The sequence below is a fragment of the Plasmodium gonderi genome (genome assembly GCF_002157705.1).
Source record: "Plasmodium gonderi DNA, contig: Chr14, whole genome shotgun sequence".
NCBI lineage: Eukaryota > Apicomplexa > Aconoidasida > Haemosporida > Plasmodiidae > Plasmodium > Plasmodium gonderi.
The window spans coordinates 1,149,389-1,221,477 of NW_021628939.1; the positions used below are offsets into that span (position 1 = coordinate 1,149,389).

Below are 72,089 nucleotides of genomic sequence, written 5' to 3' on the forward strand. Positions count from 1 at the left end.
CCATTGTGTAGTTGTTAAATGTATGATACACGTGTTCCAGTGTGTCGATAAATACATTAACACACACACACAAATACAAATACAAATACTATATTTTCATCTTTTTATTCAAAGTTTCATCATGTTTTTTTCTTAGTTAAAATTTAGTCAAATTACCTTCTTCCATTTCCTTTCCCTTGTTGCATATAAAAATTTAAACCTCTCTTTTTGTTCAGTTACAGGAAGACCAGAGGACCAGAACTTAATTTTCACATACATAAATATATTTTTGCCTTACCCCCTTAAAAATTTTCAACAAAAAAAAAAAAAATAAATAAAATATAAAATAAAAATTCACAAACAGGAAAGTCTAAAGGAATAAGAAGCATGAGTATCATAAACAGAGCTATGCTAATTCAGATAATATACAATTAGAGCCATATGCATCTAATCCTTTTTCATAAATTCCACATGTTTATATCATAGTCTAAATTAAAAATGCATATAATAAAATGTGGGAAATGGTGGATAAGATCAAAATGGGAATGCACTTTAACTTGAAAAAATTAAAAGGAATATACCATAGAAGCGCGTTCAGTACCATTTCTTAAAATGTTATTACAGAAAGAAGGGGAATATATATATATATATATATGTATATACAAATAAAATATGTGCAACATGTATACATGCGCATTTACACACACAATAGTGTTGCGCCCTGTAAGCTAGTGTAACACTGGTCGTGTCAAAAATCTTACAACATTCTCATTGATTGTATATAATGCTTTCGAAAAAAAAAAAAAAAAAGAACAGAAGAGAAGAGAAAAAAAAAAAGGAACTATGTACCACATATCCATATATCACGGATATTACATCCTTATTTATAAGCCACGCATGGAAGAATCATTAACCCAAATGCTCGTAAGAAAAACCAAGCGAGAAATGAATAAATTTGTAAAACAACACAACACAGCGTCGTTTTCATACATTGCCCAAGTTGAGAAAAAAAAAAAAAAAATGAAAAAATTAGGCACCGAAATGGAGGAAAAAAAAAAAAAAATAAGATGAATAGTCATAATATAAATAATTTTAAACAACTTTTCCAACTTTGTATGAACAACATAAAGATTTTCAAAAATGAAGTGGAGGAAATGATTTAACTTGCTAAGTAGTCTTACATATATTAGGGATATATATTTTTTTTTCTTTCGAATCTACAAAATTTCCCACCCGATTTTGTTATTATAGTGATACATTTTTACATGTACACGTACAAACATATATATATGCATACCCCTACATATGCATATCATATAGACGAAAGGAAACAGGGACAGTAAAAAGGAGTTGCTAGAGGACGAAGGCTCATATTTTTTTTTTTTTATTTTTTGTGGCTACACACAACACCTACACATATTCTTTACCTGCGTATATGGCGCGTCAGGAGCGGGAGGGCAAAAAATAAAATGATTTGGAAATATTGAATGATTTGGAAATATTGAATGATTTGGAAATATTGAATGATTTGGAAATACTCAATAATTTGGAAGTACTCAATAATTTGGAAATACTCAATAATTTGGAAGTATAGAATGATTTTGAAATATAAAATGACTTTGAAAAGGGCTTATATTTTAATTGTTTGCATGCTGTTTTACTTTTCCTTCCTATGTGTTGAAGCAGGATGATCCAAAAAGTTGCATATAAAACTACCTAATGAAGATGATGATTACTTGGGGAAATTAATTAAAATCTCGAAGGACATATGGGGATATACACTAAATAATAAATTGAAGATTACGAAAATTTTAACTACATCACTACTTTCAGCGTACTCATTTAATTGTCTATACCATTCGGGTCTTACCTTTCAGAAGAATCCACATTATTCATTTTTTGTTCCATCAAACAGTTATGTAAAGAATTGCATTATTAAAAAGATAAAGAAAAATTATAAATTTAAAAAGTATCTATTTCAAGAAGATAAAATATTTGAACACACTTTTGACACCACTTCTGAGAACACCAAAATGGTAGTAACTTCTGTTGTAAATAATTTAATAAATTTTTTAAATTTCATACCTACTAGAATAAGAAAAACATTTATATATGAATTTTCGAAGCACAAAGAGTTTAAAAATGTGGAAATTTTGTTTAATTACATCAAACTAGTAAAACATGAAGAACAAATTTTAATATTCCATGGAAAATTGAAAAAACACTACTGGATACATTTGCCTTTAAAATATCATATACAAAAATCGAAGGATGGTTCTATCCACACATTAATATTTGTTCCATTGTACAAATATTATTCTAATTATATTATAGAAATGAAATTAATAAAAGAGAATAATAACATAAAATTTGTCACCACTATTAAGTCTACAGGAGAAAAGGATGAAAAAAAAAAAAATACCTTTTACTTAAATGTTATCAATAATATTGCCATGTATTTATCATATGATGTTTTTAAAGGAATAAATAATAACATCCATGTAATGTATAGAAGAAATACAAAATGTGATAAAATGAGCTTTTTAAGATCGAATGATATTTTGAAAAGGAAAAAAAATGAAAATTTGAAATACATTGCCCCTCCCATTTTTATCCCACAGAATTTTAAAATAAAACGGAGGTAATTCGTATGTCCTCAAAACGTTATTTCAGTCTCATGTGTACTTGTTGGAAAAAAAGAAAAAAAATATTAGAGTGAAAATAAAAATATATAAATAAATAGATTAATAAGTAATAATAATGTTCCATGAAGGGGTCTTTTTTTCTTTTTTTTTGCAAATGTGGATATAACATAACACATAGTCGAACGCTTGGTTAGAAGACACTTTTCCTTTCCGTGTACTAGCTATATTTTTACTGAAAAAAGGAAATATACATATTGACACGAAAAAGTGAGTAACAGAAGCAGAAGCAGAAGTAGTACTAGTAGAAGTAGCAGTAGTAGTACAAGTAGGATGGCACATTTTCGCATCCTATTTATCAGTAGCTTTAAATGTGCACCCGGATTTAGAACACAAAATAATTCCCCAATAATACCATCATCTTCATTATTGCTTCAGCACTGTGGACGAATGAAGAACTATTCTAAAATCCTGAATAGAGGAAGGAATAGATCTGACATATCCACAAACGTATATAAATAAATTTACAACTGACTTTTTTTTTTTTTCTTTTTCCCCCATGCTTGAGGCGATTTGTGACATATTGTAATGTTCCTTTTTTTCACGTCCTTGGAAGGACATGCATTTATTAACCTTTTTTAAAGCACGTTAAAATTTGTTTTCAAAATCGTTCCTTTAATGTGAAAAGATTTATTAGTAAAAGTTACTTGATAAAAATGAAAAAAAAAAAAAAAAAATAATACATGGTAAGAAAAAAATAATATACACAAAAAAGCTAAATATACAAAACTGAACATAGTAATATTTACAGTAATAATATGTCTCTAAAAACTTTTATTTTTCCTTTTATAGGTAAAAATCATTTTTGTAATGCTTTCTTTAAATTTTCATTTGCAAAATTCCAATTCACCAAATTCCACCATGCCTTAACATATGATGCTCTATCATTACGATAATCAATATAATATGCATGTTCCCATATGTCACATGTCAATATAGGAATACCTGTTTTATCCTTTATAGGGTTACCTGCATCATGTGTTTGTAATATAACTAATTTGTTGTTATTATTTAAAGCTAACCAACCCCAACCTGAACCAAAATGACCACATAAAACATTTGAAAATTGATTTTTGAAATCGTTAAATGATCCAAAATCTTCAATTATTTTTTCCTTAATTTCTCCATGAGGTTCCCCTCCACAATTAGGTCCCATGGAGTCCCAATAAAAACTGTGATTCCATATTTGAGCAGCATTGTTAAAAATTGCCCCTGATGATTCCTTTACAATTTCTATTAACGATTTCGTGCCATAAGGTGTGTCTTTAATTAAGCCATTTAATTTATTTACATATCCTGCATGGTGCTTATTATAATGAAAATTTAGTGTTTCTTCACTTATGTGTGGTGACAATGCATTAAGTGCATATTTTAATTTTGGTAGGATAATTGCCATTGTGCTTTGGATATCTTGGTTTTTTTTTTTTTTTTTTTCCCTTCGTATATCTCTTTTTTGTTCTTTTATTCCTCTTATTTATTCGACTACAAGTGTGCAATAAAAATGCCACGTTTGGGGCGTTTAATGTGTGTACAATACAAGCATGTGTTGAGGTGTAACCATGTGCTTTATATGTAATTATGTACATACGTAATTATATATATATGTATATATCTATTTATGTATAAATGTATTTATGTGTATATGTATTTATGCATAAATGTATGTATATTTACATATTTACATTTATGTTCATATATATATAGGCATATTTGCATATTTGCATTTTTATGATGAGGACTTACCTTTCGATGTACGCAGATTTATTAACTCAAAAACTGCGACTTAAAATGTTCGACAATTAAATAACCAGGAATACGTATGGCATGGGGAATTTTAAAAATGAAAACCAATTGTGTCAATTTTATTTTAAATTAGTGAGAGAAAAGAAAAAAAAACCAAACCGAAAAAATTAAATATAAAGTAGTAGTTAACGTTAAGCTTGAAACTGTGATTAAAGTTTTCGAGGTAAAGTGGTAATTAAATTTAGCGTTCAAAAGTGTAAAATTAAAAGAACTCAAGTTGCTAAATTTTTATTTCTCTTTTATTTTGCAGTTGAAATTTATTGGATCAAATGCAATCAAAAGTTTCACGAATTTTTGAGGCTCATATGTATCCACAAAAGGGTGAAAAATTTGGGGCAGAAATTTGTTTTGAAAGGAAATTTTTAATTTTATACATTTATATATACAATAGATTAGCATGTCGAAGTGCCCATGCACACATGAGCGGATGCGAATGTATATATATGCATATATATATGTACATATGTATATGCACGCATATATTCATACATGTGTATATGTGGTATACCCAAGATATTTTTTTGTTATCATCATAGGCTTGAATAACACGTACCCGCGGTATGAATTTCTCCTAAGCTTGTGTTACAAGAAAAAATTCTTCACATAATAAACCACATGCACCCTAAAAGCTGCACGACTGTTTTTGTTTTTGTTTTTTTTTAACAAAATGGAACATGCATAAAGGGCATAATTCACAAAATGAAATGATTTCTTACACAACTGTGTTATTTTTGGTTTTCATAAAGTTCCTCCAATATGCGAATTAATGATATATGCTTTTTTTTTTAATTTTTTTATTCAATTTTTTTCTTTTTTATTATGAGCTGAATGTGAAGATATTTAAATGAATGATTTGTATAATTTATTTTTTTTAAAAATGCAACACATTTTGCTAGCTTAAAATTAAATCATTAAGGCATTATTTTTAAATAATTTGTTGCTGGTTCATTTTACGATGGGAAAATATATTTAAAAAAAAATAAAATGAGCAAAAAAGTTAAAATAATAATGATAGTAATTTAGTACTTACACAATTCCAGGTAGAACATGTATATATGTTCCATTAGGGCAAAAAAAAAAAAAAAAAATTGAATATTAACCTTAACAACATAAAATAAATAAAAAATAAACATGCGGTATCTGTTATATTCCTGCACGCGCACTACATGCATGGTGTGTCTTTAAATTAAGAGCTGCACAAATGTGAACACCTACACATATATGTATCCAAATATATTCATTTATGCATAAATAGACAGTCATAACTAAAGAGTAAAGAAAATATATCCTATTTGATTTGTAGAATAACATAGAAAAACTTTAAAAACCATAAATTATTCAAATTAAAAGAATATTTTTATAATGTATACTGGATGAACAGAAAAGCAGAAAATGTTTTAAACCGTTAAGCTGGTCGCATAAGGAAAATAATACCCCCCCCCATTTATGGAGCGTTATATACATATATGCATGGGCACTTACATGTGTGTACTATATGTGTATACACTTGTAAGGCTGATCTCCCTTTGCTTGAAAATAATTTCTTCATGCTTGTAAAATGTAAGCAAATTGTTTAAAGTATATATTGAAGAAAGTTGTTATATTGAGAGGGGGAAAAAAAAAAAAAAAATAAATAAATAAAAACGAAAAAAGGAAAGAAACGGAAAGGAACTAGGCTAAACGAAAGGAAACGAAAAATAAGGCGATGCTTAAATTCAATTCTCTTAACATTATTTTAGCGTTTTAACATTGAGGCTCTGATTCATTGCAACATGTATTATAGATGACTTTGTTTTTTTCTACGTTTTAACTTTTTGCTTGATGGGGCAACTGCATGAAAAGAGTTCCTATCGAAGTATACATGTGATAAATTATTTAGAAACATCTTTTCCTGTTTACTCATTTCATTTTCATTAGTTATTAAATTTAAATAATTTAATTTTTTGACTTTTCCCAAAGAAGCTATGGTAGGCATCTCATATTTATATTTAATCTTCTGTTTGTTTACTTTTTTTTTATTTCTTTTTATAAAAGACCTGTTATCGCATAGTTGTAAATCTTCATAATTATGGTACAGATCGAAATATAACGGATTGCTGTTAGTCGTGTTTAATATATTTTTTTTTTTCTTGTTTAAGTAATTTTTTTTAAAAACACATTTTTTTTTGTTAGAAGGATTTCTTGATTTTGCTAAATTTTTTTCCCTTCCTTTCTTATTGAAAGTGCTGGAATACTCACGGATATTATCACCATTTTTTTCACTTAATGAAACATTCGTGTTATTGAATTTAGGAGGATTATTAACATAAACATCTTCAGTGTGCGAATTATCCTCATTTCGAAATTTTGGGGGATAGCGTTTTTTAAATATTTCATCTGGTAAATGTCTTTTCGTGTATATCTCTCTAGCATCGCTTATGGTAGTAGTAGCATTGGAGAGGTTAGTGCTCTGTTCTATTGGTAGTTCTAGTGGTAGATCTGTCGGTTTTAAAAACCTATGTCGTAATTGTTCATGTGTTCCTTCTTGTTCCTCTTTATTTTCTTGCTCATGCTCAATTTCATCACCTTGATCTACCTGCAAGTCATAATTATTATTCCTATTCGCACTCAAACTCCCCACTATTTGATTAATATTTTTCCTCGTCTCTTGATTTTTATGTGCAGCATTTTTCTCCTTTAATTTGCGTACGTATCCCATACTCGTTGAGGTATTTCCATAACCAACATCATCACGAATTGTTGTACATTTCTTTTTGTAATACTTTAAAACCCCTTTAAAATAGACTTCTCCTCGTTTCAGAGATTTGCTCATATTTTTTTTTTTTTTTTTTTTTTTTTTTTTAAGAGAAAAGTATGCAAAAATTTACTTTTAAGTCTTTTAAAAAATTAACGAAAATATTAAAATTATATGCATCAAATATTGGCACGAAGACAAGGAAACAAAAAAAAAAAAAAAAAAAAAAAAAAATTATTTTCACATTTCAAAGTAAAGGTTAATTGTGTTCTAATTTTGTACGTATAATAATATATGTAAATATCACTTAACATTAGAAAAATAAAAAAAAAAATTTATCAAAACATGAAAACCAAATTGTCATAAAGCCCAAGCTTTTTATGTTATAATAGAATCGTATAGTGTTTCATTTTTTATATTTTTTTTCTTAATAAAATTTTAAAATATTAAGACAAAGTAAAATGTATGAATTAGCTAGCACATCAAAACCCAAACTGACCAGTGTTATATGTAGTATTTTAATATCATGATGTTTAGAACTTTGTGTAAATCACCTCGATCGATTTTACATTAATAAATCCAAAGAATAAAAAAAAAAAAAAAAAAAAAAACTTAACGCTTCTTTTGATATATTTTATTAAGAAAGACACTTTGTGTATATATAAGTTAATTCTACACAACTACGCCGTTGTAAAAATGGGAGGATCATATATATTCACAACGATGAAACAGTGACTTAAAAAAAAAAAAAAAAATTATAAGAAATGAACTTGTGAAATTTCAGTAAAATTATAAAAAGTTCATATTATGCTGAATTGTAGTATTAAATAACAGTACCTAATTCGAGTAATAACAAATTAGGTTATATGTGTTGTTCCCAGTACGGCTATCAGAAAATGAAATAATTTCCCGTTGATACAATAATGCGTATCGTGATATACTTGTGTAAAGAAGCTTTAAAATTTGACTTTTAGAAAAAATATTATAAAAAGTCTCATTTGAACAATTGCACACAAATGTTTTAAATTTTAAATAAGAATTATAAATTTAACTTTATTATCCTTCCAAGTCATATCTCGCATGAATAGGGAAAATGACATGCTTGAGATGCTTTTGCAAATTATGTACAACAGGGCAAAGAATTAAAAAATAAAAATAAATGTTCCGAAAAAACTCCGGATGCAAGAATTTCAGGAAGAACAAAATAAGTCGCCAAGGTACTAATGTGTTCATATTTTAAATGTGCATGTAGGGCCCAAAGGAAAATTTAAAGAAATTACTTAAAAACATATAACAATCGTGTAAATACGCGTTTTGACCATTTTTACAACATCCATTGCATTCATGTAAAAAGTATATGTATATCTTCAAAAAAATGATTTCTTTTTGTCTCAGATTAATTCTTACAACATGAGGCACAGAGAACAAAAAGGATGAACATAAAAGGGGAAAACATATTAAGGTATATAGAAATGTATAGACAACCAATCAACACGTACCTGTGCATGACAGAGCGTTTTAATGCACACAGATTTTGTTTCATATTTGATTATGTGTACGCATATACATTTGCACACATAAATACAAAATTGTGCACGCTGTGCTACATTCCACACTATAAAAAAAAAAGAAAAAAAAAAATAAGGCTACAGTTTTTAATGTTAGTCCTCAAAAGAGTATAAAACAAAACTTATATTCTCTTGATAATGTATTAAGGGCACACATGAAGAATTATATCATGTACTTTAAACCAATCCTCAAAATGAAGTTTTTGCAAAAAAAGACAAAGGTGTTAGGAATAAAATTTGTCATTTAAAAAGTATGGGAATAAATAAAATAAAAAAAGCTAGTGTACTATTTTTATGTATTATAAAAACGAGCATAGAAAATATGCACATGCCAGAAAAAAAAAAATATATATATAGGTGCTTGTTCTTACAAGCAATAATGGGAAAAAAAAAAAAAAAAAAATCTGATTTTACAAGCCATAATGTTCAGGTAAAAAAAAAAGTACATTTAATTTTACAAGCCATATGATTAAGATGAAAAAAAAAAAAAAAAAAAAAAAAATATTACAAACATTTCCAGCTCCAGTAACTTGCATTTTCACTCAAAAAAAGACAGATATAAAAGCATGCGTTGTAACATTTTTTTTTTTTTGGCAAGATGATTAATTTTTATTGATATATTTAAAATTTACTTCATAAAACGTTTATTTGTTTCAAAAAATTTAATGCCTATAAAAAAAATATATATTTTTGAAAAAATTTTGTGCTCTCGTTATATATATGAATGTGTAAATTTTTATTTTCCCCTACATGTTTACTTTTGTTTGTTTGTTGTTGTTTAGCTGTTACACCCTCTATTATACAATAGGTTGCTGCCATAATTCATCAAAAATATCATGAATTCAAAAAAAAAATAATCTTTTTGAAAAATTTTCACTTGTTCACATTTTTTAAATATATCATTACACACCTTGCAAAGCAAGCTTACATGCAAATATTGTTCACCACCACACATTCAATTTTTCTATACGTACGTGACAGATACTTTTCACACAAACATGACGAATGTTGTAGAATGTACCTTTAAAATTCCCCCAGTTACTGCAAAAGCCCCAGATAACGCCATCATTTGGAACACATTTCAATTTTGTGACGAAAAAGGGTGGTATTCACTAACGAATCATGATGATATAAGGCTTAGACCTACTTCCTTCAATGATGGCAGAATTAAATTTTTGGCACAACTAGAAAAAATCCCTGATGAATTTGAATCGATCTTATGTGGAAAATATGATGCTAAGGCTTGGGGTAAGGACGGATGTAACATAGTTATTGAAGGTGAAAAGGATGTACATATTAGTCTTCCTGGGCTAAAAGAAAAAATTAATTACAATCATCGAGAAAGATTTCCTACATTCTTAAAAAATTGGAAAATTATTGTAAGCATGTTAAATGAACATATAACACTGATACGAATAAACACAGAAACTGCACTAATCATAAATATAAATGAAAAAAGCAATGTAACCGTTAAATGCGTAAATTTCAATAGCGGATTCTTATGTGTTAATCCTCACTCAAATTTAGCAGTTGCATATGGTGGTTTCGCCTTGAATGAACTGAAAAATTGTGAACTAGTTCCAAATATTACACATGAAGGAGCAGAGTGGGGATTTTTTGTTCATTTATTTAAATGGGGACATATTATTATACCCAAGGATATAGAAATTAAATTACCATCACCAGGATTAAAGTTAATTGGGAAAAAAATTGATACAGTTGCAATAATTTCTCTTCCACCGAATATATATATACATGTAAAATTAGATGGACCTAAATGTATAAGAAAATTAGAATATGGGCAAGATTATAGCATTACAGCAATTAAGAGTAGTGAGTCAGATATTGATATTTATTTGCTTTTTGATGGGCAATTATTAAAATATGAATTTTCCTTTGATACAAGATTAAATAAGGTAGGAAAAGGAAGATCTATTAATTGTGCAAAATTAAAATGCACAAATAAGAGCAAGGAAGTAAGTTCCTTTGTTTTCCAAGATAAAGCAAATTGTAAAGTACTATTAGATTCCAATTGTCCAACTGATAATATGGGACACTTACTCTGCAATCAAACTATATCCGTATTCGATGCAGAAACTGGAGAGTATCTAAGCCACCCACAAGGTCTGCAATTAACAGACGTGTTTACGACCTTGTCATATCCAGTAGACAAGGAATAAAAAGGAGCCTATTAAATTTTTTTCGTTCATACTTTACGTGTGCTGTTTTTTTGTTTTTCTGCTTTTACGCATTGTCTCAATGGGTGTTTCTGTGTACGTGAATTTGCACATACGCGAATTTGAATACATATGTATCTGAGCAATATATAAACCAGCTTATACATACAACACCCACATATGTGCATATATATGCATTCAGATACTCTTTTATTTAGTGCCTACAACACTTGTGTAAAAGTAAGGATATACTGTTCTCCTTCATAATCCCCCCCCCCCTCTCCTCACACGAGCGCTTTCTGTTCCTTGTTTAACTATTTATTATGTTATTCTCCAAAAAAGAACTTTCCTTTTGACATTCTCTAGATTAATTTTGTTTAAAAATTTTAATTGGATAAGTATAATCCGTGTCTTAAAGCAAAGATTATAAATCTTGCAACCTTCAAGAATTTTTTCATTTTTGAGATAACAGTTTGGAAACAACAACAAAAAAAAAAAAAAAAAACGAAAAAAAAGTTGTAAAAATCATGAAAATTTAATGTATCATATATGTAGAAAAAAAATTAAATTTATAATAATCATTAATTAAAAATATATCACCAAATAATAAATATAAATTTGTGACTCATATGTTATGAAGCATTTAGGTCCTTCCGTTGCTATTATGTTTATATAATTTTTTTATTTTTTACTTTGCAATATGGAATGCTAGGTAAAGAATGTGTAAAAATATATGCTCAAGGGTTTTTTTTTTTCATTTAAATATTTGCTGAACTTTTGAAACGAGAATTTAAGAAACGTGTATATATATGTACCATTTTAGGGGGCGTACTATGTTGGTTGTTTTTTCTTAGACCAAAAGTTAATGACAGTGTACTTAAATGGGGAGGATTGTATTTTTGTTTTTATCTCGCTCTTTACCCGTATCTCTAGCGGGTGGTTATATATATGTATATATTTTTTTTTTATACACATTATTTTGTATAGGTCAAAATGCACTTTAGCTGCTATTGGCAATCATGGCTGAGCTGGAAAAAGATGATAAATCACCTTTTTCCAAGTATACATAATGTGCTCAGATTCAATCAAACAGATCATTTATGGTGTAAAATGTAGGTTTTTTGTCCCCATCACATTTCGATTTTTTTTTTTTATGATATTCCTTTCCATTTTCATCAGAATTACCTTCACATAAAGCATTTTCTGAACGCTTATTTTTTTTTGTCCTGACATTTATATTTTCATTATTAGACTTTTTATTCGGATCCAAAGCACCATCCACTTCATTCTTATGTTTATCATAACCATTTTTATTACCATTACTACTGCCGCTATCTTTATCCCTATCTTTGTTTTCAATATTTGAAACTGCTGAGGGGCTCTTATTACTGCCATTGTAACCCTGAGTTTTATTTTTATCATTCGTATCAGATTCATTAAACTTGTCTATTAAATCCTTTAAATTGTGTTTCTTGTAGTACTCAACATATTTAAAAAAATCTCCATTTTCTAAATGTTCTTTAGGAATATTCAACTCTTTAAAATTGCGATTTTCTAGTATCATTTTAATATCATCATTTTTCCCTTTGCGTAATGAATTAAAATATTCTATACATGCTTTAACATCACTATCCCTTTTTGTTTCTAGTTCCAATAAACTAAAATTTTTATTTACCTTTTTGCTGTTAGAATCATTAATATTACTAAACAGTAATGTTTTTCTTTTTACATTTCCATTTTCTACGACAGTTCCTAATTTTTCATTATATTTTTCCGATATTGGAATATTATTATTATAATTTCCATACACTTTACTGTCTCTGTTCCATAATCCAGCGTCTTCATTCGTATTAGTATAAATTGGTTTTCCATTATAATCATATTGTCCATTATAAAAACTATTATGTTCCCTCGAATAGTTGTTATTGCTACTATTAATTTGCCTGTAATTTTTATTTTCATTCATATACACATAGCTATTATCATTATTCCCCTTTTTCATGTAATTCATTTGATTATAATTATTCGATGAATTTTTCATATATTCATTTTGAAATTTTTCATTTGAATAGGTCTTATAATTTATTCCATGCTTATATGAATTGCTGTTTCCATTTCTGAAGCTTTTTCGATATTCATCATTCGAATATATTATATCTGGTGGGTATCCATGTATATTTTCTTCTTCAAAAAGTTTGTTACTCATTCTTTGGCAATTCATGTCTTCTTCTTTATCTCCTTCAAATTTGTCATTGTTCTCATCTGAACGTTTTCCTCTTCCATCTCCCACTGCTTCTATTCCCTGTATTGATTCCTCTATTAAACATTCATCACATTTATCATCCGTGTTATTCACCAAGCAGGAACACCAATCTGTTCTATATTTTATGAACTTTATACATTTAAACATATTCACAAAGCTGTTAAAGCGATTTTTTCTTTTTTTTTTAAGAGTTAATATTCATATAACACAAAGGGGTAAGGCGACGAAAATGGCAAAAAGACTAAGCGGTAAAAATGGAAAAAAGACTAAGCAGTGAAAATGGCAGAAAGAATAAACGATTAAAATGGTTCATACAAAAGTGAGGAGCCCCACTGATCACTAGTATTGTAAAAGAAGCTTAAAGTGGATATTCCTCGCATGTATTATTTACGTGTTGATGTGTATCTATTTATTTGTAGATACATTCATGAATTGCACATTAACGAATTTGCACATGTATATATATCCCAAAGAGAGGAACCCTCAAGCACACAAATCACACATGCTTAAATATTCTCATCAAGAACTACTTTCACAAGCAATAAACTTGAACACATTGTATATCTGTAAATGCAAATGAAATGCAATTAATAATGCGCCCATACATTCCATGTAACTGTAATTAAATAGAATTCATCTTTTAATAACATCGCGGAACTGTTTTGAAAAGTACAAAACTGAAAAGTTTAAATAAAAGAAAAAAAAAAAAAAAATTACATATTTATAAACCTACGAACATCAAATTTCAAATCTTATTAGAATCACTTAAAGAATTGCTCTGAACCTGGTTTATATGAATCGGCTAGAGCATTTGTTTTCGAAACGGTACACACGGTTAAACACTAAGTATATGTGTTAGAATTAAAGAGTGAAATGAAATAGTATACCTAGGGACAAAAGTTTTCATAAAAATATGAATTTTATGCAACTAACATATGTGCATATATATTATATACATTTTTATTTATTTAAGAACTTCAATCAACTTTTCTTTTCTGTTTTCTCTCATTTTTTTTTTTTTTTTTTTTTTCACAATAATTCTCAAAATAGTGATGCATAAAGTGCATTTTTTTAGTATGTTTTTCTCATTAATGTAAATGCTCATGAAATAAGTGTTATTAAAAATAATTTTATTATTTCATAAAATTATTTCATTAAAATTATGTTATGGTTTTTTTGAGATCTATATAAGAACAGATAAATATATACAACGCGTGAAATTCTCTTAAGGCTTATCACAGAACAGTTCTCTTTCTATAATTTTTTTTTTTTTTTTTTTTTTGCCCCTGCATTATGTAAAGAAAACAGAAAAAAGCAGAAAAAAAAAAAAAAAAAAAAAAAAAAAAAAAAAAAAAAAAAAAAAAAATATGTTTTTATTTTTTTTTTTTTTTTTTTTTTTTTTTTTTGGTGGAAAGGCTGACAATTTCTTTCGGTCATTCAGACGTTTCAAGCTTTTCATATTTATATATTTTTTTTTTTTTTTTTTTTTTTTTTTTTTTTTTTTTTTCCCCATAAAATAAAAAAAAAAAAAAAAAAAAAAAAAAAAAAAAAAAAAAAAAAAAAAAAAAAAAAAAAAAAAATAGAAAAGAATATGTTTTAACAGCCTATTTGTTCTACATTATAATGAAACGTTAAAATGAAAAAGAAAGAAACAAAAAAAAAAAGAAAAAAGATTTTTACCCTGCTCTTTTGAGTGAAAAAATGGTTTACAAGTTAATATGTTACAAATTGCCTGATTTTAGAAAATTTTTTTCTACCTCTTTTTTTCTTTTTCTTTTTTTTTTTTTTTTTTTTTTTGCCGTTTGTTTTTTGCGTTTTACTGGGATTTTTCGTTCACCATTTTTTTGTTCTTATATATATTGCTTTTATGTTTTTTCTATTTCCTACTTTTTTTCTTTTCTCTCTTTAATAAGTTCACTGGCTCTGTTTCACTCATCCTCCATTTTATCAAGTCCCTCTTTCTTTCTTTCTTTTTTCTGTGTTTTAATTTCTCCGATTTTTCCTAAATTAGTCATATCTTTTTTTTTTCTTCGTTTCGTCATTTTTGAATGTGCGAAATGGAATAACAGGAGACGTTATAAATAAAAAAGTACAGTTATTTTTTTTAAGGGATTTACAACATGTTGCTTTAAAAAGTGTGTACAAAAATTAAACCGCAGATGCAAATAGTTTCAAGGGAACTGAAATGAGGTTAATGCTTTTTCATACAACAAGCATTAATTATTGAAGCATTTGTAGTTTGGGTTAATATTCACATTTTGCTGTTTCTTCTATGTGAGAAGTAAATTTGTGTAATTGTCCTGAAATCTTCTTAAACAAAATGGAGGTTGAGCAGAAATTTGCTTACAAGTACATATTCTTGATTTTGTAAAGAGGATATATTGCAGCAAACAATGTAGTGTTAAGCGAAAAAACCATTGTATTAATGTTAAGGCAAAGCTGAACCATATGTAACTATAAAAAAGGTCCATATTTTTTACTTAAATTTTTTTTTGTTCAAAACTTTTATTTCCGTTTCAAGATCCACACATACACACAAACAAAAAAGCTCTATATATTTTTACACAAATGTAATTGTATGTTAAAAAGGAAATATCCAAATTGATGAATGAATTGTCAATGTTTGTTCAAAATTTACATATATATATGTACATATACATTGATAAAATGTGGAATTTGCTTTAACAAATGTTGACACCATTTTAACCGCTTTCTCAAAATGACAAAAAAAAAAAAAAAAAAAAAAAAAATTTGCTTTCACAAAAAAATAAATACGTCGCATAAAAATTTGAAGTAGAGTAACAATTTTAAAACAAAAACTTTGAAGGTAGTAGTTTTATACTTGTCCGTAATTTTCTAAAACATATTCCCCACACTTGGCATTTAATTAGCTTTCATACGTAAAAATGAGTTTAAGAGTGTATACACACAAAAAAAAAAAAAAAAAAAAAAAGAACAATTTACTTATAATAACATACACACATATAAACAATTGTACTCATAAATGATTATTCGTGTGAAAGAACATATTTACCGTTTGAAGAAGTAAATAAATTCACCTTCCACATATCATTCCTTACGTTTAAATCCTCATGATTGTGCAAATAAATTAAATTATTTCGCATTCAATGAGTATACATTTACCTGCGTACTATGTTTATATTGTAAAGGGACTTTAAAATTTCTTCAACGGTGTGAAATAGAAAGTCTTGAAAATATAAACTTTGAATGTGCTACTAATTTTTGAGTAAAAAAAAAAAAAAAAAAAAATTAATACTAATCTGGGCACAATTTTGTGAACGAATAAAATATCATTTAAAAAGATAAATTTTATAAAAGGTGTATATCACTCTGTCATAATGGCAGCTCCTATTTATAAAACAGAAGACGATGAAGAAGACGATGTAAAGAAAAAGAAAAAGAACAATTTTTTTTTTTTCTCCAAAAGTGAAAAGAGCACTAGTACTAAGAAACCTCCTAAAAGTAACAATGAGGATGATATTAATTTTTACGAAGAAGAACCATATTTAGATGACAAAATTAATGATGTGGATTATATTATTTTAATAATTCATGGGATAGGATCTAATGAAGAACTAATCATAAATCAAAGTGAAGATCTCAAAAATAGTTTTAAACTTGTAAAAAAAATGTGGTTTTTTGATTACCCCTTTAATATACATTTCCATATATTTAACTGGAAAAAGTACATAATAGATGCACAGATACAGTAATTATTTACACAAATAACATGCGATCCCTGCTAACGAATGCACGTTTCGTTAATATAATGTTTCACAACGATGATATTATTGTGTGTCCATTTTTTTTTTTTTTTTTTTTTTTTTTTTTTTTTTGCCTCAAAAATTTCGTACATTTAATACTGCACCTTTTTTTGTATATTCACATGAACTGTTTTGATGTCATGCACTCCCATGAAATTTAAGAAACAACGTTGCACGTACTCCTGTTGCATCTGTTCACTTTACCATACAGTCTGAAATTGTTTTCAGCCTCACAAAATTTCGAGGCTGTCACATTGTTTCTACGTTTCCTACTCTTTCCAATTTTCTCACTGCTCCCAATTTACCCCTTTTCGCACCCCTACTTCAGCGTTTTCAACAGAATAAACATTAACACCATGGCTGAGACCCGAAAGATAGTGAACCTCTCAGCAGGAGACATCATATGTTTCTTGCATCCAAGATATGGCGATTATATAATGTTAAATTTGTATAATGACATAAATAGGACATTAGAATCTTTAAAGAGTGTAATTAAAAAATGAAAAATAGAATAACATGAATAAACTGAAATGTTCCTGCAGACGTTGCAAGTGTGAAACAGAACAAGTGTTATCACCCTAGTGTGCATATTTACAATATGTATATATATATATATATATATATATATATGTGCATGTAGAAAATGATGGGCTCATAAATATGCATATGTGGATTTTTTTTATGCACACTTACAAACACATGGAAAAACCTCATGTTCATATCATACACCCTGAATGTGATTTTTCTTTTTTTTCCGCCCCAATTCATAGGACTGCAGTGGTAGATTCAAAAATTCGAAGATATGCCTTTTAGGGTATTCACTTGGAAGTGCTATGGCATACGAAATATTACACAATGTAAAGGTTCGAATAAGTGATAGTAATATAAAATATCATTTAAAAAGCAAAATTGATTATTTATTTATGCTTGGAAGTCCTTTAAGTGCATTATTATCTTTGTATAAGCCAGAATATATAAATGATGGTTTAAAATTAATGGAAGGTATAAAGGTTTACAACATTTTTCATGGCTTTGATCCTGTTGCATTTAGAATAGAACCATTAATATATCCCAAAGTAAGAAATCTTCCAGAACCTGTTTTGATAAATTATTGGAGAAATAATGGTGCTAGATATTGGTTTGAATGGGATAAAAATATGCAAAATGCAAAAATAGCTATTGTTCAAAATTTAAATGATTTTACATCTGCCATTACTAATGGGTTCTATAAGTTTATTGGTAAATCTGAAACAAATGATGAAAATCAAGGCACACTTAATAAAAACATCTGCTACAACAAGTGCGAGAGTAAAGACATAAATATGTTCTTATTAAAAGTAAAAGAAAATCAAAGAAAAATAGCTATACAAAAAAGAAAAATAGAAAGAAATAACACAAAATCGAAAAACTCTAATAATAATGGCGAATTATTTTATGACAATCCACATGAACAAAACCAGTACCATGAGCAACAAACAGACCAAACAGGGAATAGTTCCAATATTCAAGAAAGTGACGATTATTTATCTGCAGGTAATTCAAGCTATGTAGATAGTACTAAAAGCATTCGTGCATCTCAAGATTCCAATAGCGAAATTTCTTTTTTTGATCAAGATCTTAGTGATGATTCACATGAAAATCTAGAACGGCAAAATAGAGCAAACGAAAAAGAATTCATAAAAAAGGAAAACAATATGTATAGAGATTCTGCAATAGGGCAAACTAAATCAGAATTGGGAAATGCAGATATAAATAAAAACATGAACAACACATATGATAAAGGAGCTGAACTCCCGATTCGATATGATTATCAACTACAAGAATTCATTATGGAACATTATATTTACCCATTGGCCGTGGCAAAATCTCATTTTAATTATTTCATAATTAAGGACATTTCATTTTTCATATTAAAGGAGTTAATAGATAGAACGACAGCCCTAAGTTATGAAGATTACTTAACTCAAATCGAAAGAGAATATAACGATAAATCATTAAGTGAAATAGATAATAATAAAAAGGAAAAGTACTTGAAAATATCTTTAACCGCAAGCAAAACTCTTGAAGAATTTCGTAGATATGAAAAAAATATGCAAGTCATGTCTGATCCTTTTAATATGAAAAATTTTAAAAATCTCATTTGATATTTTATCAATGGATCCCTTAACCTGATTAGGTGTCGGTACAGGGAATCTTCATTTTTTCAAGTTTATTCTATACGTCAATTTTCGTTCTGTACATCCCTTCGTGGCATGTGTGGACGATTACACACTGATATATCCCTCCTCCCCATTTTTAATAACTTCTTTACCAAATAATTAGAAATTCTTTAAATTTTAAATTCTTTAAATTTGAAATTCCTCAAATTTGAAATACTTTATATTAGAAATTCCTCAAATTTGAAATACTTTATATTAGAAATTCCTCAAATTTGAAATACTTTATATTAGAAAATCCATCGAACTGGAAAATCCTTTAAGAACAAAAAAAAATTATGATACGTTGGGAAACCTGGATAATGGAGTTCAAAAAATAGAAGCATATATACATACACATATGCATATTATCCTGAGGATAATTATACAATGACTTAAAAATCTGTGTATTTTGCAAAGTATATGCAAAACCCTACGAATGCAGGTCATATTCTGACCTCATTATTTTTCGAGACATACAGAAAAAAAAAAAAAAAAAAAGTTGTCTATCTTTTGGCCTTTCTTAAAGGATACTAGGAGAGGTATTGCCTTCCTGGAAACCATTATATAACAAAATATATTTTTCGCATTATTTGTTCTGTGCGCATGTATTTCTTTGTATATATATATATATATATTTCCATGCATGAACTACTTCTGTTCATTTTAAAATAAAATTAAGCTTTAAAAAACTATAAGCAATTAATTATATGAAATTTGTATTCAAGTTTAACGCCAAGGGGAAAAGAAGTGATGTCACTTTTTTTTTTTTTTTTTTTTTTTGTTACATACGAGTTTTCGGGACATATTCTCAATATTCAATTGATCAAATGAAAGACTATTCATTACAAATGCTACGTAATTTTATTTACAATTAAAAATTTTTAAGAATTTTTTTTTTTCTTTTTCCCCCTCTCTTTCTCCCAATACTATAAATTGCTGTACCCTATATAGATTAATCTTCTTTCCGATAAAATTGACTCGCACATTTATCTTTTTGGTAGAATATTCCAGTATCATATAACTTACGAATTTGATTTTTTTATTTTTTTAAGCAATTTTAAAGGTATTATCTGTTGTACTATGTACTCGCCCTTTATGATTTTTAAAAGATTTTATTTTTTTTATTAAAATTTTCTCATTATAATACGATAAAAAAAATATAAAAGCAAAAATAGTGGTCACGTCAGGGGAAAAAATAAAATAAAAATATTGCATATACCCGAAAAATGATGAATAACCAATGGGAAAGAAGAAAACTGGGTATTATGGTATCACCATTGTGATCTGCCATTTTGAAAAAAGGAAATCATTTTCCATAAATTATGCTTTTTTAAATTTGTTTGATTTGATACCCAAGCGACTTGACACCATTTAATTGTGACTCATTTTTATGCCACGCTCTTTTTTTTTTTTTTTTTTCCTCCCCCCGCTTGATATTTTTCATGCTTATTTTCCTAAAGTTATATATCTGTTTGTTTCATAGCAAAATGATATCGACTACAATAAGAACGAGAATATACAAAATAATAGAAGGGAATAATTTAATCCTGGAAAATGAAGATAATAGAACGAATTTAAAAAACGTAGTTAATAACTGTACTATGATAGAAAATGCCTTACGGAAAAAATTTATGGAATATAGACGGATACCCAGAAATAAATTAAATGCCATCATTATCGATGTTTTAAAAAAAACATTTGAAAATGAAAAAACATCCAAGAAGGAGATTTCTGAAATCGGATACATGAGAAACCGTGAGCATCAGATAAATCACAAGGATAGAGAAACGGTGGATTATTTAAATGGAGAAAAGGAAGAAGAGGAGAAACAACATGAGAAAGAGCGTGAAAAAGAGTTCAAGAAACAGGATGAAGAGAAAAATGACAGAGATGCAATGTCGAAATGCATAGAAGGAGAGGCAGATAAAAAGGGAAAAGTGAAAACAAAAGGCAAAGCGTTAAGTGAAAAAAAAAGTCTCCTTGTACAAGGGAAGAAAGATGAAAGTAAAAAAGTGATGGATAGGATAAAAATACGTAAAAGCAAGAAAAATATAAGAGAGGAAAGAAATGCCCAATTAAGGCCATTTAAAGAGAAGGAAAAATCTGAAAGGGACAATTTGAAAGAAGGGAATTACACCGCATGTGATCATCTGAAGGATATTAAAAAATCCATCGAAGTAGATATAAATTTAGATAATTATAAAGGAATAGAACATATAAAAAAGGATATTTTTTATAGCATAATTTATCCTTACAAATATAGAGAAGGCAATTTCAGTACTATTGTTAATATTAATGGAATAAGTGGATCTGGAAAAACTACTTTATCTCATGCCATAGCGGGAGAATGTAATTGTCCATTTTTTTATATGAAACTACCAGAATACTTAAAATATATATCCCATGATAGCAAAAATAATAAAATTAAGATCATTTTTGAACAAATAAAAAATGAATATGATAAAGCGATTCTATGTATTGATGACATAGATGTTATCCTTTCATCTAAAGATGATTCCATAGATTTGTATCTTTTCACCTATCTCTTAAGTCTCTTTGATAATTCAAATATTATTATACTTTTATTAAGCATCAATAAACCTTATGATAGTACACTGTATACAAAAATTAAAAATTTTATATCCATACCAATGCCTACATACGATGATCGAATGGAAATACTTCAATTCATATCGCAAAAATATTCTCTTATCTTTGATGTGAAATATGCTGCAGCTTTAACCTACGGTTTTCACCGTGGACAATTGTATGATATTATTAATGAATCTATGAATCTGTGTATATATAACAATGTGCAAAAAACATATAACACTTGTTTAAGCCAAGAAATAGTAGAAGAAAACGAAGACGGAAAATCTAATGAGAGAGAGAAATATGAGCTGCTATTATTATCCAACTCGAAGGAGACTATTAATGACGTGATTGATGACCCCATTTCTTCAACACATTCGAATGAAAAAAATATTTTCCACGCAAATGGAAAAGAAATGTGTCAAAATAAGAGTAAAAACGACTACGAAATTAAGAAAAATGATCCCTGTACATTATTTTATGAAAGCAACAAAGATGATAAGGAGAAAAAAAACGAAATAAATCTAAAGAGGAAAGAATGTACCGTAGATGGTACATTGTACAATATGAAGAAACCAAAAATGACTTATCAAAAAATTGATAATGTGGTTATTTATGAAAGTATAAAAAATATAAAAAAAAAAATGATTACACAGAATATATGTGAAGTGCCAAATATCAATTTAGATAATATTGGTTCTTTGAAAAAGATTAAAAAAATATTAGAGACGAAATTTATATTACCTGTAAAATATGCAAACATATATAAACATTTGGGAATAAATAAAAGTATGGGAATATTACTTTATGGCCCCCCCGGATGTGGAAAAACGATGCTTGCAAAAGCTATAAGTAACGAAATGAAGGCGAATTTTATAGCTATAAAAGGGCCAGAGATTTTAAATAAATATGTTGGAGAAAGTGAAAAAAAAGTTAGAGAAATATTTTCTTATGCTTCTACATATAAACCATGTCTAATATTTTTTGATGAAATTGACAGTATATGTATTAACAGAGCAAACAATAAAGCAGCCTTAGCATCAGATCGAATTGTAAATCAATTATTGACAGAAATGGATGGACTCTCTCAGAGAGAAAGTATATATATCATTGCAACGACAAATAGACCTGATATAATTGATAAAGCTTTATTAAGAAGTGGGAGATTTGATCAACTTATATACATTTCTTTACCTAAATATCAAGGAAGAATTGATATTTTAAAAAAGTTATCCAAAAATATGCCAATACATATGGATGTAGATTTTTCCAAAATTGCGCGTATAACTAAAGGTTATAGTGGTGCAGATTTATATGGAATTCTAAGAGAAAGTGCTTTTATAGCCCTGCAACAGTGTAGAGATAAAATTTATTTCTTAAATTCAAATATGTTAGTAGACACAGTTTCAACACAGCCATGTAATGAAGAACATAGGGTTCATAATGATAAAACTAATGAATCTATATCCATAAAAGGAAAAAATGACAAAAATGTTATCAATACAGATAGTAGTAATTGTATGATAGACTTTTCAGATGAATATGCAAAAATGTCTAACCAATGTAGAAATGAAATTACAGATCATATGCAACCTCAGGATTATACTCAAAAAGGTCTTTGTAAAAATGACACACATTTGAGCTCACCTCTTTTGAATTCTACATATATGCATTCATACAATGGAATAAGGTGTGAATCAAATGAGATTATGACGGACGCATTACCACAAATACTTGATTCATTGGATAGAAGAAAAAATATTCCCTGCCATCTCGTCACTACTGAAGAGATAAACAAAACGGTAGACTTAAAAAAAGAGGGTGAAATTCCCAAAACGGAAAATATAATTTTGCAAAATTTTAACCCTGAGGATAGAGATAAAAAATTATTAAATAACGCTGAGGGAGAGAAGAAAAAGAAGAAAAATTACTTATTATCTTACACAACAAAAGAAAGAAAAATAAAAAATACAAATTACAAAAATAGTGATGACAATTTTGTGCTAGAAAATAATGGGGTATACAAAATGAATAATTTAAAAAATGAAACTATAAACGAGAAAGATAAAAATAACTTAATTTATGAGTTTATTCAAAAAAATAAAAATATTCTCACAATTAACCAAAGCCATATCATGATGGCGGTCAAAATGGTCCCACGAAGCGTTAATAAAAAACAGATGAAGTACTATAAAGAAATAAGTAAAAAGTTCAAGTAGTTAACGTATAGCTTTATGTATGTGATTTCACGGTTCATCGAGGTATATTATTACCCATTCCTTCACTTTTCCTTCATGGCCACAAGGGGAATTTGTTCTTTGAAGTGAGTGGTACAGATTTCATATTTGTTAATAAATTTTTTTCCAATCTTTCGGACCTACACCCGACACAAACATTCCAAAGACATTTTATTTTATTTATTTTATTTTTTTTTTTTTATGTTACAAAAATTTAATTTTTAAGTTTTTAATGTGTGTTTGTTTTTAAATGTATTATTTTTACCTCTATTTTGAAAAGATAAGGAAATGCCTTAGCCCCATCAATGGTTTCATGGATACGCACAAGTGTCCCATTTGTGTAAATGCTAAGTTTATGATTTTTAACACATTTGCCAAAAATATATTACATAATTATGAAATATGTTTTATCTGAAATGGATACATGAATGATTCCCCTACAGCTACGTAATACTTTCATTTTTTTACAATATGAATGTTTTAAGTAAAGGGAAGCATTTTTCTCTTTTTTTTTTTTTTTTTTTTTTTGTTTTCCCTCCTTCATTAACAGGAAGGTGATGAAAGTCATTTTACTATTTTTTTAGTTAAAACTTTTTGTTTATTAAATTATATATGCTATCACTTCTTTACCAACAAAGAAAAACATAGCATAAATGTTTAGTACGTCCCTAATGAAAACACGAACATTTTGTAACGCAACTATTTGGTACTCGTTTTCATTCCTTTCGCTGGATGGGGAAATGGGGGAAAAACAACATATTTTAATAACAATTATGCAAAAAAAAAAAAAAAAGAGAGAAAACCATCTGATGTTCACTTAGGATTTTTCATAAAAAAATAAGCCTTATATTTTATCTCTGCACATTTTTCGAGATTACTATGTAGACACAACCAATTTGTGTAAAAAAGTAAAAAAGGAAAAATTATGCGAACTGTGGCTTTAGCTTTAGGCCTTTTTGGACAATCGTGATCATTGATCATTTTCATATTTTTATTTGTTTCCGTTTTTTCTTTAAATAAAGGAATAAAAAATGAATTCATTTTTTATATATGATATAAAATGTAGTTTTTCTTTGTTTTAAATGTTCGTAAAAATAAAAAAAATAAAATTGAGCATATATAATATATGTAAATAGATAAAATGTATATATGTGAGTGTATTCGTGTGTGTCTATAAAATAAATAAATTTAAATGTGGCACAGTGAACTTAAAAATAATTTTCATTGTGTAATATATAGAACATACTTCTTTCATGCCTTGTAAAACTTTGTAAATTATTTCTCATTAAATTAAGGTATGTTTACAAAGGTGTGGGGGCCTTGGTATGCATTTATATATACACATGTATTAAAAAAAAAAATTATTTTAAAACTTATTTCGTAGATGCATCTCATGTTAATCTCAAAGCGTTTTTTTTTTTTTTTTCTCTCTCATATGTTAAAAAAGTTTATTGCAGCGGTAGTGAAGGTATCATTTGTTTTATATGTAAATGTTCTAACATATGTGTAGAAAAGTAAAAATATATCTATATGATTTATTTATGCTTATATATTTTTTTTCTTTCTTTTTTTTTTTATTTGTCATGGAATATTGTGACATTAAATATACATAACACGTACATTGTATACCCCTTTGATTTTCTTGTAATATATTTCTGCGCTACTACATATATATCACTAAACATGAAATATGCGCTGAGTTCAATATCTCTAAATGTATGAGCATAGATAAAAATATATTAAAGAAGGGTGTGAAAAAGGAATAAAAAATGTATGTATAATCAGTTATGTATAAATTTTCTTTCCATTTAGTTATACAAAATGCGCAAAAAACATTTAAATATTTTTTTTTTTTTTTCTTCTTTTTAAATTCTCGTGTAATATATAAATGGGTCTCTAAATTTTATAAAAATGTATAATATATATACTTTTACACGTGTATTTCTTTCATTTTATTTTTATTTAATTAAATATATAGCTTCTTCTTTTTTTTTTTTTTTAAAGTTTATAAAATAATAAAAACTCAAGTATTTGTTTCATCTGTGTCTTCACATTCATGTTACGTGTATAATAATATGTATGTATTTCTACTGCTTAATTGCTTTTATTGTGTTTGTTAATTTATAAATATATACATATATATAATAATATATATTGAGGAAGTTAAAAAAAAAAATTTTCTTTCTAATTTTTTTTTTTTTTTTTTTTTTTCTATTTCTTTAAATGGAGAACATATTATAAACGTATATATATAAAAGTATTCGCTCGTATATGTATACTTGTATATTAGGTGCGTGAAAAATTCTGATTTTGCTAGTTTCTCTCTCTCTATATATATATATATATTTTTTTTGTTAATTGCTTATAACTCATACAAAGGTGAATGATTACGTCTAATTTTACTATAAGGAGAGGGCATGGTTAAATATATATATACATATGCATAACAAAAATATGCCTTGCATTATTCCATTATCATGGGAATTATTTGTGTAATGCGTTTGGGCTATGCACATCCTGTGCATGTGCTTCGTACACACAGGGTCTGCAGTTGGCTAACATACTATATAATGCATTCATTACACATTTGCGTATTCGCACATACGAACATTAACATATCAAAATGTCTATATATCTATCTATATATATATGTATGTATATATGCTCATACAGCCCTGCTCCTACAAGTGGAGAATTAAATAAATTCATTTAAAATTTCTTCAGTTAAGATAAGGCTCTTCCTCCTCTAAAACCACCTCTGCCACCTCGAAAACCACCTCTGCTTCCTCGATATCCACCATCTTTGCCTCCTCGAAATCCTCCTCTGTATCCACCTCTTCCAGATACACCCATTCCTCCACCTGATCTAAATCCTCCTCTACCAAAACTACCACCATATCCTCTACCACCTCTAAAGCTATTTCTTCCATCATACATTCTATCACCAAATGGTCTATAACCACCTCGCCTCATGAACCCACCTCTTCCACCTCTAAATCCACGAAAGAATCTTGGTCTGAAACCTCTTCCCCTAAAAGGCCTAGTATTTGCAATTTCTTCTGGTGACATTTCTTTTACATATTTTTCATCTAATGGTGGTTGATATCCTGCATCTTTCACATCTAACTGATCTCTTGATAATAATATGTCAATAAAGGATACAGTTTTCTCCTGAACCACATGTTCATTATTATCTTGCCCACTAACGTACTGGTCTGTTATAACCGTGCTACCACATCTAGTTATCTGATGTAATCCTTTAAATCGTCTTTTAATTATTTCTGCTAATGTCACTGCTTTTCCGATGGCATTTCCTGTGGCTTTTATTTTCAAACTCTTCTTATCTTCTTCTCCTAAAATTTTCGCACCATAATTTACATAATTTGTCATTCTTCCAGTGGAAGTGATTCTCATTTCATCTTCGTCTATTGGCTCTCTATCTTTCTTCATTTTTCTCAATTATTTATTTATTTTTAATATATATATATATGATAGTTGCAATTTTTTTATGTGTCACAAGTTATGAACGGATATAAAATATCTCTTTTTTCTGTATGTCTCTCTACCTAACTACCTAGATATATATACCGTGTGTAACTTTTCTTATATGTTAAAAATATATATATAATGTATATTTTTTTTTTTTTTTTTTTTTTTTTTTTTATCAGCTAATATGAGCACAACTATTTTATATCTTATTTCAAGTAAAGCAACTGAATTATTCTAAAAAAAAAAAAAAGGAAGGAAAAAAAACGGGCGAAACGTTGATATAAGTTTTCATTCGATAGGACTACATTTATGCATAAACAAATGGGTTCGAAATTTGATAATGAACATACGGAAACTCTAAAACAGATATATTCGCTCCAACACATTGCATATTCTCACTTGCCATGCATCTTACATTTTTATTTATTTTTTTTTAATTAATTATTTTTATATTAACTCTTAATGTTTTCTGTCACAATATTCATGTTCCTGCTGAAGGGGTATAAATGTGGTGGGGAGTGTATCGTGTGTCGATTGAACTATTTTGCTATTTGGTGTTGTGAATATATATTTACACTCATGCATATTCACATTTTTGTGAATACTATTAGCCATTTAAATGTGTAAGTGGGGAAAAAAAATTCATTTAAACATTACAATACGAAAATTCATGTGCTGCTGCTGTTTTTTTTTTTTTTTTTTCTTGCGTTGTATAAATGCAAATGCATAAATAGGAACAAATGTGTGTAGGTATATACATTCATGAAGATAATTCAAGAATGTGGATGGAGACATTTGTTCCTATAGGTAACTTCAGCTAATGTGTGTAACAATAAGGAATAAACATGACAAAAATTAATATGTGTAATATGTCGTACACACATTCTTATATGGATTAGGGTGCTTAAATAGCTTTTCTTAACGTGCTTAGGTAACAGCCTTTCTAAACTATACATTATACGAATCTATGCAAATAAGGGATCTGATACATGAAATAATGTGCATGCATACAAAATCATTTAATCAGTACATGTACATACAAACAAGCTCATCTGGTACAGCTGGTAACAAAACAACGTAAAAAAAGTTGTACAGCGTGATGTGGTTAAGGAACTTTAATGCACACTGAACATGGGGGAAGGTGAAATATCTCACTAAGATGAATGGGAAAATGAAGAAAAAATTCGATATATTTGACGTGTGATATTATCTATATTACAATAAATGCAAAACAAAATCCAAATAGCACAAGAGACACTGTATAATGAGAGTGACATGGTAGAATATGTGTTCTTAAAATGATCATCTTTAATTATTTAAACATATATATATATTCACCAATATACAACATTGTCCCTGTTCAATGTAATTTCAGTTGTAAAAGAAAAAGGAAAAGTATATACAAATCTGTCATGTACCATGACAAGTCACTTCATGATACACAGTATAGGTATTATATCCCATAAGTTGTGTATATATTTATATAAGCATGTGAGTCATGATTAACATAAAATATGTATATGTGTAAATATTATAGCAATTTGAAATATGCAGTTCACGTATGTTTTTTACGTAGATACATGAACACTTACATCTCATGAGGCTTTTTCGTAGCTGAAATATACAAAACACATTAACGTTAAAAAAAAAAAAAAAAAAAAAGTATAATCACAAGCACGGATGAATATACATATTATATATTACAAATTATGTTTTATTTCAGGTTTGTGTTAAAATAAATTCTTACCTTCTGACTTCAAAGTTATGTTTTTTTTTTTTTTTTTTTTTACATTTCTTCAAATACCATGGTTCTCTTATTTTGTTTTAAACTTCCTCATGCTTTTTTTCTTTTTTTCTTTTTTTCTTTTTTTTTCTGGTATATTTTTATTTATTTATACTTTGGCCTTTAATGTTTTTTTTTTTTTTTTTTTTTTTTTTTTTTTTTTCCCTTTTTTTTTTTTTTTTTTTTTTTTTTTTTTTTTTTTAAAGCTTTTTTTTTTTTTTTTTTTTTTTTTTTTTTTTTTTTTTTTTTTTTTTTTTTTTTTTTTTTTTTTTTTTTTTTTTTTTATTTTTTTTTTTTTTTTTTTTTTTTTTATTTTTTTTTTCCCTCTTTATTTATTTTATTATTTTTTTTTTTTTTTCGTAAAGCTCTGCAGTTATTGTTTTATTTTTTTTTATTTTTTTTTAAGCTTGGATCCCCTTACAAGAAACTGCACATGTAATATATTTATATATATTTTTTTTTTTTGGAGGCAAACCGGTTGTGGTGGCAAAATGTGGAACCATCAGTGATCACCTATTTATTAAATATATATTTTGCATACCTTTATAATGGAACAGCATGCACATACGAGGCTCATGTATACAATACATATAATATACATAATATATATAAAATAAATGTTATAGCAAAATAAAATGTGTTCTCTATTTAAACGGTATAAAAGTGCATTTTAGGAGGGCTCAACCCAGTCAGCTTGGATAAGATGGTAAAGGAACCTAATTGGAGATACGTATTTAATTATTAGCGCTTGACATTCATACTTTAGGCATTGTAAAGATGTATATAATATGCGTACAGTACACCTATATATTAATTGATGGTGCGTAAATTGGCATACTCTTTTTTTTTATGTACATACAATAGAAGAAAATAAAAGTTTTAACGGGGACTACCTGTATTAGCACCTTTCCCCCCCCCCCTGCCTCAACCTCTTAAAGCGTTGCTTTCTCATTTGGGTCAACAAATCCAACCATTATTGTATAAATCCACCACCCCTTGGGCATTTTTTTATTGTGGTGCTCATATACCCCCTCTGTTATTACATATATGTAGATGTGACGATATAATTGATGGTGCAGCACTTTTAATTAAAAAAAATTATAAAAACGTGATACTTAAAGCACTTGCGGAGATTATGAAAAAATAGCAAAGTGATCATTCTGAATGTATTTTTTTTTTTTTTTTTTTTTTTTTTTTTTTTTTTTTTCTGAAAAGGGTTCAACATGAATGAAAAAATATTTTACCCCACATTTAAAAGGGTATTTGACACATTGGCTCATCACTCTTTTGGTTTTTTTTTTTTTTTTTTTCTACGAGAAACTAGAAAATTGACAATAAACAAAAAAAACAATCCATTAGGGGAGTTGCGCGTTCTATGAAAAAATAAATTTATCCAAAAAGGGCTTGCTGAATGAAAATACATGCCAATGAACTATTACAACAAAATGGCTTAGTAATGTGTGGAAACTGAAAAAATAAGCACTTACAGAACCCCCCAAAAGAATACTCGTAAACCTACATATGTAGTCGTACTCATAAGTACTTACCTTACCAATTTAAATCTCACTTTTTTAATGCAAGAGGTTTCCCCTCCCCCCCAACATATATAATCAAAATGTCGCACAAAAAAAAAAAAAAAAAAAAAAAAAAAAAGGCACACTTTTGTAGAGAGTAAAATTGGGCATAAGAAAAAGAAAAATATGTAATGTATGCAAATCATGTTCCACATATGTACCGTTTTATCCCCGCATAAAATGTAACATGTTCCAAGTACTCACACTTTTGGAAATTTAAGGATTTATATATTTCAGCTCACATTTTGAAAAAAAAAAAAAAATAGATATATTCTTATATGCAGAATATTTTCTCTCTAATCTTATGTCCAAATGTCCAACAGACGCTTTTTTTTTTTTTTTTTTTTATATATGGGACAAATAAAACCCCAGACTTCGAATGTTTTTCATATAATACACAAAATTGTAATGGAAGTGTATTTGTATGGAATTTTTAATATGCTATTAAATTTAAAATTACATTTAAAAAAAATTTAAACATAATTTTATGAATTTATCACTGAAAAACTTGCATTTTTTTTATTCAAAATTTTGATTTTTTTTTTTTTTTTTTACTATGATATAAATTTATTTTACACTTAGTTTAGAGATATTTTAAAGTAGTCTATACCAGGTGAAAATGTATGAGTGTAGCAATATTTATATTAATTATAAGCCTATTTTTTTAAGGGGTTACAAAAAAAAAAAAATAAAAAAATTTATCCTACCCTAGTTGACTATTACATGAGGTTTCTTCATTTTTTAAATCGAACAATTTTTTTTAGCAAATTTAAATGATATACAGGGAATTATTTCATTTTTTTTTTTTTTTTTTTTTTTTCATTTCTTATGCTCCCCTTTGCATGCTTTTGTAAGTGCTTTATTATAAAATTAAGCCGTGTTCAATACGAAAGCAATTAAGCAAAAGAAAAAATAGGCAAAATTAAAGCCACTTAGTGTGAAATTTACTTCGTTCTTTTGCTCATATAATTATTTGCTCTCAAGGTTTTTTTGGAATAAGCTTTTTGTATGCAAACCCATGGACATGCATACATGAGTATTTTTTGTTCTATGGATACCAACATTCCAAGCGTCTAGGAGCATTGCGCGTACATTTCAAGTGAATTTTTATGAGCATTCAATTGAGAATACAAAACTGCCCCTTACGCATGGGTACTTATATATATGTAGATATAGTTACAAACGGGTATATATGTAGATATACATGTACACGCACGGTTTAATCTGTACACCCGCAACCTTCACACAAGTTCCTCACAGCTGACGAAGCGGATAGATAAATGTTATTGAAACGTCAGAAGGACTAATATTGCATAGTAAACTATGGCAAGGAAAGACAACATATGGATTTTGTGTAGATTTTATTATGGGGGTAAAAATGGTGTGTTAGGAAAAAAGCAGGAGGAGGAAATTTACAAAATTTTGGAAAGTTCAAATACGCCGCTATCCATAATTATTAAAGAAGTACCATTATATTTTTATCTTTTTTATTACACAAATCGATATAACCATTCTAGCAATATGTGCACACAAATATTGACATGCATGCATGAATGAACACACACATGAATATGTACATAAATGCATATATATGTGCATGCACCACCTTGATACACACACGCAGATCTTGTCCCTACTGATAATAATTTTTTTTGTAGGAATTCGATAAAAAAGCAGGAATTCTGTATGGAAAAATATATAAAAGTTTAATTTTTTCTCGTTTCTTAAGTAAAAAAAAATAACATATATATATATATCATATGTTAAAATTATAGAACAAAAGAGTAATGAACTTATGAAAATTCTAACATGAAAAAAAAAAAAAAAAGCATTCACATCTATTGATTTTCCTGTTCCTTTTTGTACCCCGTGTAGTCATTTTCGCAAGTTTGAAACTTCGATTATTTATCATCCGAACTAGTAATGTGAGTATATATCCCTGTTTCCATATGTTCAAATTAAAATATATATATATACATATATCTTAGAAGGCTATATTTGCAATGTTTAAAAAGCATGAATACACACACATAACGTGTTTTCCTTTTACCACTTTTAGAAATACAAAGAAGACGTTTCCCTACTAGCACAATTTGTAACCCTCTGCGATGATTATCTGGATGTTCAAGTATTATACATTGGAGGTATGAACTGGGGAGAAGTTGATCGATTAAACTTCACTATCCCAAGAGAACTTTTTATTTCTACAATTGTGTGACGAAATATATATATTCACACAATCATGACAGAAGTAGCAGACTCAATTTGTGGAAATGCATAACTGATATTTATTAGGAAATATTACTTCTTTATTTTATTTTATTTTATCGCTATATAATTTTTTTTTTTTTTTTTTTTTCTTTATCTCAGTAACCCTGCTTAAATGTAAGCGCTTTTTAAAGGACCTCTTCATTAAATTAAAAATTGAGGAGAATATTCCGTCCATTTTGAAGTAAGATTTTTTTTTTTTTTTTTTTCAAGATATTCTATAGAATATAGTATTTTCCTTTAATCCATGAATTACATGATCAGTATATCATTGTGTCCTTTTTGGCCCTTTCTGCTTTTATACCTTTTAGAGAACTGGAAAATTGTCATTAACATGTCGGGTAACAACTTTTAAGAATACTTTCGAAGATGAGCCGAATTCTCACCCTTTTTTCTTTTTTTTTTCCCCCCTCATTCCCACGTATTATTAATCTTGTATGAAATAAGCTAAATTGTGAGTCTCACATTTTATCCCAAATAATATTTCCCTTTTTTATATGCAAGTGATATACTGACGTTGATACATTCTTATATTATTTTTTTTTTTTTTATTCATACAATGTATGGGAAGAGGATTTAAGGGGAAAGCTCCATTTCTTCCTCACCCAGCTATACTTTTTTTCATATTTAGAATGTTAACTTTTTCCCAAGTCCAAATTTGTTTGCAATTTAGGGATGGTGCCTTTTTTCTGTTATATTAGTCATTTGTAAATGTGCACATATATATATTCATATATATGCAAGAATGTACCTTTTTTTTTTTAAATAAAAAACGAGCTTTCAACATATGCAAATGTTCATGCACAATGTGTGCTTTTTTTGTTTTCGTTAAACTATTAGTTGTTTGCTTCAATATAGGAAAAAAATTATAAAATAAAAAAGTATTAAAAAAATAATTATCATGTATTGTACGTTCTAGTAAAACGGGCAAAAAATAAACATATAAATATACATATATGTGTATTTACATATCCCCTCATCTTTTTCCCCATTTTTACTTGATAAAAAAAAAAAAAAAAGATTTCTAAATGAAGTAGATAAAAATTATGTCTACATTATGAAACTATTTATACACATTTTTTTACGCAATGTATAAAAAATATATTAATTATTATCCTTCGATTTTCTTTTTAGATCCTTTCTTTGTTGTTGTCTGTTCTTTCTTCTTTCAGCTAATTTAGCCTTACGTAATGTTTTATAGGCTAAGTAGGACTTGTCTATCTTAGATACCTCAATCGATTCATAGAATGGCTTCGTATTTCTTTCCTTCTTGAATATACTACGTAACTGTTTCTTCTTTCTTAATTCTTTAATCAGTTCTTTGTTTGCATCAGCTGGTATACCAGCAATACCCTTTTTAACTTTATTCTTTTTCAATGGAATCATTACTAGGCATTTTTTGTATTTTTCCAATCTTTCAATATTTCTTTTTAGCGTTTCTTCACATCTATTTTTTCTCCTTTTGTCAACACATATTCCGATGCTTTGGGCAGATTTAGGGGTTAGTTTGGCCCCCTATAAAACGTAATAAAAGGAAAAAAAAAATAAAGGGAAGTTTTTTTTTTTATATTTATTTTTTTAAGACAGCGTATATACGGGTGAAAACACATATATACATATTTATGTGGTAAAAATGACTGATAAGTTGAACAGAAAATTGTTACAAAAATAAAATCAATTAAAATAAAATGCACACTACACATACGTCAGTATATGGAATGCATCATCATTTGTCCAAATATGTAATACGTACTTTCAATTCCTCAAGTGTAAAACCCCTTCCTAATCTAGATCTGTAATTGTATCTTTGGGTTGGGCATTGAACCATGGGATGTAATTTTTCAATGGGTGTGCCTCCATTTGCTTTTCTTTTCTTTTCCCTTAACAATCTTCTTTTTTTTTTTTTTATATTCTTGTTGAAATTTACCCTTACATATCTTTGCCACCATTTGTGAAGGTGAACATTTGGCAATACGTTGTTGTGTGCCACCATTTTGCAATATTATATTATCAACACAAGGAAAAAAAAAAAAAAAAAATTAAAAAAATAATAAGAGCGTGCTGAATTATAGAAGCGGTAAAAAAAAAAAAAAAAAAAATGTTAATACAAAAGTTTATTCTTTCACAGAATTATATTTAGGTTTTACATATATTCAATATGTAGAATTTTATATGGTGACATAAGAGTGTAAAAAATTGGCATAGTATATTATGTTATTTTATCATTTTTATTTTTTGCTTTATTAATATTGTAATAAGCGGTCTCTGTATTGCTTTCACATATATATCTATATGTACATTCACGTAATTGTTATCCGCATTAGGAAACTCTTAATGCAGAAAAGGAAAAAATATACATATTGATTTATATACGATATATCTCAATCATTTGGACTATGTATGATTTAACAAGCTATAACTTTTTTCTTTCAATGAAACAAGAATAAGAGCATGTTCTAACATAATATATCTCTCAAAAATTAAGATAATCAGTCCATGCGGATCTCTCATTGTGTATTCAGGGAATTAAAACTCTTCTCATTTACTCATCACATATAATGTTCCCTTTTAACTGGCTATAATTTTTACTCTGTTTTTGCGCCCTCAAATTTTTAAATTTTACCTTTTCTTAAAACTACCTTAAAGTTCAGTTGACTTCCTCAGCACATGCGTACGTGTGAGGGGAATATAAATCAAAAAAAAGCTGAAAAATAAATCGTTGTATTTAAATTTAATGGTAATAATATAAATCCAATAAAATAAGAAACAATAAAATATTATGATGCCACTAAATTGTCAAACAACGAAGTAGTAAAAAAAAAAAAAAGAAAGAAGTTTTTAATATTTTTCTTTTCCTTTCCTTATTAATTGTGAAGCTTGCAAAAATATGGATGCATCCCCCAGGGGGTGGGCTCTTTATACACTCTTATTTTAAGTGTTCGTGTTTCTGTATGTAATGTTTTTTTTTTTTTTTTGGTTTAGGTTTTACTACATAGCATAAATGCGCATATACAAAACACAAATATAAAGCATATACATCTGTAAATTCCCCATTTTTAATGCACGGAATTTTACCTAGGTAACCTTTAATATTTTGCGTGGTACATACCATATATATATATATATATTTATGCGGTGTATTATTTGGATGGGGGGCTCTGATTATTTTTTTTTTTTTTTTTGGAGTGATTAAAGGGGGGGAGAGTGCAAGTGTCAAAATGCATGAGGTGGAAATATTCTTTTAAGAATTAATTGCCCCGTCACGTTGGACTTTACATTTCCTTTATTGTTGTATATACTTCTACCCTCTCTGTTGTCATATATTTTTTAACTTATTTTTGTGTATATAATTTTTATATATATATATGGATAGGAATAAAAAATAATAAAAAAAAAAAGGAAATTACTGAAAAAGCGAAACCCGTATGTGCATACAAATGTGAAGTGTACACTATATAATATATATTTTTTTATATATAACATGTCGTCTAAACAAATGTTTAAGTATACATTTCAAGAGTAAGAGTGTGAAGTGTCGGTACAATTTTTTTCTTCCAAAGATGGGCTAATGGAGGTATATATATATATATATAGCCCAATTGTGTTCTGCATCGCCCCTATGAATTAATATGAAACGGAGTAAACTATATATATGTATATCCATATGTACGTATAATACAATCAATATACCATATGTAAATGACCTGTAATTATAATATCCCTCATTTCACTGTAAGCTCTTTTTTTTTTTTTTTTTTTTTTTTTTTTTAAAAAAAGTGAAAAAGAAAAGAACATGTAAAAACGGGAAAAAAAATAAAATAAAAAAAGAATAAATTAAATAAATAAACACTTAAACAGTTAAGCAGATAAATAAATTACAAAAAAGTGATGATACATTCATGTACCATTATTTTATGAAGAACGCAACATTTCATTCGAGGAGATAAAAAAGTTCATATTTTAAACTTATATGCCAAAAAAACCTACTTTAAAGTTCTGGCCATTTTATAGTAAGAAGTTCAACACACAACTTTTTTATAAAACAGCTTAAACAGAAACGTACTATATTCTTTTTCAATTCATATTAAATATCATTATACTGATATTGCAACATATTCCCGCGATCTTACTTGCGCGTAATTACTATACCTCGTTCCAAATGCGTGAAACATGAACCACAGTTTTACTCTTTAACCAAATATACTATACATATATGGACTTGTTTATTATTTCACTTGAAATATTCTTTTGTTCCCTTTTGCAGAAAAAAAATGACAACTAAGGTGAAAAGAGTTCAAACTTTTGGAAAAAAGGTACTACAAGGAATGCAAAAAAAAAAAAAAAATAAATAAAATAAGAGAGAAAGAGAAAAGAAGAAAAGAAAAAAGAAAAATGAAAAATGAAAAATGGAAAAAAGAGAAAAGAAAAACGCAATGTAAATCTAATAAAAATATATGAAAAAATAGAGTGCTTTGGGGGCACACATTTTTTTTTTTTATCACACCTCTAAAGTTGTCCTATTGGAGTGTTTATATTCATGTATACGTAATTAAATGTTCTTATTCACACTTTTTACGGAGAAATAGATTATGTTTCACCTTTTTTTTTTTTTTTTTTTTTTTTTCCTCCTGATCCCTATTGTGTGAATTGATGAGTTTACTTGTGTGTTTTGTTGTAACGCTGAAGGAATGTAATGCTATATGCATATGTGTACAACGTACATAACATACTCATATTCCACACGAAAAGGGATAAAAAAAAAAAAAAAAAATGACATTATATATTATGGTTTTCATTTTTAAAAATGTCTGTCATGTACAGTAACATTTTTATATTTTTGTATGAATAATAAATGTGTGGTTAAAAACATGTATGTATTTTTTTTTTAATACATAAGAAATGAAAAAGTGAGAAGTTTTTTACCAGCCTGTACATTATCCATCTTACAACGTGTAACATAAATCTACAGATAGCACGTGTATATTTTTTTTTTAAAGCATCTGATTTGGTGTTTTATTCATGGTGCATTTATACATTAATTATAAGTTATCTTCCATTTAATAAGGTTATTATTTATTTTGCTTTTTTTTTTTTTTTTTTTACCTTTCATTTTTAAAGAAAACATCTGTTGCAGTAGCTACCGTGACCAATGGAAAGGGACTAATAAAATTGAACGGAAAAAATTTAGACCTAGTAGAACCATATATTTTAAGAACGAAGGTTTATGAACCCTTATGGTTAATCGGGGCATCAAAATTAAAAAATCTGGATATTCGTATAAGAGTTAAGGGAGGAGGTCAAACAGCTCAAATTTATGCAATTAGACAAGCCATTGGAAAAGGAATAATTTCATATTACCAAAAATATGTAGACGAATCTACGAAGAAAGAATTAAAAGATACCTTATTAAGATACGATAGAACGTTGCTTGTTGGAGACACAAGAAGATGTGAACCCAAGAAGTTTGGAGGAAAGGGTGCTCGTGCAAGATATCAAAAATCATATAGATAAATGCTTCACTTTTTTCTTTTTTTTTTTTTTTTTTTTTAATTTTTGCTCATGCGTGAGGATGATGAATGTGTATATCTCCCTTAGTTGTGTAATCTTATTTACCTAGGATTATCTGTTTACATAGAAAATTCTCCATCTGTATATTATGTATGTGCCAGCAATGAATGTCTTTTTTACAAAATAAGGAGACCTCGAACGAATTGGCAGAGGAAGCATTCCGTGCTCCCCCTAGACAAAAGTAATTCTTTCACTTATGGAGCTTTTTTTAATTACGTATTAATTGCTTATACGTATATTTATAGATATATGTATTGTTATTATACAATTATATATGTTATGGTGTAAATATTTTATTTATTCATCAACATAATAACTTCCCAAACTTGCCCTTTTATAAATAATCATTATAATTGTGTATTATAATTAAGACAAAAGAAGAAGATTATTAAATAAATAATCATGTAAATACTAAAAAAATACGAAATTGCAAAATTCTCCCACTAGGGGTTCGATCAGTGGGTAGGAACATGTGCATTTAACTGACACATTTGCAAAACATAGAAAACGGATAGAAAAAACATACATATTGCAATGTGCAAGAGGTTTGATGTAGTAAAAAAAAAAAAATGTTCTGGTATCATAAAATATGCTAATATGTACATTGCAATAAATAAAAAAAAAAAAAAAAAAAAAAACAACAAATTTGGTGAAGGAGGGAGAGGTGGGGCCCATATTGGTTTGTAACAAAAGGGATGAATGATTATCACATATGAAAATAGGAGATCAACATAAGTGTAAAGTGATTACAGAATGGCAATCTCTTTTCATTGTACCATTTCTTGTTTGTTGCTTTTGTAATTTTCGTATTTCCTCACACATGTGTCGAAATCATCGAAAGGCAAGTTGTGCTCCTCAAAATCATACTTGAGCATCTCATAAATGAGCTGAAAGAAGTTGTAGTTTGGAAACCATTTTAATACCGTCCTGGCTTTAGTAGAGTCTCCATGTAAGGTATAAACTTCAGATTCTCTAAAATATTTGATGTCTTTTTTGATGAGCACATTATTATTTTGATCTATTCCAATTTCATTTATTCCTATTCCTTCCCATTTTAAAAAAAGGCCAACAAAAGAAAATGAAATTTCACAAAATTCTCTCACAGAGTGTTGTTCATTTGAGCATATTACAAAATCATCTGCATCATGTTGTTGTAACATTAAATACATTGCATATACATAATCTTTTGCATGCCCCCAATCTCTCCAAGTGTCAATATTACCTAATGTTATGCACTTTTGTATGCCTTTACATATTTTTGCTATTCCTTTTGTAATTTTCTTAGTTACAAAAGTTTCTCCTCTTCTCGGACTTTCATGATTAAATAATATTCCATTGACACAGAACATATTATATGAGTCTCTATAATTTATAGTTATGTAATGTGCATACAATTTTGCAATTGCATATGGAGACACAGGGTTAAATGGGGTGTATTCATTTTGGATGTTACTTTTTATTTTTCCAAATAATTCAGATGTTGATGCGTTATAAAATTTTATATTAGGAACTTTGGAATTTTTTATTGCTTCTAATATGCGTAATGTGCCTAAGGCTGTCGTCTCAGCTGTGTATACTGGCAATTCGAAGCTAACTTTTACATGACTCTGTGCAGCTAAATTATATATTTCATTTGGCTTTGTCTTACTTATTAATGAACAAATATTACTACTGTCAAGTACGTCACCATAATGCAAAATCAGCTTGTCAAATATATGGTCTATCCTTTTCGTGTTAAAAGAGCTGCATCTCCTTATAACACCGTGCACAACATACCCTTTATCCAGTAACAGCTCGCTTAGGTACGAACCATCCTGTCCCGTGATTCCAAATATGATGGCGACGTTCATTCCGGCTTTGAGCTCACGAGTCTGATGTATGTGGCAGCACAGAACTGTTAAAAGAGGGTAGCCACAAAATAGTGGGAAAGGGAAGCAAAATGGAAGACCAAAGTGAGCGAGTAAAAATATCTACTGTTTGATCTTGTCTGTGTTGCATTCCCGCAAACTCCGAACTTGCGAATATTAACTAGGAAAAATTTTCGGCGAGAGGTGAAATAACAAAAGTGTAACGGGCAAAATACTATATGTTACCTGAAAAATGTTACCTGCCATATGCTGGGTGTCAAATGTAACGTGCCAAATGTAATGTACCACATGCAGCCTCGCTAATTTCTTATTTTCGCAAAAAAGTCCTCGTTATTTATGTGATTCGCACAAAGTCTTACACCCCTAAATATGAGGTGCACACCTGTGATTGTTTTAACAAATAATTTTCAGAATAGTTATTAAAATTCGTTTGTGTTTTTCCTTTTTTTTTTCTCTCCACACTTTTGTCTAATGTATAAGTAAACAAATGCTATTGCTTAAATGACTGCATGTGTATGCGACATGTGTAAAAGATTTTATTGCTTAGTAGATAACTATCACTAACAAAGAAAAAAGAAAAAAAAAAAAAAAAAAAAAAAAATACATAACAGCAAAACAAGAACATAAAAACCGGGGAAAAAAAAAAAGAGTATGCACTCTACACACTGTATAACATGCGCCGTTACATATATATAGTTTTACTCCTGATCTTTAAATTTGAATTAATTTTTCCTTTAAGGAAATACTCTTTTCAGTTGTATATTTCAAGATACAGAATTGTTTTTTTTTTTTTTTTTTTTCCCCGGTTTTTATGTTCTTGTTTTGCTAATATGTATTTTTTTATTTTTTTACTCCCCTTTTTTATTCAACATATGTGTACAATTTTTTTTTTTTTTTTTTTTTTTTTATTCTTTTTTCTTTCTTTGCAGCGGTAGTAGTTGGTAGACTATAAGTTATGTGTCACTCATTTATTTGGTTATTCATTTTTCTTTCATACCTTTTTTATTTCTTTTTATCCTTTGTACATTTCGCGCCTCTTTTATATTTATATTTACATTTACATTTTGTATATTGTTTTTCGTTTTTTTAATTTTTTTTTTTTTTTTCGTAAGTATTTACTGTAAGTCCTTCTAAACCCATAAACAATGATATAACATGTTCGTTGAACTCTTTTTGTGCCTCATCACATACTGTTACATACTACAATGTAAAGGCTTACAATTTAGTAAATATAAAAATAACTTTTTAAACAATCTGCATATAAAAAATGTCATACATCATAAAGAAGTCTCCCATTTGAAAAAGAGAAAATACACACACAATGGCACATTGCATATATCAGACAAAAGACGTGGTCAGACACTGCTAAGTAGGAGGAGAAAGTGCACATGGGAGTATGGTCTTTCCAAGTGCGACCAGCAAGGTGAGGCGAATCATCAGGGGGATGACAAGGTAGATTACGAAGTGGGTGACGAAATGGATGACAAAGTAGATGACGAAATGGATGACAAAATAGATGACGAAGTGGATGTCCAAGTGGATGACGAAATGGATGTCCAAGTGGATGACGAAGTGGATGACGAAGTGGATGTCCAAGTGGATGACGAAATGGATGTCGAAACTGATGTCGAAACTGATGTCCAAATGGATGACGAAACTGAGGAATACCCAGCAGCGGAGAGAGAGATGTACGAAAAGCTGTTCAACGTCGAAGGAGATGAAGAAGATAGGATGTTGTCACCCAAGTATAACATGAATATGTATAATGTGCTCGAAAAGAATTATGAAGAGAAAGAAGATAACAAAGTGATTTTAACAATCAAGAGTTTACAGTACGAAATAAATAATAAAAAACTTATAAGTAATTTGAATTTGCAGTTACATAAATCAGAGTGTGTTGGTTTGATAGGTAACAATGGTTGTGGAAAAACTACGCTCTTAAATTTAATTTATGAGCATTCAAACAATAGCAATAAAAGCATAATTCTAAATAATAAAGTTTCCACTGAAAAAGTGCAAAATTTTACCTTAAATGAGGAAAATTTAAACAGTATGGTGAAGAAAAATAAATTTGATCATCTGTACAAAATATTATCATATATGAGAAGGAATTCATTCGATTTATCTGCATTTCCGTTTGTTATAAAAAATAAGAAAGTTTCTGATTTTGAACAAATGAAGAAAAAAATGGGTACGAATACGAATCTCTTTTATAAAAATGATGTATTTTATTTTAAACAAAATATTCACCTTTTAGAAAATAACAATTTAACAGTTTTTGAAAAGGTACTAAAGTTTTATGAACCCATTTTAGACAAATATGAAGTGTTATGTTATATTGAAAGCAACATAAGCAAATACAAAAAATTTGACACTCTTAAAATGTTTGATATAGAGGAGGCAGAAGAAAAATCTAACTATCCCCCTAGTGAACTAACTAATAAACAGTATCGAAAAAGGGTTAACAGAAATGGAAAAATGAATAATAATGGTTGTAGTAGTGGTACCTCATTGAGTACCTTGACAAAAGAGGAAGATTCAAACTGTCCAGGGATAATGGCTCAGTTTGGCTGTATCTCCACCGATAGTAATGGTAACACAAGAAAGAAGGAAAAAAAAAACGAAGACGATGTGAGAGGAAGACAAATAGGAGTAACCGAAACAGTAACACAAGGGGAAGATGACCAAGCGGAGGAGTCATTCGCTCAGTCAAAATATTTCGAACTAATAATCCAATTGTACATGAACGAGAAGGAAAATGTTTTCAAAGAGTTAAATCAAGTAAAAATGAACTTTCATAAATACATAAATATTTTAAATTTGAAAAATTTCTTGCATGTGAAACTACGAGACATGAGTAACGGGTACATCATCCGCGTGTACTTGTTGCTGCTCCTTCTGAGCAAATCTAAACTACTATTAATAGATGAAATTAATAATAACCTAGACATATTCAATATTTTTTTTATTATGAACATATTTAATTATTCTTTGAAATATAAAGAAATTGGAATAATTTTAGCTAGTCACGATTTTTTTCTAGTGAGCAAATTGTGTAACCGTATTTTAGACTTCAATAAAATTTATGGACACGATATAGATTTTAGTAATATAGCACAGTTAAAAAAAATGAACAGAAATATTAATAGCATAAATCATTTTGATGATGTACAAGAACTACAAAGAAGAAATGAAAACGGCTCGAATACTACATTTTTTAAGGGGAATTACACTGAATATTTACATAATATGAAAATTTTGTTTGATCATAGGAGGAAAAAAAAGGAAGAATTGAAAAGAATTATAGACCAATTAAGTACTACGATAAACCAAGCGAAAAAGAAGAAAAATAAAGAATTTATGCATCAATCTTTGAAAAAAAAAGAAGAAGATTATAAATTATATCAAAATATATATTCTCTCTTTTTTGATAATCAATTGAATTATCAATATATGTATTATAATTTAATATATAGCAAGAAAAATGAAAAAAATTCAAACAAATTTGCAGTAGAAAATTTTAATACAAAGGAAAGTGCACATCAACAGTTCAGTTCTAGGGAGGGAAACACAACTAAAGGAGATATTCAAACGAATAAAGGGAACGGAAAAAATGTGAAGTATCACATCACACACAGTGATTCAAATTGTAGTGATGGGCATCTGGGCAGAACAGGGACAAGCTTCGATGGAAGCATCGGCAAGAACGTTGATAATTACTTGGACAAGTACTGCAACAATGACATGGGGAATAACTCACCGATGCAGCTAGAGCATGAGGAGGAAGAAGACGTGAAAACGTTTGTTTACAACAAAATAAAGGATGTAGAAGGAAGCATGAATAAGAATGTTCTAATCGATATGAGCAAAAAAATTAAAAACAATGAGCTGATAGAAATTGGAGAAAAGTATGGAAAAAACAACGTATCCCTGTACGAGTTTGAGAATTTTTCCTTTTATTTTTTAAATAAAAAAAAAAAAAAAAAATACATTTTTAAAAATATGAATTTAAGTATAAACAGCGGTGAAAATGTTCTTCTCTTGGGGAAAAATGGAATTGGAAAATCCACTCTTTTCAAAATATTGACGAATAAGTATAACTTTCAGATGAGGAAAGAAGGAGGTAGACATCAGAGAAGTATATATGCATACGGAGATGGTGAAGAAATAATGGACGAAGAAGAGGAATCTGATCAAATGCTAAATAGAGAAAATATAGGAACAAGAGTCTGTAAAGAAAAAGTGGCAAACTTTGAGGGTAACATAAATTGCAACTTTAACAATGTGCTGTTAACATACTTTGAGCAGAATATGATTAAAAAATTAAACTTAGAAATTAACGACTATTTTAGATATTTAATTGAGAAGGTGAATTATGAACCAATTCATTTTGATGACAGTTTAGAAATAGACAATGACAGTATCATGAACAGTTATAATTACAACAATCGAGATGATTATTCGAATGAAGAACACTTTTTATTTTACGTTCTAAATAAAACGAAACCTTTTTGCAATGAGCAAGATGTGGAAAACATTGAAGAGAAAATAAAAGCGCTGCTAAAAATATTTTATATTGATAGCTCAACACGTTTGAAAGAAAAAAGCGGAGGAGAGAAAGTGCGTATATTACTTCTTTCTCTATTTTTAAAAAAATCTAATTTATTATTATTAGATGAGATAAACAACAATTTAGATATTTATTTGAAAAATCTCTTGTTAAATTTTTTAAATTTTATATATCAAGGCAGATATATATTAACAACTCATGACTTTTATATTATTAAAAATTTGAACAATCTTCATAAAATTATTTATATTTTTGATTATGAAAATGTCTTTACATTTTACAATGTGCAAGATTTTATTCAAAACTTTTATCACTTCATTTTGAATTCGTTTAATTCGTTCCATATGTTCAACGGTCATGCAAATAAGACAAGGCGTGAATTTAATCAATCAATTGTTCAGAACAATATTTTGCACGACAGAATGAAACACCAGATTAGTCCCGATTTGGTGCAGGAGCAAAATCAGGGGCAGACTCATGGACAGAAGCAGAAAAATGGTTATTACCACAACATGAATACAGCCAAGTCGAGTCAACACGACAACGACAAAAATAATGTTGTTCAAAAGAATGAGAAAATAGATGCATCATTTTTTTATGAACGTAATAATAACGGGCAAGCAAGTGTAAACCCAGTTGAAGTGGAAAAAAAAAAAAATTTAGAGAATTATGATAAAATTCTATACGATAATCATGATTATGAAATATTGCAATTCTTAAAAACACAATATGATAAAGATAGAAATGAAAGAAAAAATTATGAACAAATAAATGATAATATGCAGGAGGATGAAATTTTCGAAAGTAAAAAGGTGAATAAAAAAAATTTTGGAGGAAAGGGCTCATCTGGGAAAATAAAAATAAAAAATTGGAAACGTTGGAAAAAATGAACTTTTGTCATATTCAAATGGGGAGCACATATATCCTAATTTCTCATGACCGTCTTGAACAATAAACATGCAAGAGCAATTCGGTTTTATTATATCTTTTATATATATGTAAAATATGAAATAGTGTGTGTTCCCAAGGGAAAGGAACATATCATAGAGCCTTCGCATAAGTTTTTTTTTATGCTAAGCCAAATGTCATTCTTTAACACCTTCACAATATTAGCTATATATGCACACTAATAGATAAGTTATTTTTCTTTATTGTCATATATGAATTAAAACAATTGTGATAAGCCCAAGTAATGCGAGGAAAATATAAGGAGCGAAACTTAAAAATGTTCATACTCTGATTTTTGCAAATTCTGTTAAAATGAGAACCTTACTCCTAATCTTATGTAATACACGCGTGCATACATACGTGGACATATATGCATCAATATGTGTGTGTAATTGTCTTGAAGAAAAAAAAAGGGAAAATCTCCACTGTACTCCCCCACATAGTCAACTATTTGGGAGGGAGAATTACGAAGACGTCCTCAGGAATTTCTGGGCAATTCTTCATTATGATGTCGACAATGTTATGTTCAACATCTCCCTACAAAGGTGGACACATAAAAGGAGAGGGGTGATTATATTTGAGCTTCATGGTTGCGTGTGTACATACAGACATACATGTGTGGGTATATATTTATGCATATATATACAAGTACATATACATATACGTGTATATTTACACACGCTTATTTTTGTACATATAAAGCGAGGGGCGCTATACCTGTATGTCTATCTGGTCAGGGGCATTATTCGACGACCCCTTGATAACAGAAGCACCACATGCATAAAACCGAGAAAATATTTTTGCCATTTTGTCTAGTTTGACATATGTGTGTAATCCCACTATAACAGTTACAACTTTTTTTCGTGCTCTTGTAGTCTTCTGTATTGTAATTTTTTGCGTTGTCTGTAAAGGTAAAAAAGAAGAGAAATAGACGAAGGGGAAGGCGGAAGAAATGAATATTAATAGGATTACACGGTTCATAATGGGTGTGGGTGGGTGTTGGTGCACGAACCTGCATCTACATGTCAGTAAACATATTTTATAATATATACAATAAACGTATAAGGTAAACAATAGAGCACATATATTCATTTGTATAATACATGTACATATGTGTATGTATACTTATGTATATGTATTATGTTGATATTTCATTACATTTTGGAGGGGTTTTTTCGTCTGCCTTTTGTTGGTAGTTTCTGTATTATTCTTTAAAATGTCGTAGTTGTACTTTTCCTTATTTTCTTCCTTACACTGATTGAACGAATTTCCATATTCACAATATTCGTAGGGCATTCCACAAACTATAGGGGGAGAGAATGAATGTGAAAAAGAAAGAGGGAAAAAAAAAAAAAAATTCATTAAGTGTGTCCTTATATAATTTAGAGGAGCATTGTAAAGTTACATATATATATATGATGTAGTATTACACATGTCCAACCACATGTGTGCATATATTTATACATCCATATAGTGCATTCATGTGAGTGTTGAGAACCTTTACAATATTCCACAATGCAAGGTTCATATTTTTTCCCCTTCATTTTCAAATGACTTTCTCCCAAGGGGTTTCCAACTTCACCATTATTTTCTTTTAAATTATTTGAAGCATCATTTGTATTTTCATCATCTTGTGAATTTTCACCATTTTTATGTTCATCCTTAATGTCATTATTCTTAATTTGACTACTATTGTCTATAATATTTTTATTATTTGAAGCTTTCGTGCCTTGCTTTTTACGTTTTTTTTCTTCTTTCTTGTCTTTCATTTTTAAATATCTCAATTTCCTTTGTGAGATTTTTTCTTGACCAGATTCTTCCCCTTCTTGATGTTCTTCATCTGCATCCGATTTTATTTTCATTTTATCAAATTCATTTTCTAATTCATCCATTTTGGACTGTATTAAAGGAGAAGTATGTTCGTCAGGAGGGTTCGTTTGGTTGGCTCTTCCCTCGGTTCGTTCGTCTTATGGTTTTTTTTTTTTTTTTTTTTTTTTTTTTTTTTTTTTTTGGTGGTTTGGTTTTTTTTTTTTTTTTTTTTTTTTTTTTTTTTTTTTTTTTTTTTTTTTTTTTTTTTTTTTTTTTTTTTTTTTTTTTTTTTTTTTTTTTTTTTTTTTTTTTTTTTTTTTTTTTTTTTTTTTTCTTGTGGTGGTTGGGTTATTATATTATTTTTATGCACCAATCGAAGTTGTAAGAATTGGGGATACACTTTTAAAGGCAAAATTAGTTAATGATGTTCCAACACCGCGAAAAAAAAAAAAAAATTAAAAAGTTAAAATGTTATGTATACTATTAATCTGAATCTTCTATCATAACCGATGCGTCCTATTCATGCATGGATATACGTGAGTTGCTTATGGAAAGAGGTGTTTACTGAATTGTACAAGGTATTATCGAACGTAATAATATGTGTATATAATTTAGTGTTACACTTTTATATGTATATATTTTCTACACTTTTGTTAGTGCCACGTGGGTATAATAATATAAGTTAGCCATCTTTAGGAAAGATAAAATCGACACCTGCGTGATTCAACAATAATTGCAATTTGTTAAATGTTCATTCTTTCAGTAGGTTTCAGTTGGTGCTTTTTTTTTTTTTTCTTACTCATTTACATACACCTCCCCCCCAATAACTTTCACATGTTTTTTTTTTTTTTTTTCGTTTGACTACTTCATTGATTTTCCCCTTATAGTGATTTTTTTCTTGTACCACTTTTGGCGCTTACTACAAAAAATCGTTGTTGGTGAGAAAATGTTCATTACAACGATTGCAAAATAGTTACCACCTACCTATATGTGTATATATTTTCCTTTTTTTATGTAAAAGGAGATATATATTCAACCTTTTTTGAAGTATATATCTGGGATGACAAAAGCATGACGCGAAACCAACTGAGCGGCATTCAAACAACTTTGGGATATAATTATATTCTTCCATGTAGTGATATATATATATATATGCATATATTTTATGCGAATTCATCAATATTTTAACACAATGAAAACTTTGTACTTTATTTCATTCGCACAAAAATATGGTGCATTTTTCGAAGTTTCCATACTTTTACAAACAATTCATTTATCGCGTATTCGTATATATTATGTATAGTATATATATTTATATATACATGTTTTATTTTTAATATATTAGTTTTTTTTTTTTTTTTTTTTTTTTTTTTTTTATTTTAACCTATAACACTTACACAGACACGTAGAAAAATTTTCACTGAGCTTAAAAAAAGGTACCCTTCTCCCCCTTGTATTTTAAAAATTTTTAACCCTAGTTTTTTCAAGCTAGGATTCCAAATCGGGTTAAATTATTTTCTACATAATGTGTGTTCTAATTTCAACAGAAAGCTTTATCATGTTCATAGATAAATTTGTTCCCCCATAGATGATGCCTCCTTATAATAATGTACCCTGAAATTTTTTCCTTCATTCCTTCAAAAACGGAATGCAGAAGACTGAGCATTCCATCATATCTTTGTTTTTATTTTTGTAGGAGGAGCCTACAAGGATTTAAAAAAAAAACAAAAATGGTAAACAGTTATAATAACACATAGTATAATATAACTACTGCCTGAAATTAAAAATTTACGAATAAAAAAATTCCTGGAAAAGAGAAATTTCTATACAAACATAGCACATAATACATGCATATTGTATGTATAAGATTGTAAAAATGTGAAATATATACCACACTTTGACAATTATAATAAAAAATGAAAATATCCCTTTTTTTTGTTTTTTTTCGTTTTTTACTTTTTTTTTTTAAATTCCTTTTAAGCGTTTCTACATGATTAAATTTTTTGTGAACCAAAAAAAAAAAAAAAAAAGGAAAATCTGCTTCTTTTCATATTTTACACTTCCAACTACACAACAATTTTGCAAACCCTCTTTTTGTAACATATGTGCTTAAAATTTATACACAATAGAAAATAATATACATATGAATATATATAGATGAACAGATACACACTGTAAGATAAAACAACCTACTACATGTGTTTCTCTTGTATTAGTAAATTTTTGCGTACCCCCCATACAGAGTTTTATCAACTATGAAATTTACAAAATTATATATCCGGATTCTCATTGTATGATTTTTTTTTCAATTTGTTATACTATCATATGTGAAAAACATACAACAATTGAATAATTAAAGTGACCATTTCGCTAAGGTGCCTTATATGAGTGTATGACAATTCATGTAAGCAGTAGACTTTGCTTCAACCCCTTTCTAGTACTTAATGGATATATAACCAAACATTAACAGAAAAAACAATAACATAGAGAGGGAAACACATATATTTGTGAAGTAACACAGGTTGATAATCTTTCTATGTGTCTGCCTTTTTTGGTGACGCAGTTTATGACACTGTAAAAAATAAAAAATAAAAAAAAAAAAAAGAGAAAAAGGAAGTAGTGGCAGAAGTAGAAGTAGAAGCAGTAGAAGTGGCAGTGACAGATGTAGAAGCGGAAGAAGTGGCAGTAGCAAAAGTAGAAGAAGAAAGAGGACGTATACACATATTCCTACACATATATATGCAAATGTATATATAAATACACAGAAAGTTACCACCCCACGTACACACAACATGAATATTGAAGAGTGTGTTCAACACTTAAAAGAGCGTTTCGATCACCTAGATTTAAAAGAGATTGAAGAAAAAACAAAGCTGTATTTAATAAACAAGAATCAAGCATGTTCCTTACAGGAAGAAAATTTACAAATAAACGAAAAAACGTTAAAGGAATTAATTCATATTTTATCAAAAGAGTTGGAGAGAAAAAAAAAAGATCATTTAAAATCTCTTTCAGAAAATATGCCCAAGAAAAATATTTCATATAACTATGAAAAAGATGAAAAGCAGAAGCATCATTCTTTTAGAGAAGATGTAAAAAGTTTAAATGAACCTGTAGAAGTGAAAAAAAATAGCTCTACAAATTTAACAAATGATCGATCGCATAGCAGTAACGCATCACAAACAAAAATTCAGAAATGCAATAAAATTGAACCCACTTTGAAGGAAGAAACTTTTGCAAATGATCCCACCCCTTCGAATATATCCTCCAACATAAAAATTCTTGATTCTGATGAAAAAGATAGCAGTAGCAAATTTCACCAATCAGGAGAAAGTTTTGATCAAAGTTACAATGAGCTTCCATGCAAGGCAGATGAAAAAAAGGAGAATAAAAAATCCTTGAGAACTAATATGAATACTCGAAAAATGGGATCAAAATGTGGTTCAGATGTTAATGTTGTACGGGTTAAAAAACAAACACACAATCGAGAACAGCGAAGGGGAGCTAGTATGGTGGAAAATGATAAGGCAAACGAGGTCGTAAAAAATGAACCAGGTGTGGTGGAAAATGGTGAGACAGTCGAAGCTGGAAATAATGAAACAAGCAAAATTAGAAATAATGAAACAAGCAAAATTAGAAATAATGAAACAAGCGAAATTAGAAATAATGAAACAAACAAAGTGTCAAATAATAAGGCAAATGATATCCCAAATAATAAGGCAGAGACCATCCCAAATAATAAGGCAAATGATATCCCAAATAATAAGGCAGAGGATATCCCAAATAATAAGGCAAATGATATCCCAAATAGTAAACCGCACGAAATCCAAAATGATAAGCCAAAGGAGATGGACAAGAGAGAAGACATCTCAGCCAAAGAAACGAATAAAAGGGAATGCACTGAAATGTACGTAGAGGAAAAGAAAGAAGGCGTAATAGAAATGGACTTAGGTGTACTCATAGGAGCAGGAAATAACTCAACTGAAAAAGCAAATGCGACTGAGAAGCAGACATCAACAATGTTTGAAGTACTCTTTCGAAAATCACTACTAGAAAACGATAATATAAAGAGAAACATTTCATCTAAGAACTTTTACATAATAGGAGAGGATATGTTAGTCAATATTACAATTATACTGGATAGAATTATATCTGAACTAATAAATCATTATAGGAATAAACAATTTGATGCAACTGATCAAGAAGAACATTTTGAAAATTTTTTTAAAGTATTGTACAAGTTGTTAAGTAATATAAGTTATAATTCAAAAGAAGAAAAATATAAAATTATAAAATTTAGTAATCATCAAATAAAAACATCTTTCTCAACAAATTATGAAATTTTTAATTTAATAAAATTGTTGTTTGAGATACTAAATTTTAACACAAGCTATTGTGATAGCAAGGTTATTATGGAATATGAAGGCACAAATTCAATTCCTAATGAAATAATTGAAAATATGGTGTGGAAATTTGAAAATATATTTAGTGACAAAGAATCTATACTGTTTGAATTCGTTCTGTCATGTGTAAATATAATTATGAATATGACAAATAAAAAAGTTCCGCGAATTCGAATGAGCAATGAAAAAATGGTATCATCTGATTATAAAACAGAACAACAAACAATACCAGAAAATGAAATTTCGAAAAAATATTTTGAAGATCCCAAAAAATGTCTAGAAAAACTATCAAATAATATTTCCCCCATCAACAATAAAATTCTCGTTATCCATGAAAAAAATAAACAAGAGAAACAAGCTTTAAGTGATATTCGAAAATTACATAATGAGAAATATGCTGTTCACAAAAATTATGCAAACGGTAATCTTCAGAGTGAAAAACTTCCCAACTCTACCTCCAATCGTAAAAATAATGCATATGGAAAGTCATACGATTTAAGTGCAAAAAACAAAGGCCATTCCACCGGTAGCCCTTTTGCTAATGACAATGAATTAGGCGAAAAAAATAGTCTAAAAAAGGGGACCAAAAGGATAAAGCATTTTTTTAAAAATTTATTTAAAAAAGGGTAAAGTGGGGAAATGTGAAAAAAATGTGCAGATCATTCGCAAACTCTGGAAGGTAGACTTAGCATTTTGTTGCAAGTTAACATTCTAAACAAGTGTAAATGTTTTTATTTTTTCAGTGTGAATGTGGGGTGTGTAATAAGTATTTACATTTAACGCATGTGTGTAAGAACGTGGGTAATATATTTTTATGAAGTTGCAGTTCGTTTTTTAGTTGTGACATGCATAATTGCGTACATATCATGCTTTTCCTTTCCTTTCCTTTTCCTTTTTTTTTTTTTTTTTTTCTTTTTTTATCTCCCTTTTGTTTTTGTCCAAATAATTTTATCAGGGAGAATGGCCCCACAGTTGGACATTCATTTATGCTATCTTACTTGTCACTATAATGTAGAACTTTTTTTTATTATTCTCCATTACTTGCATTTTATGAAAACATACCGACAATTACACATAAAACAAATAAAACTGCCTTAAACGTATGAAATACTAAAAAGGCTAATAAACGGGAGGAATACCGTAATGGTGAATACGCAATTTCAGATAGGTACATAAGCATATGTGCACACGTCTCCTATACTCATAGGGAATATAAAATATTGAAAATAGAAATATGTAACCCTCTGTTAGTACATCTCATACTTTCTACTATTATAATCATTATTGTCATGTGTGTAAAATTGTATAACTCCACATGGTACCTTTTAACCCCTGCAGAAACGGTACCATTTGTGTTATCTAAGAGATTAATAAAAGAACGAAGAAGTAAAAAGACAAAGAGCTACATTGTAGATATGAAACTGCATAAAGAATAAAGTATACATACAAGCATTAATTAGGTAGTGCATGAAATGGTCTATTTCTCATGAACAAATATGCATGTACATATATGTAGGTGTATTGTTTTTTTTTTTTTTTTTTTTTTTTTTCCTGCTACTTCCAGTATATATATTACAAATTGAGAAATAGCATTTTTATTTTCGTTAACGTGAATACAGAACGAGGTCAGCTGAAATTTTGTCTAAACGAAATAGCTTAAACCATTTAACTATTTAGGTACAAGCGTTCTTAACATTTTAGCGTAAAGGGGAAGAGAGAGAGAGAGAGAGAGAGAGAGAGAGAGAGAGAGAGAGAGAGAGAGAGAGAGAGAGAGAGAGAGAGAGTGAGAGAGTGAGAGAGTGAGAGAAAGAGAAAAAAAAAAAAAGGGCATGTACACTTACACCAACTTCTAACATTATACGAATGTGAAATTTCGTTTCGTGCACTTGAAAACAATTTCGTTATCTAGTGAAGAAAAGGTACAATTTCTCTTGTATATACCTCTTTATGTAAGTGCTTAAAAATGTATAAATTTGTATTTATGTACTAGTGTTATTCCTTGAACATGCTTGCCTATATTTGGTTTTCACGCATACGACAGAAAGAGTCAACAACGGGATATGATACGCATAATGGGAACATACACACGTCTGCACTTGTATAACTTTATTAATGATGAACTATGTGAACAGAGAAAGCTTCTAAAGATCCTTCATATATATACATATATATGTATGTGTTTAACACATATTTATACACTTGTATTAGCATGGTTCCAAAAAAAACGAAGAAAAAAAAGTCCGATATTTTTATTTCCACATACAAAAAATTGTGCTCGGGAAGTGGTACACATGATATCATTTTACATATATTTATTTTTTTCTCAATTTTGTGAAATCAAATACAAAAATATGTAAAAAGTGTACGAGGTTAAAAAACAGTATACAAATTTTTCTATTCTAAAAGTTTCACGAATTGTACAATTGTTTTTGATTATTCGTGGAAAAAAAAAATAAATACAATAGGAAGAAATGATTCGTGAAAAAAACACGTATAAGAATAAAAATGTAAAAAAAATAAATAAATAAAATACTTAAAATTACTGAAAAAAATTGAAAAATACAGAAAAGTACAGAAAAATACTGAAAAAATTAGATGGGTGGTGTCGTAGTCCATTAAGGAATTTTTTTTTTATATGATGTCACATAAAATTGTATATAAAAAAAAATCAAATCATGGGGAATCAAATATTATTAGCACAGTATATATACTTAATAATGTACTTTTTTTTTTTTTTTTTCTTTACTTTTTTTTTGTTGTATTTAAATTGTCAAATCGAGATTGTTGCCCCCATATATGCCATATACATATATTCATATAATGCACATACACGTATAACTTATATATGTCGAAAATATATATGGCGCATGTGTATAAAATACCAGATTTATATACACATACATATAAAACAATTGACCTTTGATTAAATAATATGCTTAACAGAACATCCCCCAATCGCATATATTACTTCTGGAGATTGATGAGTTTCCCATTTAGATTATTAACTATATGAGTATTTTAGTGTACCTTAAAATAATTTTGCTGAGACGTAATTATTCATTCGTAGAATTATAATTTTTTAAAAACAAGAGAAAAAAAAAAAAAAAATTCTAACTTGAAAATAAATATAAAACTTTTAAAAAAAAAGAAAAAAACAAAGGTAAAGTATTTTTCTTCACAAAAACAGTTAAATTCATTTTTTATTAAAATATTTCGAGCATTTATTAGAAATATACATGTTTAATTTTTTTGTAATTTTAAATATTAGCTTCGCATTTACATATATATTTATATATATGTATATATTATGTAATATGCTTTACTGAAAGGGGATTTTAAGTAATGAAAAAAGTTGTATTTTTACCTAAATGTACTTAAGAATGTGGAATTGGAATTATATATATATATACGTGGAACATATATTCATAGTATATACATTTGCATGAGCATATTTGCTTAAACACATGTTTTGTAATGGGTAATACCCCCCTCATTTATTACTCACACTAACGCATATATTTATATACGTGTAAAATACATGTTTTTATTTAGAGAACCAAAGTGTTAAGAGCTGAGAGTAATTTAGGAGAGAAATTAAATTTAACTAATTAAGAATTAAATAGTGAAAATTAAAAACATACAAATTCAACGTAATTATAAAGCTTTATTCGGTGTTTTTTTTTTTTTTTTTTTTGACTTTTTGTTTTATACAGTGCCCAATTAAGAAAATCGATTGGTATGTGCACATTGTTATGCATACATTAGTACACACACATTGTTATGCATACATTAGTACACACACATTGTTATGCATACATTAGTACACACACATTGTTATGCATACATTAGTACACACACATTGTTATGCATACATTAGTACACACACATTGTTATGCATACATTATTATACGCACATTATTATACACACATTTACGTATATAAACAAGAAGTAGAATAAATTTTAATTATATATGGTACCTGTATTATTTGTTTACGCCTATGCATATACTACGTATGCGTAAATTTTTGTATACAAACGTGTAATTGTGCTTAAGGGTCGCTTATACACATATACATATAAAACACGTATGGTTATATACATTGTCTCCGGCGCGTTCATAAATTGTATTCTCAATTATAAAGAGTGAAAAAAGGGTAAAGGAAACATTTAACCATTTCGTGAAAAGCACACAATTCGAATTCCTCTTTAATATACTCCAAAAGTAACGCATACATTTATATAGATAGATGGATATGTGTGAACAGGTATATATGAATACGAATGTTCACATACTTGAAGTATAATCCACATGATTTTCAATAAATCCTCCACTTCATAAAACACAATTGTGATTATAAAGATATTTTGAAATAAAAACATAACGGGTGTCGTTCGTGCTCCAAAAGATTTTAATTTAAAAGTATAAATACTATACAAAAATATCATGTAAAAAAAATAATAGAAGAATGAACCAGTCAATATATGCACATTTAAGGGGCAAATAACACAAGTAGGCAGAAAAATATTAGGAATAATATTAAATGCAAATTTGCACATAAGTATATAATATATATATATATATATATGCACATGTACACATACATATGTGTAACAGTTTAAATTAAATATCCAAAGGAATTCTTCATGTCATATGAAATAATACGAAGATTATTTATAATATTTAATTAAGGAATTTGTTTCTTATTAATACATATTGTTTTTGATAAATCAGTAATTAATAGGGACACGCATTACCACACTATACACATATTTATACCTTTGACAAGTCCATTAAATAGGTATCCCTTTTTTATAGCTTTATGCTGAAAATGGTAAGAATAAAAATTTAAACGCATATGCCAAAATATGGCCATATGTACGTGCATACCACACATAATTTTAGACAGGAAGAAAAAAAAAAAAAAAAAGACAACCCATAGTACAGTTTCAGACCCTGCTTAAAACAGAATACAAATGATGTGCACATTTATATATATATATATATATATATATATAACCCATTTAACGTTTTCAATTGTTCAAATCGGAATTATCAAAAATATATATTTTTTATGTTTGCTTTGTGTAATTATAGTGCTTGTGTATACACATATCCTTTTATCCAACTACGTCCATCATTTTTTTTGCTTTTCTCAAGATGATGGTGTTAGGAGAAAATTGTATTAGTTTACGTTTTTTTTCTATTCATAAACTATGATCAAAGTGGATAGACACGCAGAACATTTATACACGTATCATTTTTGCACCACATGATTTTTTTTTTTTTCCGTCATTCCTTATATTTGTGTTGTGATGTGAAGTTCCATGTATATACTACCCAATTTGGTGCCATAATAAATAATATGATGGCCTGACTTCATTTGACCTCTGTTTCACGCTCATTCTTCACCATATGCAGAGAATATTACTTTTTGGAGATGAAAACTTCAGTTTTTGCAACGGCTTTTTAGCCGATCATGAAGATGACATTGTTGAAGTTTGTAGTTGTTTAAAAGAAAATGAATTAAAGCAAGAAAGCAAAAATAATATTAATTCATTAAATAAAAATGTTGTAATTCATTATGGTATTAACCCAGTTCAATTAAAATCCAAATTTCCACCCAATACTTTTGATGCATTATATTATATTTTACCAGGGTTGTCATTTCATGGGCATCCAGATTTTATTGATCCACAAACAGAAATGTTTAAGTTACGTTTAAATTTATTTTGTTTTAGTTTTCTAAAAAGTAGTAAAAATATAATTAAACCTGATGGTTATGTTTATTTATTATTTCCAGAAGAAACGGCCACAAAAAGTGCAAGTGCATTATCTGTGAATGATGCTAATATGAACATAAATAACGACAACAAATGTAACAACGATAGTAATGATAATATTAACAGTAACTGTAATAATACAACTTCAGAGGGTCTTGCAGAGGATTCTTCTAGAAATAATTTTTGTCTACCTTTCCTACCAATAGAACCAAAAAAGTTAGCAAAATTTTGCAACATTTCAAGAGAATATAGTAAAGATTTTAATTTAAACCTGGATGTACATTCAAATTGGCTGCCCGTTTTGTTCAATATGCCCATTGTGCATAAATTGCCAGAATGGGTAAAAACGTGCAAATACTACTGTTTCAAGATGACTGAACTTCCAATCAATAAAAATAAAAAGAGTAAAACGAATGAATTCGGTGATAACAATAATGATGTTTCCACAAACATGAACAATGAACAGAACCGAGATGAAGATAACGAAAATAATGATGATGAAAACCAAAATATAAAAAGAGAAATAAAAAATGAATATGAGAAGCGACAAGATGATGATGGAAATAATGATAATGAGAATTCCCAAAATATGCAGGATAATGAAAATATGGGGAACAGCACAGAAAATGAATTATCAAAAGAGAAAGCAGATGATCCAGATGAATATAATGTTTTGAAAATTCCACCCCAAGTTTTTGAATATCCTATTGAAAAATTAGGGCATGTAAATGAGTGCTTCTTATTTAAACTTTATTCAATAAACAGTAAAAGTGTATTAATATCAAGACTGACTTTGAAATATGATCCTAGAATTTCAGGATGGAAAGGGGATAATAAAGTTAAAAAGGACATGATGAATATTAATATGTCTATGAATATGAATAACATGAACATGAATAACATGAACATGAGTAACATGAACATGAGTAACATGAACATGAGTAACATGAACATGATGAAAAATATGAATAACTTAATGAACATGAATAAATATAAAGGAGGGAAATACAAGAGCAAACAGCCAAAAAATGATTTCCAACAACAATATAAAAGTAATTTAATGCAAAATAACATGAATTATTCTTTAAATAAAAAAGGAAATATGAATTTACCACCCCCACCTCCAACTGATATAAATATGCATCCAAATAATGTCAATATGCCCAATCAAAATATCAATTATAAACAAAATAATTTTCCTTTTGTAAATAATTTTAAGGGAATTCCCACCAACTTATCCCCAAATGTACAAAATAGTATTACTAACATTCCAATGAACGTTAATCCGAATCTTACCAACAACATGATGAACCCATACCTTAACGGTTCTTACAGTAACAATTTCAGAAATAACATGTATCAGCAAAATATCCCCATGCCACCACCCATGGGCAATTTTAACAAGAAGTAAAAAAAAAAAGCCGCAATGAGCATATATACATAACTGTTAGCGTTACCATATATTCACGTCTAACCACTGATTATGTATACGTTCGATTGAGTTAGGATAATTATTTAAAACTATAAATGTTTACCTATTTTTTGTGTAAACTTTTTGTACTTTCATGAAAGAGGTGTGTTTCTGCTCATTTGATCGGCATGTAATTTCCAATGTTACATATTTGTGTAAATTTTTTATGACCTTTTTTTCTTTTTCTCATTTTTTTTTTTTTTTTTGCTTATGTTAAGTTCACAAATATATATTTATTACAACTTTTATGTTCAAACCTTACCACAGCCCCAGTGCATGTAAAATTTTAGAATATAAAAGAAATTATGATATACATGAATGATCGTTTTTTGTGCCTTTTTTTTTTTTTTTTTTTTTTACGTGAGCGAAATTGATATGCCTGATTAATAATCTTTTGCAAAAAGAATAAATGTTTATGTAGAATTTGTGGAATTTTTTTTTTTTTTAAGTGGACGAGATTTTATTTTTTGCATTTTTTCGGATCCTATAAAGATCGAAATTTTGTTATGTATGTATGATCCAATCAGTGTGTGCATATGTTACACGTGCATACATATATATATATACAGATAAATATATGTACGTGAATATTTCATAGGGGTGGAGTGTTTTTGTATATTTGTCTAGCTAAATTGGCACAAGAAATAAATAAAATGAGCGTTAGTTAGAGGGATGAAAAACGTTAGACTCTCTCGTTCTTCAGCACCTACTGTATTTCGTATTATATAATTGCACCTCTGTATATATTTTTAATTTGAATTTTAGAATATACCAAGGCCCTAATATGAACATAAAGAGAAAAAATGATTTATATAACTGCGATAATATGGAAAAGAACTACGACAACTATAATGTGAAGGTAATATATTTATATATACATATATGTGTATATATGTGTGTATATATATATATATATATATATATATATGTAATGTGCATGATTATTTTACCAACGTGCCTATGCTGTGTTTGCTCTTTATTTGAGTTTTATTTTCACATGATTATATCACAATGCATAAAGGCAAACATAATATTTAAATGGGGGATGATATGGTGATATAAACGTGTGTGTGTGTTTTATTAGAGAGAAATGCAGTTTATCATATTTGATTTGTTTGCACATGCATTTATTATATTTTTGCAATTTCGCAATTTTACAATTTTGCATTTTGCAGTTTTGCAATTTTTCTTATCTATATTTACTCATTGTTACTGACTTAATCATGTGTATGTCTTTTTTGTTCCCTTTTCTTATGCCACCCCTTCGCAGGATAGCTACAAATCGGATGATGACAACAGTAATAATTACACTTCTCCTTTTTAATTTATATTGATAAATTTGTGCCTGCATGGGCAGGAATATTTTTTTATTCTTAAATATTATATATGTGTTCTTGAGCTTATGGATAAGTATGTTTCTGTATTTGTACATACCTACACTTGTTTTTGTACCTGTATGTTTGTGCGAAAAAATAAATCACATGAACATTGAAAGACACGCGAAATTAGTAAAAATGCGAATGAAAAAACAGAAACAAAAAGAAAGGAAAAGGAAAAAATATATAATGAATAAAATTAATAATATGAATTGTGTGAATAAAATTAATAAAATAAATCAAACGAGTAAAATAAATCAAACGAGTAAAATAAATCAAACGAATAAAATATTTATCACTCAATACAAAGAATACGAACATTTTTGTTTTATTAAAATTTCGAAAAAGGATGTCAACCGTATGTTAAACGGAAATTTTCCTCGCAAATGCTATACATACGTACATGTACATGTGCATGCATATGCTTATGCGTCGTGTTTATGTGTGTCAGAAACCATTTTTCTTCTCAGACATGAACAATGTTAATGAGTGCAATGATGATTTCGAACTGGATCCGTGCGATTACAACTCGGCGAATGTAAAGAACTTGCATAACAAAAATGCCGAAGATGCTGATTATTATTTGTAATAAATGAAAACTGGAAAAAATATAAAATGAATAAAATAAAATTAAAATACCATCACAATATGCTAAAAAAAATGTATGCATGAGAAGACGCATAACGATGCGACTTTAAAAAGAATCACAAAATGTTGACGAAATTTTACCAATATGATAAAAATATATATATAAATTAAGAAAGGAAAATTCATGCCGCACGAATTATTTATAAAAACTTTTTTTCTTTTTTTTTTCTTTTTTTTTTTATTTTAGCATAAAACAGAGATCAAGACAACAGAACCATTATGGTACGTACTAAGAATACCTGCATCGAGAATGTAAAGGATAAATACATTGAGCAATACAATTTCATTACGAACCCCTTTGTTACCCCTTTGTCGCCCCCTTCGTCAATTTTTGGACTTTTTAATTATTTAACTCTTTTATCATGCAGCTCCAATATGTGCATATTTGTATTATTTCAAAAGATTTCCGTAAATTTATTTATTCATTCATTATTTTTATTATTACTATAATTAATGTTAACCATTATTACCATCGTTGCTTTTGTTTACAGCGGTTACAATTGGTGTAATTTTTTTTTTTTTAGAATAAATTGTACCGTCGTTAGTGTGTGTATTCTTGTGAACTATTTTTTCAATCGTAAAAATTGTTGACTGCATAAATTATGTGCACCCCATATGTACACAAGTGAAAAGGATATGTCTAACTTTTGAAATCGTGTTCTTTTTTATGCAATTTCAAGGTGATGAAAAAAAAAAAAAAAAAAAAAAAAATAATAATTAAAAATATGGAAATAAAAATATAGCATATGACAAAGAATAAAAAAAATAAATAAATAAAATACAACATATAGTATATACCACGTAACATATATGGCATATAATGTACAACAATAAAACGCACAGAAAGAAAGAGTAACATAAAAAAAAAAAATAATTAAGTAAAATATAAAAACTTACATCACACAGCCAATCCTTTTTAAATCATTGTGTCTGCGGAACAAATGCTTTTTCTATACCAGGAAAGTATACAAATAAATGCATATGCATGCAGACATGTGTCAAACACTTCTTTTTATTTTGGTATCAATTTGAGCATCTCTTTAAAAATGATTTTCCCCGAATCATTGCGTTGCTTCTCCCATTGTGAAAATAAAACCGAGAGCAATTTTTTTTTTTTTTTTTTTTTTTTTTTAATGCTTATTGCATAAAGGATAAATCATGAAGTGAAGAAAAAAAAGGTGTTTTCCTATTTTTTATGGAAACAAAAAGGATATTTCTCAAAAATTAATTACAACACGTGCAGATCAATCCTTAATAAATGATTAGTGAGATTCATTTGGCCGTGTAGATGAAATGAAAGTTGCTTTTAAATATGCTTGTGATAAAGTGGAATGGGCGATAAATATTATGGCAACTTGTCTTTTTCTTATACCCTTCCTCATCTCTCCTATTTCCCTTTACATGTTTTATATTAACGAAATAGATGTAATTTGTACGCTATTTCGAAGTTTACGAGGTTACTAAAGCTAACAGAACTACAAAACTGATACGTTCCTACAAAAGTCTACACACATGTTACAAAGTTTTATTTGTTGTTTTAAACTAGTATAATATGGCTTTATAAATTTTTTATGCTATATGTATATTTTCTTTTGACGTATAAATATAAATGAATTAAAAAGAATTTTGCTTTTCAAAAATGTGGAAACTGTAGTGCTAATATATTATTTTATCGATGTCAAAGTATGTGGTTGCACCTCCACTCTTGTGGTTTCGTGCACCTGTGTGCATATATTTGTGTGCAACATATGTGGAATCCATAAGCAAAGCGTGAACATATTAATGTATGGCTATACATACGCATACGAATATATGTACATAACTAACACAACTAATGCGTTTATATAGCATTAACGTGAAAATATACATATATATATATATATGTGTACCTTTATCGAATTCACACGTCACACACACATATATATATAAAAGAATGTGAATATAATTATACATACATATTCTATACATGAGTACCATACAAATGCACACTTTCAAATAATAGGAGGTGGTAAATTTTAATATATTAAAATATTGGTGTTGTGGTGAACGAAAACTGTGAATAATATAATAATTTTTATAGGGTCTGAAAATGAGGAAAAAGATAAATGTTATTAATGTACTAACGGATATATGTGATCACGATATATAGTGTAAAAAGGAGTATCTATTTTTGGAAGTACTTAAATGTATTCTTATACATTTATGGATGAGAATTTTATATATAAATTAATAGTCCTTTTTTTCCCTGTAAAAAACAACGATACAAAAGGAAAAGTTTTGTATTATATATACAGCAGAAAGATGGATGATTATGTTTTGGTGTTCGTATATATGTGGGTAGTTGATTAAAGTGTATATTATTTTGTGGATCCCTCTGTTGTTTTAATATATCTTTGCTATTCACATTAGATATGGCTTTCAATTGTTCTTCAGAGAAACGACCTGGCTATCGGCATCAAATTTAAACACATTGGAATGCTTTTTAATAAAGAAGCCTAATTTCATTTTGAGTCCTTGTGGTTTCTTGACTTTTCCTAATTCAGGTAATTTGCATTTTCCATTTTTTTTTAAAAACGCGACGAGATCTTTTTCGTACTGATTTTCATCAAATAATTTGGATTTTTTTGATGGGCCATCATTTTTGTTATCTAATGATCTTTTATTTTTGTTTTTTTTTGGTCCATTTTTTTTTTTCTCTCCTTTATTTTTAGTTACGCCGTCATCCTCGTCGTCTTCACCCTCTTCATCTTCGTCTTCTTCATCTTCGTCTTCCTCATCTTCCTTATCATCGTCATCCTCCTCATCTTCCTCATCTTCCTCATCCTCCTCCTCCTCCTCATCCTCGTCATCATCATCTTCGTCATCTTCATCATCTTCTTCATCTTCATCATCATCTTCTTCATCATCTTCTTCATCATCATTATTTCCTACATTTGTTTCATCATCTTCATCTGCAGAAGCTTTTTTTTTTTTTTTTCCAAATCCATTAGAGAGAGAATTTTTTAGTGTATTTTTTCTTGTTAACATTCTAACTTCTTCATTTTCATATTCATCATCCTCATCTTCTAACTCTTCTTCATCTTCCTCATTCTCGTCATCTAAATGATCTTGTCCAAATGACACTTCATAATAACCAACAATATGAACTTCATTCTTACTACCACTAGTTTTTATTTTTACTTCGTTATCTAGCATTAAAAATATATCCAATGCTGTATCTTCACATACATTTTTTTGTAAACAGCAAATGTTATAACATCCATTAGCATCTTCTACTTGTACATATAGCTTTCCTTCATCTTCAGGGTTATTTAAACATGCTCTTGATAAGTGAATAACGGAATATCCATCCTTAATCTCAGGTATGACGGTTTCGTCTTCTTTAATTACTTTTCCTGTGGTGTAAGAGAATATATATCCAATATATGATAAAACAAAATACACATACATAAAAGTTGTGTTTATTGATGTATTTAAGTGGCATATGAAAAAAAAAAAAAAAAGAAAAAAAAAAATGCTAGCTCAACAATATGCACATATGGTACGAACATACAAATATTCCTACGTATAGCATCTAGTCTGCACATGTACAAAACATAACACTCTAACGGGAAATGACAAATGCATCCCTTGTCTCACATGCAAAACGAGAAAAAGTCATATCGATGAGAAACGCAATAAAATGCGTATTTCCAAAAAAAAAAATAACATAACATAACAAAGATGCAAATATACAAGCATCATAAAAATAACAAATGAAGCAACTCAAATGAATCAACATCTATATATATAGTCCTGTAGGTGCATTCTTCTCTCATTGTACACGGTTACAAGGCTAACTGTAGAATAATATACTCACACGCATGTATTTTATAAATATGTGGTCACGCGGTAGCCAAGCGCGACGTCGTATACGTACATACATATATATATATATATACATAATTGTACATATTTATTTATTTCCATTTATTTGGTTATTGTTCAGTTGTTTCTTACTCACCGTAAAACATTTTGAGCTGATTGGTTGATAGGTTTATTTTTGTGCCTTTTTGTGTTTTTATACTTTACGAAGAAATGTACTTCCTTCTGAGAACAGGAGCAACGTACAAAAAATGAGCTTCTCAAAAATCTATGTTAAAAAAATAGCAATGGTGGGGATATATTTCTTTACAAATTATAGAATGATAAATTTAAAAACAAAATGTATATATTCCTTTCAAAATGACAGATATATATTTTACTTTGCGTTGCTGTTTTTTTTTTTTTTTTTTTTTAATGTAAATAGCTCGAGAAAAAAGCTGCTATTTTAATTTACAAGGATAACGTATATATACATGAATAATTTCAAATTAATTCAAATGTGAAAATAAAAGTGGCTACAAAAATTGGGGGGTGAAAGAGAGCAATCATAATTTTTAAACTGCATGCATAAACATAGTTGAAGAACGTTTTTCATAAAACAAGATCAATGTATACATATTTATATATATACATATGTTATTGCTTACATCCTATTTGTAAATGATGTAGAAAGGTTCTTTCTCGTGGCTTTGTTTTTTTAAAATTTTAGTTTTGTATTGCGGTTAATTTTTTTTTTCTTTTTTTTTTATGCTGACATAGTGCATACAGCCATTTGTGGATTTAACCTTGCTTTATTATGTGGGGCTAAAAATTATACGTCTTCTGTTGCTTGTAAATAACATACATATATATAAATATTCTTAATAAATAAACATGCAATAATGGGGCTAAACCCTCTCATGTGGATAATATTTTATATATAATGATATACATTCGGGTTGGATTTCGACTAAAGCTTTTAATATATTTACAAAAGAGGAGGGAAATTAAAAAAATAAAAAAATTGCCCCCAATCTTGTTAAAAAGATGGGGTGAATTTTTTAATAAGTTTTAAAAAAGAAATAATTATATATATTATGTTTTTTAATCTATTAATTTTCACTTATTTTCTGTTAGTTTCCTCCGTTGCATTGATTGAACAAAAAGGAAGCATACAGGTAATGACGCGATTGAATGTATTTTACGTATTCCGATTTTTGTACGTTGTCAAAAAATAGCTAAAATTTTGAAAAATATGTATAATCTTTTTTTTTTTTTTTTTTTTTTTTTTCAAAGGAGCAATTAATTCGTATGCATGTATAGAAATAATAAATGATTTCATCCGTTCCTACAACAAAACAAAAGTGATGTAAGAGAATATACAAAAAATTAGATATTCTATAAATGTTATTATTATTTTCATGACCACATAAATAAAAACATTTTACTTTCATATAAAATTTCAGGTTTTGATAACTAGTATGTAAATTTTTATATAACAATGCTCAATTGCGATAACATGATTTTTTTTTTTTTTTAGCAACCAGAAAAAAAAAAAAAAAAAAAAAAAAAACCACCAACACAAAATTTATGGTAGTGGGAGTCATAGCTTGCATGTCTCAAATTTGCTTGAAAAAATGATTGAATTGAATTTGAACGTGATTCATTCATTCTCATGTTGATAAGCAAAATGCACCTTGTGAGCTAAAAAGTTTGAGAGAAAAAATGTATGCTTTATTATTTCTGAATAACTACTGAATACAATATGTACATATATATATATATATATATATAGGCCACACACTTTGTGTATATTGTGTAATAACTACAAATAGGTAATTATACGATGGTAGGCAAAAAAGAGGGAATGTGTGTGTTATAAGCTCATTCTGTAATAACTTGTAAGATCCCTTTTGTCACATCAAATTGTTGAAAAAAAGGTATTATTTTTATATTGTTTTCCTAAAACAGGGAGAAAAAAAAAAAAAGAGTATCTTTTTAGAGAAAAACCCAATATTCTGCCTACTCACGCCTTGGTGCTTATGCATAAACGTGTTCATATGCAAATGTGGGTATCAGATTACGCATGTATTATATATCTATACGCGTTAACAATTGTACTGCAAAATTCTCGCACTATATTGTCTATTCGCCTTTGTCTGTGTTTTCCAAAGTGATGAAGAAGTTTATTTTAGTAAGATGAATAAAAAATGTGATTCATCTATGTATTCTTTCCCGCCTACTCTGTGCCTTTTTATTTTATTATATTATTTTTTTTTTTATTTTATTATTTTTTTTTTTTTTTTTACCGCTATATTATTCATAAAATATGGTTATATCAATTATATATGACAATTATATTGCATATATAATAAAATATAAACATAACATGTGCAAAATCGGTTATACGGTGAACATCTTTCAACAACTGTAAAAAGTATGCAGTATAATGGTTTTGTTTAGGTTATATCATTGGTTTACCTATCATATATTAGACATATGTTACTATACACAGTATGCTCATGGCAGGATTATTACCTTGTAACCCATTGCACGAATAAACAAATCAAAAAAAAAAAAAAAAAATGCATGATGTTTTACACTTGGAACAAAGGAAAAGTAGAACTTTATTACAACTGCTTGCAATTTGTAGGAAAGCGAAACTTTTTCTTTCGTTTTTTTTTTTTTTGAAAAAAGGGGTAATAGGGAAAATGTAAAGTCGTATTATGCTTTAATAGAAAGTTTGAATATGAGAAACATGAAAAAAAAAAAAAAAAAATTAACGTTTTTCTACCAACAAAGTTAACCACTTTGAATTAATCGTGGAAGGTTGCGTATAACAACATTGACAAATATCTAGCTTGTGCAAATATTTACATGCAACGCATTTTTTTTCCATAATTTTTAAACGTTTACCATAATAACAAAGATAAAAGCGTTCCGCAGGATACTATGGACATAACATAAATACCATTCCACGCACTATCCCAATCGACACATTTAATTTTTTGGAGCTTGGCGTTTTGACTATTGAAGCATATGAAATATTTTTCGCACGTGATATCAGAAAAAGAAAACGAAACAAAACAAATGAAATGAAATAAAGTCGTAATCGTGCTAAAAATGCGCAAGTGTAAAAAAATTGAAAAATGCTGGAGGGATTTAAAACTGAAAGAACAAAATAAAAAATAATGAAAAGGAACAATTTAACGAACCAAAAACATTTTAAACGATAAGGGAAAAAAAAATAAATACATATACATATATATATATATATAACTTTTTCATTTTTTCAGTCAAAGCTTGTTGACAAAATTCCGTGTAACTTCAACATAACTTCCCTTTATGTTAAGCTTATTTCACACATATGCTTTACACAGTTTATTTGGCATTATTTTTTTTATTCGGGCGATGCATATAATTAAATTTTTCTGTGTTCGTTAATCAGCTTGTTCTTTTGCAGCCATCATATTCAGACTTCCCACATTATAAAATCATGTGCTTATCAACCCAAGCACTTGTTAATGCATCCCAATTTTAATTAAGCTCTTTTTTTTTTTCCCTTTTTTTTTCTGTTTTCCTACATCGTTGGTTTACTTTCTATTCCGTGATCTTATCACCGTCTTGAGATATTTGCTCCCCCTCATGTACCCACAGACGTGTAATTGCAATCATCACTTAAATCAACAGCGATCACTACTTCCATTATCGTTTAAGTTAAAAAAATAAATATGGAAAACGAAAAACATGAGAATATGTTACTAGCCATTGCTCGCGATTTCCATTCGATAGACGATTTAATAGAAGTTTTTTTATCATTTTTAGAAAATAAAACTGATTACTTTCATTTAATGCTTAATGATGATGATATTGATACGTTGTCCAAAAAATATGATGGTGATATAAAGAAAGCCATTTTAAATAATAATAAGTGTGGATTTAATGCGCATAGCAGAGAACAGGGTTTAATGAAATTATTTAGAAAACACCAATTAAATTATATGATTAAGAAACAGCCATATATAATCGAAAATGAAGAAATAAGAAATAAATATTTACCACCATGTGATGAATTAAAAAAATTGAATAGTGCAAAATTCTGTGAAGTAAAAAATATACAAAAAGATGTCGAGAAAACTGTAAAAAGAGCTGTGCCACCAATAAGCGACACTGCAGGTAATAAAATGTGGGTTTATAATATCTTTAACGAAAAAAGAAAAGGATGAAAAGATAGAAAGATAAAATGATAAAATGATAATAAGATAAAAAGATAAAATAATAAAAAGATAAAATGATAAAAAGATAAAATGATAAAAAGATAAAGTGATAAAAAGATAAAATGATAAACAGATAAAATGATGAAAAGATAAAAAAATAAAATTATGAAAAGATAAACAGATAAAATTATGAAAGGATAAAAAGATAAAAAAAACGTTGCAGCCCACCTCAAACTGCAAGTGTATGACACTTGTTCGTATAGACTTAATTACTCTTGCATGATTTCCCAAATCAGATGAAAATCACATATCAACATGGAATGGTGGGCAAACAGAAAAATACTTCTGGAATCAGGCGTTAAATGAAATAAACATAGAAATGCCCCTGCACACGGAAATAAAAACCAGTGAAGTTAACGTTGATATTTCGAATAAAAATATTAAAGTGTATCACAAAAGTAAGATAAAGGAGAAAAAAAAGATAAACATTGTACAATTTCATTCAAGAGTATTAAAAAATGTTTTAATTTCTTTAAATGTATATATATACATGTCCATTACTTTCTGTAATATTTTTTCCCACTTTTCTTTTTCAGATAAATTAAAACTAGAGGGCACATTCTATGAAGAGGTGAACAAACAGGAATGTGTATGGAGCATAGAGGATAAGAAAAAGTTAATAATTTTTTTGGAAAAAAAAAGAGAGAACTGGTGGCCATGTGTAATAAAGGGTGATCCGGAAATAGACACATCAAAAATCGAATCAAAAAAGAACTTAGGAGACTTTGACGAAAAAACACAAGGAGAAATAAGAAAATTTTTGCATAATCATAAAATGTAATCCTATATTACAAAAATCTAGTATCTTATATTTTTTATGCATAAATATTTGTACATTAAGAATAAGAAGTAGGATAAGTACATTTTTTGTGTACTTTTATTTACCTGTATTTTGTGTATGTCTATAGTTTCATAAAGATTTATGCGTATACAATTAAGATGTTATGGGAAAAAAAAAAAAAAAAAAAAAATATACACACCACAATTCTTTATTTTAATTATTTTGTCAGTACAATCGTGCACACACATATATATATATTTCCATTATGTATAGAAAAAATGAAGGAATTGATTCACCTCAAGTATTAAGAGAGCAGACTATTCTGAAAAATATCATGGGTAGCAAAGGAAATGCTTTTATGAAATAAATTTTTGTCAGAAGAAATCTATGCTGTTTTTTTTGAAATTATGAGTTTCTGAATTTGAAAAAAGCAAATGTATGCTTGTGTGTGAACCCTCCTGTCTTCAGTGGCACATCCGTGTGCATAAATATAAATTCATATATATATATTTATTCTTACCTGGGTTTTTTCTCCACACACTATATACATATTTTTCGTGTATTGCATTATCATGAAAAATGATAGTTAGTCCAAAAAGAAATCCTCCATTGGTATTTTTTAAGAATTATTCTACTGAAATGATGATGCCTCAACTGCATGTATTGCTAATATTATTATTTTTTTTGTTTCTTTCCCTTTTTTTTTTTTTTTGTATTTTTTTGAAGTATTTTAAGAATTATGCTTATATTAATTCAATTAATTGAAATACTTTTAAAGTCATATTCTTGTTTCATTAAAATGATAAATGTGAGTTGAGCAATCAGTTCAAAACTAAATTTTTTTTTATTCGTTGTGAAATGTTATTGGGAAGATCAAAACATCTATGATAATTTGAAATAAACCTATTTTTCACTTTTTAAAGTTACACCAAAAAAAAAAAAAATAAAATAAAATAAATAAAACAAAACGGAATAGAGCAAAATGAAGTAAAAAAAAAATGGAATATAACAAAACGTGACTTTTTATTCTCATTTTTAGTGGACAACAACGTGGATAACTGCATATATTGACCTTTCTGGAAGACTTTATTGAATCACATTTTCAACTTAGCAATTCTGCAAAATTGCAGATGAACATGCATGTGCTATAACAACAGATTTGGGAGTTAAGTAACATAACTAAGATACATTTTGTCAGTTTTATGAGCACGATTTTTTTTTTTTCTGCTTTAAAATGTTTCAACTTTAGCATATTTGTCAAGTACATAAAATCATATGTTAATACTGATAGTAGACATAAAGAACAGTGTTTCGGGGTGGGATCTTTGTTCGGTCATTTCACATATCACAAATTTAACGATGCAAATGTCTTATTTATTAGGGTTGTATTTTTGTGTTAATCAATTTACATACATATGTGTGAGTATATGTGTATATATGAATTTGTATAAGAAGGCAAATGGGATTACGATGTTATTCCCTATTTGCTTATTTCAAGGATGCTAGGGTACAAAATTTGGTTATTTTACATTTAACTTATATAACACACAAATATATAATGGTGCGTACATATACATATATATATATATATAC

General features: G+C 28.1%; 18 protein-coding genes across 18 annotated transcripts; 10 read left to right on the plus strand and 8 right to left on the minus strand.

Annotated features, from left to right (window-relative positions):
• Nucleotides 1-1,592: 1,592 nt before the first annotated feature.
• PGO_142460 (selenoprotein) lies at nucleotides 1,593-2,624 on the plus strand (the record flags this gene model as incomplete). Its single annotated transcript, XM_028690237.1, has 1 exon — nucleotides 1,593-2,624. One exon carries the CDS (start codon nucleotides 1,593-1,595, stop codon nucleotides 2,622-2,624), a length of 1,032 nt encoding a protein of 343 aa, XP_028546038.1.
• Nucleotides 2,625-3,480: 856 nt separating this feature from the next.
• On the minus strand, nucleotides 3,481-4,077 carry PGO_142470 (superoxide dismutase [Fe]; the record flags this gene model as incomplete). Its single annotated transcript, XM_028690238.1, has 1 exon — nucleotides 3,481-4,077. One exon carries the CDS (start codon nucleotides 4,075-4,077, stop codon nucleotides 3,481-3,483), a length of 597 nt encoding a protein of 198 aa, XP_028546039.1.
• A 2,184-nt stretch (nucleotides 4,078-6,261) lies between these two features.
• Nucleotides 6,262-7,296, minus strand: PGO_142480 (hypothetical protein, conserved; the record flags this gene model as incomplete). The annotated part of the gene is made up of 1 exon (XM_028690239.1): nucleotides 6,262-7,296. One exon carries the CDS (start codon nucleotides 7,294-7,296, stop codon nucleotides 6,262-6,264), a length of 1,035 nt encoding a protein of 344 aa, XP_028546040.1.
• Nucleotides 7,297-9,784: 2,488 nt separating this feature from the next.
• Nucleotides 9,785-10,966, plus strand: PGO_142490 (hypothetical protein, conserved; the record flags this gene model as incomplete). The annotated part of the gene is made up of 1 exon (XM_028690240.1): nucleotides 9,785-10,966. The coding sequence occupies one exon, from the start codon at nucleotides 9,785-9,787 to the stop codon at nucleotides 10,964-10,966; it is 1,182 nt and encodes a 393-aa protein (XP_028546041.1).
• Nucleotides 10,967-12,044: 1,078 nt separating this feature from the next.
• On the minus strand, nucleotides 12,045-13,373 carry PGO_142500 (hypothetical protein, conserved; the record flags this gene model as incomplete). The annotated part of the gene is made up of 1 exon (XM_028690241.1): nucleotides 12,045-13,373. The coding sequence occupies one exon, from the start codon at nucleotides 13,371-13,373 to the stop codon at nucleotides 12,045-12,047; it is 1,329 nt and encodes a 442-aa protein (XP_028546042.1).
• A 3,212-nt stretch (nucleotides 13,374-16,585) lies between these two features.
• On the plus strand, nucleotides 16,586-19,155 carry PGO_142510 (phospholipase DDHD1; the record flags this gene model as incomplete). Its single annotated transcript, XM_028690242.1, has 3 exons — nucleotides 16,586-16,956; nucleotides 17,340-17,499; nucleotides 17,782-19,155. The coding sequence occupies 3 exons, from the start codon at nucleotides 16,586-16,588 to the stop codon at nucleotides 19,153-19,155; spliced, it is 1,905 nt and encodes a 634-aa protein (XP_028546043.1).
• A 1,541-nt stretch (nucleotides 19,156-20,696) lies between these two features.
• On the plus strand, nucleotides 20,697-24,020 carry PGO_142520 (AAA family ATPase; the record flags this gene model as incomplete). Its single annotated transcript, XM_028690243.1, has 1 exon — nucleotides 20,697-24,020. The coding sequence occupies one exon, from the start codon at nucleotides 20,697-20,699 to the stop codon at nucleotides 24,018-24,020; it is 3,324 nt and encodes a 1,107-aa protein (XP_028546044.1).
• A 2,742-nt stretch (nucleotides 24,021-26,762) lies between these two features.
• Nucleotides 26,763-27,488, minus strand: PGO_142530 (DNA/RNA-binding protein Alba 1; the record flags this gene model as incomplete). The annotated part of the gene is made up of 1 exon (XM_028690244.1): nucleotides 26,763-27,488. One exon carries the CDS (start codon nucleotides 27,486-27,488, stop codon nucleotides 26,763-26,765), a length of 726 nt encoding a protein of 241 aa, XP_028546045.1.
• Nucleotides 27,489-32,207: 4,719 nt separating this feature from the next.
• Nucleotides 32,208-33,485, plus strand: PGO_142540 (hypothetical protein, conserved; the record flags this gene model as incomplete). The annotated part of the gene is made up of 6 exons (XM_028690245.1): nucleotides 32,208-32,348; nucleotides 32,543-32,612; nucleotides 32,760-32,809; nucleotides 32,944-33,028; nucleotides 33,255-33,336; nucleotides 33,464-33,485. The coding sequence occupies 6 exons, from the start codon at nucleotides 32,208-32,210 to the stop codon at nucleotides 33,483-33,485; spliced, it is 450 nt and encodes a 149-aa protein (XP_028546046.1).
• Nucleotides 33,486-34,256: 771 nt separating this feature from the next.
• PGO_142550 (60S ribosomal protein L13) lies at nucleotides 34,257-35,145 on the minus strand (the record flags this gene model as incomplete). Its single annotated transcript, XM_028690246.1, has 2 exons — nucleotides 34,257-34,667; nucleotides 34,906-35,145. The coding sequence occupies 2 exons, from the start codon at nucleotides 35,143-35,145 to the stop codon at nucleotides 34,257-34,259; spliced, it is 651 nt and encodes a 216-aa protein (XP_028546047.1).
• A 2,278-nt stretch (nucleotides 35,146-37,423) lies between these two features.
• On the plus strand, nucleotides 37,424-38,663 carry PGO_142560 (40S ribosomal protein S16; the record flags this gene model as incomplete). The annotated part of the gene is made up of 2 exons (XM_028690247.1): nucleotides 37,424-37,465; nucleotides 38,271-38,663. 2 exons carry the CDS (start codon nucleotides 37,424-37,426, stop codon nucleotides 38,661-38,663), a joined length of 435 nt encoding a protein of 144 aa, XP_028546048.1.
• Nucleotides 38,664-39,487: 824 nt separating this feature from the next.
• On the minus strand, nucleotides 39,488-40,570 carry PGO_142570 (GDP-mannose 4,6-dehydratase; the record flags this gene model as incomplete). The annotated part of the gene is made up of 1 exon (XM_028690248.1): nucleotides 39,488-40,570. One exon carries the CDS (start codon nucleotides 40,568-40,570, stop codon nucleotides 39,488-39,490), a length of 1,083 nt encoding a protein of 360 aa, XP_028546049.1.
• Nucleotides 40,571-41,743: 1,173 nt separating this feature from the next.
• PGO_142580 (ABC transporter) lies at nucleotides 41,744-46,048 on the plus strand (the record flags this gene model as incomplete). The annotated part of the gene is made up of 1 exon (XM_028690249.1): nucleotides 41,744-46,048. The coding sequence occupies one exon, from the start codon at nucleotides 41,744-41,746 to the stop codon at nucleotides 46,046-46,048; it is 4,305 nt and encodes a 1,434-aa protein (XP_028546050.1).
• A 505-nt stretch (nucleotides 46,049-46,553) lies between these two features.
• Nucleotides 46,554-47,998, minus strand: PGO_142590 (translation initiation factor SUI1; the record flags this gene model as incomplete). The annotated part of the gene is made up of 4 exons (XM_028690250.1): nucleotides 46,554-46,643; nucleotides 46,824-47,009; nucleotides 47,265-47,410; nucleotides 47,605-47,998. 4 exons carry the CDS (start codon nucleotides 47,996-47,998, stop codon nucleotides 46,554-46,556), a joined length of 816 nt encoding a protein of 271 aa, XP_028546051.1.
• Nucleotides 47,999-50,707: 2,709 nt separating this feature from the next.
• PGO_142600 (hypothetical protein, conserved) lies at nucleotides 50,708-52,948 on the plus strand (the record flags this gene model as incomplete). The annotated part of the gene is made up of 1 exon (XM_028690251.1): nucleotides 50,708-52,948. The coding sequence occupies one exon, from the start codon at nucleotides 50,708-50,710 to the stop codon at nucleotides 52,946-52,948; it is 2,241 nt and encodes a 746-aa protein (XP_028546052.1).
• A 4,532-nt stretch (nucleotides 52,949-57,480) lies between these two features.
• Nucleotides 57,481-61,828, plus strand: PGO_142610 (hypothetical protein, conserved; the record flags this gene model as incomplete). The annotated part of the gene is made up of 6 exons (XM_028690252.1): nucleotides 57,481-57,483; nucleotides 57,739-59,507; nucleotides 60,337-60,430; nucleotides 60,842-60,869; nucleotides 61,418-61,532; nucleotides 61,783-61,828. 6 exons carry the CDS (start codon nucleotides 57,481-57,483, stop codon nucleotides 61,826-61,828), a joined length of 2,055 nt encoding a protein of 684 aa, XP_028546053.1.
• Nucleotides 61,829-64,013: 2,185 nt separating this feature from the next.
• Nucleotides 64,014-65,608, minus strand: PGO_142620 (Mitotic apparatus protein p62; the record flags this gene model as incomplete). Its single annotated transcript, XM_028690253.1, has 2 exons — nucleotides 64,014-64,990; nucleotides 65,599-65,608. 2 exons carry the CDS (start codon nucleotides 65,606-65,608, stop codon nucleotides 64,014-64,016), a joined length of 987 nt encoding a protein of 328 aa, XP_028546054.1.
• A 3,561-nt stretch (nucleotides 65,609-69,169) lies between these two features.
• PGO_142630 (nuclear movement protein) lies at nucleotides 69,170-70,863 on the plus strand (the record flags this gene model as incomplete). The annotated part of the gene is made up of 4 exons (XM_028690254.1): nucleotides 69,170-69,614; nucleotides 69,952-70,113; nucleotides 70,252-70,492; nucleotides 70,770-70,863. 4 exons carry the CDS (start codon nucleotides 69,170-69,172, stop codon nucleotides 70,861-70,863), a joined length of 942 nt encoding a protein of 313 aa, XP_028546055.1.
• Between the last annotated feature and the right edge of the window lie 1,226 nt (nucleotides 70,864-72,089).